The following is a 72,089-nucleotide window of genomic DNA, read 5'->3' on the forward strand; positions in this document are numbered from 1 at the left end:
GTGGTGGTGGGCGCCTGTAGTCCCAGCTACTCGGGAGGCTGAGGCAGGAGAATGGTATGAACCTGGGAGGCAGAGCTTGCAGTGAGCCGAGATTGTGCCACTGCACTCCAGCGTAAGCAACAGAGCTAGACTCTGTCTCAAAAAAAAAATAAACAATAAAAAATAAAATAAATTCACATTGAACCATCTCCAAACTGTCTCAGGCAGAAAGGGATCCACCTTAATCTTCAAATGAGATACTTTTGGCCGGGCGCGGTGGCTCAAGCCTGTAATCCCAGCACTTTGGGAGGCCGAGACGGGCGGATCACGAGGTCAGGAGATCGAGACCATCCTGGCTAACACGGTGAAACCCCGTCTCTACTAAATACAAAAAACTAGCCGGGCGAGGTGGCGGACGCCTGTAGTCCCAGCTACTCAGGAAGCTGAGGCAGGAGAATGGCATGAACCCGGGAGGCAGAGCTTGCAGTGAGCTGAGATCACACCACTGCACTCCAGCCTGGGCGACAGAGTAAGACTCTGTCTCAAAAAAAAAAAAAAAAAGTTGTAGTGATGAGTTTTGATTCTAAGTTTGCTATCCCACAATTAAAGATGGAATGATTTATAAAAACAAGGCAAAACTTCATTTTATAAATGGAATTTAAAAAATTTCTATTTGTAATGCCCACATATGGTAAAGATGAGCTATTTACATTTAAGAAACAACTCAATCAACAAGAAAGTCAATACAGGGTTTTTACACTTTAGAAAAATGTCAGTGAAAGACCACTTTTTCTCCTAAAACTCAAGTTTCTCCAAGTATCCTTGGGGACATGCAAAGGAATTCATGCCTTTTCTGACTCAATTATTTTAGTATTTTCCCATAAGCACCAGAAGTCAGTCTACATGAGTTGTGTTCCTAAACTGCAGTTACTATTTTGTATAGGAGAAAATGGTGCTTTTTGCCAAACCACAGCCTTATTCCAATCAGCATTAAAAAAAAAAAAATTATATATATTATAGATAATATATATAGTATCTAATATATAATATATATATGTATTGACCTAGAGGATAGCACTGGCATTCATTTCACTCTTCTATGAAGTAGGTATTATCATTCTCATTTTACAGATGAGGAAACCAAGACACCCAACCAAAGGCATATAGTAGGAAGTGGAAGAGCTGGGATTAAAAACCCAGGAAGTCTGGCTCCAAAGTTTATATTCTTATTCACTATAGTAAACCATCCACCTTGTAACCCTAACATTCATCTGTAACTAATGTGTTGTTTCCCACCAGAGCAGTAGTTCTTAACCAAGGTGATTTTGCCCTCCAAGTTCACCTCCCCTGTCCCCCAACAATCCTACTGGGGAACACGTGGCAATGTCTGGAAACATTTTTGGTTGTCACAACTTGAAGGCTGGGGTAGTGTTACTGGCATCTAGTGGGCAGATATTAAAATTCCTATAATGCACAGGAGAGTCGCCAGAATACATTATCAAACATAAAACATCGATAGTGCTGAGACTGAGAAACTCTTCAATAGAATATAAATTCTAGGAAGGCAGCATTTTATAGTTGATCTTGGTTGCTGCTACATCCTTAGGCCTAGAACAATTTTTACACTTAAGTACTTGATTTGTCCAGTGAATGAATATTTAGTTGTTCGAGCCTACAACTGTGCCTGGTACATAGCTGGTAGGCAGCAAACATTTATTAAAAGTAATTATTGAATTAATGGCAGTATCAACGGATGTAACAGAACATACTATATTGAAGTAATTTTAGTGTTTCACAGTCCCAGTTTTTTGGGCTTAATTTTTTTCCCAAATGAATATAAATAAAACCAGTTCTGCCAAAACAAGTCTCTTTTGTAAAGAATCAGACTTTTTTCTTAACATGAAAGCCTTTAAAAATGTATCATTCAAACAGTGTGTATTTAGGGGATTAGCAGATACCCCTCTATTAGATATTATCACTAATTAATTGCTCCAGTAACTGGAAAATACTTTGAAAAAGTTTGTGTGAAGAGCTTTACAATTTTTTTTTTTTTACATTTTAAAAATAATTCTGTAAGAATTCAGTTCTTACAGAAGAATTCAATTATAGCATATTTAAGAAAAATACCGATTCTCTAAAAAGTGCTTAATCCACATCACTCAAAGATTTTTATAACCACAATATTCTAACTTCATCCTATATTTTAAAAAATTCATAGTATAACATCCATCAAAGTATTATAAATCGTTTTTACCTACCTCCTCAAAGAGCTACTGAACATTACCCAAAGGCTCTGTTCATAAGTAATACTGCTTGATTTACAAAATTATTTCTCAAGGAAAAGTTCAAAAGGTGGTTATGTGGATATTCGAACAATACCAGAAAACCCCCTGCTTACTTATTCCTGTAATTAATGAGTCTGGTTTGCCCAAATGTTAAATTATGAAACCACACTGTGTAAAATGCACCTATTACAATTAAAACCAGGGTAAACCCATATTTATTTACTAGCACTGTTAAAACATTACACAAAACACATTCAAGTGGCAAGTAATTATAATGCAAGCCCTTGCATGGCAATCCAAATTTATTGAACTACTGATGCTAAGTTATACAAAATTGCACCACTTTAATTAAGGCTTTTAGTTTACATTTGGCCACCTCAAAGTAGTTGTAACATTAGGTTGGTCAATTTAAATACTGTGGCTCCCTGTTGGATAGACACACAATCTTTACATCCAAACATTAATGCATACAAAGCAACAAGGCATTGTTAAATAAAACAGCAATAGTTACTGCAAATTAGGCCTTGTGACCAATTACATATGATTAAAATTACTTCCCACATTCACATCCACAGTACTCGTCCACCATTTAACATCTCAACCAAAACGTTACACATGTGAAACGATCACTAACAGGCAAAAATACTAAACCTGTATATTTGGTATTGCAAATACACTTATGCATGAGCAAGCAAGGGATTCACAGTGAGAATCTACAGCTGCAGAAGCCTGAAAATGATTTACAAAAATTGTTAAATCATTAAAAAATTGTTTGAAAATATACACTTCTTGTTGTAGACCCCCACTGTACACACGACTATAAACATTGTTCCCTATGTAAACAAAAAAAGGAAACATATAATAAGAGATTTGAAAAGTCTGGACATTTCCTTCCCAACAGATATTAAAGGCAACGTCTTTAATCTAAGACATTATACTGAAAGGACTATCATATTTTAAAGACAAGATCACTGTCTCCACAGGTTTTTTAAAAATTAAAAAAACTATATAGCTGTGTTAATCAAAGCGCTTATTTTGTACAATAATAATGACCTTGAATTTCTTAAAAAAAATTACAATAAGCTACAAGTATCAAAGAAGCGAAGTTATCTGGAGTAGTCTATATAGGAGCTCTTTGGACTTTCTTTTATTATGCTAAAATAGTGGTGCTTTTAGGATTTACATTATTGTACTCTCCAATACAAAGTATGGGGCATGTTAAAGTATACAGTACACCATTTTCATACATGTACAACATTGGTGGATGAAGAATGTCTCTTAGCAGTAATACTGGATGTAGCCTCTGGTTTTACCAGCTGCGTACTCTAGGACTATTATATAAGTAAAAATCTCTCTTGTGATACTGGAAAGTGATTAGAATGTGCAAACTGATATAGTAGCTTTCATCCGCCTCTTAAAGGGTACCACCACAGGAAAGTCCATTTAAGATGTTGGTAGGTTTAACAAAGTTGGAATGCTGGCACTGTTGAATTGGGCAACAGTTCTTCAGACCTGTCAAAAGGAAAAAAATTAATTAAAAACATGGGCTGGAAAAAGAAAAGACCCAAAAGGAAACAGTTAAGAAAACAGTCTTAAAAGTGTTAGAAATGAATATAATCTAGGCTCTTGTTCTAGGCATTAGTGGCAACGTACCACAATTAATGGCAGACCTTTTTATCTTTTCATTCCAAAAAGATGAAGTCTATTCTGTTGCCCTCTTGAAAGTCAGTTAAATGCAAATCTTAGGAACAGAAAGGGAAAGTACCTTTGTGCACATTTTTGTGCATTACCTTCCAAGGATTAAAAGAAAAAAATCACATTAAAATTGTTAGTCAAGTCAACCTTACTAGAATTAGGATTAAAAAGTCAGATAGCAATATTAACAAAATGAGTGATCCTGTGTTTACACAATCGTAGTGTAATCCTAGAATTAGATCGTAAGTATAGAATGCACATCTAACCAGTTTCTTTCTAGTATCAGATAATCAAGTTCTTCCTTACTCTTTCAATAAGAGTGGCTAAAAAGCTCCTTCAGAGAAGCAGACAAATAGAATTTATTTCATGATGGTGTTTTACAGATTTACAATCACATTATATACTTTCTAATTCCACATTTAAACATTCTATTAAGACTGATGTCAGAAAAAGCTGGTATTATACTAAAATCACATGTAAAGTTTTTAAAAAAGTAAATTTAGAACTGTTACATATGTACTTTGAATAATTTTCTACATACATGCCTGCACTAAAAAAATGTTTCCTATTTTATTTTCCTGGTGATCACACTTGTTACAAGCTCTGAAGAGTTGTTAATATAGACGTGGCTGATGAAATAATTTTCACAAATGCCTAGAACTTTAGGTCCTCATTCTGAGTCTGAATGAGGTTTGCAATCAAGTTTTCTAAATCCTAGCAGACTTGCAAATTAAAAAAGACAGATGGAAGTGTGTGAGCTCAAGCACATGTGTGCTGCTAAGAATGGGCACGTGGTCAGGAATTACAGGATATCAGAATGAGATGATATATCACTAAACAGAAAGCCCTAGACGGAAGGTGGGAATAAAAACTCTAAAAAGATACAGAATCAGAGTGCTATGGCAGCACTGAGTCAATTAACATAGGAAGAAACAAGAGTCAGGAATATCAAAGGTTCTTAAGAATAAATAAACAGTTTAACAATAGACAGTTTAATGACAGCTGAAGAGGAAACCATTATCATTGGCAAACAGCAGCTAATAGTTGAGTGTTAAGTATGTGCCAGGCAATGAGAGAGATCTGTGCAGCAAACCCCCATGGTACACGTTTTCCTATGTAACAAACCTGCACATCCTGCACATGTACCCTGGAACTTAAAAGTTGAAGGGGAAAAAAAAAGTGACTGGCGCATGATGAACATCTCAGGGGTGGGGGTGGTGTGTGTGTGTGTGTGTGTGTGTGTGTGTTTTAGGGATGGGGTTGGCTGGGCATGCTGGCTCACACCTGTAATCCCACCACTTTGGGAGGCCAAGGTGGGCAGATCAAGAGATTGAGACCATCCTGGCCAACAATGGTTAAACACCATCTCTACTAAAAATACACAAAAATTAGCCGGGCATGGTGGCACATGCCTGTAATCCCAGCCACTCGGGAGGCTGAGGCAGGAGAACTGCTTGAACCCAGGAGGCAGAGGTTGCAGTGAGCCGAGATTGCACCACTGCACTCCAGCATGGTGACAGAGCAAGACTCTTTCTCAAAAATAAATAAATACATATAAATAAATAAATAAAATTAAGGATGGGGTCTAGCTATGTTACCTAAACTGATCTTTGACTCCTTGTCTCTAACAATCCTGCCTCAGCCTCCCAAAGTTCTAGAATATAGGCATGAACCACTGTACCTGGCCATGTTAGGGATTTTTATTAGCAACACCACCCTGTATTTATCTTAATACAGAATTTATGTTTTGCAATTAACTGTCTTTCTCGTTCAGTATACCTGAATTAGCTTAAAGTAATTAAGAGTCAAGGAGAGAAGGCTGGTCTTGTTCACCACTGTATTGCCAGCACCAACCAGTATACAGAATGAACTTATTTAGAATATTCACTTAGTCAGGTGTGGTGGCTCATGCCTGTAATCCCAGCACTTTGGGAGGCCAAGGTGGGTGGATCACTTGAGGTCAGGAGTTCGAGACTAGCCTGACCAACATGGAGAAACCCCGTCTCTACTAAAAATACAAAAATTAGCCAGGCATGGTGGCACATGCCTGTGATCCCAGCTACTTGGGAGGCTGAGGCAGAAGAATTGCTTGAACCTGTGAGGCAGAGGTTGCAGTGAGCTGAGATTGTGCCACTGCACTCCAGCCTGGGTAACAGAGTGAAACTCCATCTCAAAAACAACAAAAAAAAGAATACTTTACTCATGATGATAGGTAAATAATTATTTTAATTAATAAGATAGCATACTAACTCATGGATATCTTATAAAAATAAACCATTTATTTTTCAGAACCAACAAAAAGAATTCTATACTTGCTTTCATGACAGAGTGCCCTTAATAAGGTTGAGTGATTAAAAGTTAGAAGTAAGATAAGTGAACATACCTGGCTCAGAGCTACAATGCATTTAGTATATTAAAGCAGCTGACATGATGACTTTTTGCGAGCCTTCCCAGGCACTGGAGTTTTTCTGTTAATTTGCCGCACTAGGTCATAAAAGATCTGCAAATACATTAATTTGTTTTAATTTACAGGAGGAGGGAGGGAGTGCATTGGGGAGTTATACATGATATAAATGATGAATTGATGGGTGCTGACGAGTTGATGGGTGCAGCACACCAACATGGCATAAGTTTACATATGTAACAAACCTGCACGTTATGCACATGTACCCTAGAACTTAAAATATAATAAAAAAAAAAAAAGTAAGATAAATAATTTACAGGAGGAACACCTCCCCACCAAAATTAAAAAAGTAATTTGAAAAAAACAGAAATTTCTATGGATATAAATTAATCCCCAGAATTGTTCAGCTAAGGAATGAGAATAAAATCAGGTGTTATAACTGCCAAGCTCAAATTTTTTGGGGAGTATTAATATTGTGCTCCTTAAAATACTTAATTGAAGGAGCTGCAGAGACCTTAACTTAGTTCAATTAGAACATTTACCATCACACAATGAAAAAATCCTTTTAAAAACTGTAAGTTTTTGCTCTACAACATGACTTGGAGCCTTTCAAGAACCATGCATGCCTTCTGGCATTTTAGTCTCTATTTTTTTATAACATCCTTCATATACCTGAAGTCTTAATCTGTCTTCCCTATCCCTGTATTTTCTGTCCAGTCTTCCTTTTTCATGGTACATATCAATGTACAAATATTTAATAGAGACTGAAATAGTATTGTTGTTTACATACTACATGGATACATTTAACATAAGAGGTTCTTTTTTTTTTGTCCTGTAACATCATTATGTACCCTGAGTACATATTAAGTTGGGGTTAAGACATTTTCTGTTCATCTTCAATGTTGTACTTCAAATAAAGAGCCACTGTAAGTATATTTGACCATACCTCATTAACATTTATTTTTGATTTTGCAGAAGATTCTAAGAATGCACAGTTGTTCCATTGTCTTGCTAGATTTTGACCTTGTTCCTTTCCTACAACTCTTTCATCTTCCAAGTCACACTTATTACCAACAAGAATCATTGGAACCTAAAAATACATTTGTGAGAGTAAAAATAAATAAGTAAACATGCTATATGAATTGAAATAAAAAGAATTCTAAGAGTCAAATCTAAGAATTACTTTTCATATAATGCCACAGAAAAAAATTAATAATGTGTAATAAAATTTACAGCCTTAATTTAATCTGTAACATAAACATAAGTAGTAACTTTGATGTCAATTATCTCCACTGCCTTCTCTTTCCATGGAGATGTCAAACGGTAACTCCAAAGGGAAGAAGAGAGAGAAAGAAAGAAAACTCTCATATGTTAAGTAAAAAGAACACAACCTAGTCAATGTAGACATAAATAAGACACTTTTACATAAAATTTTGAGAAAACAAGCTATGATCCTGTTATGAGAGATGGGGGAAAAACCTTAAAATTTTATCATAATGGACTTATAACTAATTATAGTAAGCAAAACATAAACTTTTAAAAAGGAAGTACAAAAGGGTGTTACTGTGAAAATCCAATATATTTCAGCATTTTAAAATGTTTCTCTGAAGGGTGTGAATCAACTTCAAGTTTTCTGGTTTCCTGACGTGCATTTATTAAACTCAGCATTCTCAGTTGCACAACACGAAAAGGAGAAATTTGGAAGGCCCCCAAAGCAGAATTTTTGATTTCTCAAAGTCTTGTATTAAAAAACCCAATCAAGGCCGGGCACAGTGGCTCACGCTTGTAATCCCAGCACTCTGGGAGGCTGAGGCGGGTGGATCACCTGAGGTCAGGAGCTGGAGACCAGCTGGGCCAACAGGGCAAAACCCTGTCTCTACTAAAAATACAAAAATTAGCCGGGTGTGGTGGCACACGTCTGTAATCCCAGCTACTTGGGAGGCTGACACAGGAGAATTGCTTGAACTTGGGAGGCAGAGGTTGCAGTGAGCCGAGATCGTGCCACTGCACTCCAGCCTGGGCGACAGGGCAAGACTCCGTCTCAAAACAAAACAAAACAAAACAAAAAAACCCACTCAAACTTAATTTACTAAACATCAAGACCACTTATTAAACGGATTTACAAATTAAAAAATGTTCCCTGAGGTTGCTGTAATTATGTAGGGTCCCCCCAAATTCCCTTGTTTCAGAAGTCCAGAACAGTATTTACCATGGGTATCTCCCAGCTCTCACAATATTTGCTATAATTAAACTGCAGTACAACGAGTCTTATTTATTTATTTTGAGACAGGGTCTCACTCTGTCACCCTGGTTGGAGTGCAGTGATGTGATCTCGGCTCACTGCCAACCTCCACCTCCCAGGCTTAAGCAACTGTCCTATCTCAGCCTCCCAAGTAGCTGGGACCACAGGCACGCGCCACCACGCTGGCTAATTTTTTTTTTTTTTAATTTCTGGTAGAGGTGGGGTCTTGCTGTGTTGCCCAGGGAGGTCTTGAACTCCTGAGCTCAGGGGATCTACCCGCCTTTGCCTCCCAAAGTGCTGGGATTAGAGGTGTGAGCTACCATGCCCAACCTAGTTCTTACGTATCCAGATCAGCATCACCAACACCACCCTGAAACTTGTTAAAAATGCAATGACCTACTGAATCAGAAGTTCTGAGATCTCAGCCCAGCAATCTGTTTTAACTGGTCCTACAGGTGATTCTGATGCAAAATCGATTTTGAGAACCACTGCTGTATTTAGTGTGATGAGGAATTAAACTCCATTATGGTAGACTCTGAAGGGGCACCTAAATTAGTAATGTTAGAATCTAATGTATTTGTTGCCTTTCTTTAAAAACTATTATTATTGGCTGGGCACAGTGGCTCATGCCTGTAATCCCAGCACTTTGGGAGGCCGAGGTGGGTGGATCACCTGAGGTCAGGAGACCATCCTGACCAACATGGTGAAACCCCGTCTCTACTAAAAACACAAAAATTAGCCAGGTATGATGGCATGCGCCTTCATCCCAGCTACTCAGGAGGCTGAGGCAGGAGAACTGCTTGAACCCAGTAAGGTGGATGATGCAGTGAGCCCAGATTGCGCCACTGCACTCCAGCCTGGTGACAGAGTGAAACTCTATCTCAAAAAATAAAAATAAAAAAAAGGCTGGGGACAGTGGATCACGCCTGTAATCCCACCACTTTGGGAGGCTGAGGCGGGTGGATCACAACGTCAGGAGATCGAGACCATCCTGGCTACATGGTGAAACCCCGCCTCTACTAAAAATACAAAAAATTAGCCGGGCGTGGTGGCGGGTGCCTGTAGTCCCAACTACTCCCAGGAGGCTGTGGCAGCAGAATGGCGGGAACCCGGGAGGCGGAGCTATCACGCCACCGCACTCCAGCCTGGGCGAAAGAGCGAGACTATGTCTCAAAGAAAAATTAAAAAAAAAAAAAAAAAAAAAGGAAGGGTATAACATTTAATTTTCACAGGATAATGGCAAAGAAGGAAATTTCTCACTTTCCACATGATATATATTTGAAAACATGTATGGGTATTTTTGCCTTTCAAGAAAAAAGTATACAAAAACCAACATCCCCTCCCCACCAAAATACATGAGCTTTAAAATGAATTTAAATTTAGACTTATACAATTATAATCAGAGTTTTGAAATAAAATATATTTATTAGGAAGTCAGCTTACATCATCAGTGTCTTTAACTCGAAGAATCTGTTCTCTCAGGTCTTGTAAATCGTTAAATGTGGACTGTGCTGTGATTGAATAAACTAATGCAAATCCTTGTCCATTTTTCATGTACAAATCCCTCATTGCTGTAAATTGTTCCTACAATAGAAAGAAAGGAACGTTAAAAAACAAGAATGTTTTGACAGTTATTTTTACAATTTCGAAGTCTATAATTATAGCTCAATGAAGAATATTGTAGTATTATGTAACTTTGTTAAAATTACAATCTATGACAAGATACTATTGGAAAAACTGGCATTTTAGTTCCTGTTTTTTGAGATGGAGTCTTGCTCTGTCACCAGGCTGGAGTGCAGTGGCGTGATCTCAGCTCACTGCAACCTCTGCCTCCCGGGTTCAAGTGATTCCCCTGCCTCAGCCTCTCGAGTAGCTGGGACTATAGGTGGGTGCCACCACGCCCGGCTATTGTATTTTGGTAGAGACGGAGTTTCACCATATTGGCCAGGATGGTCTCCATCTCCTGACCTCATGATCTGCCCATCTCGGCCTCCCAAAGTGCTAGGATTACAGGTGTGAGCCATCACACCCGGCCAGAAATAGGTTTCTTATTTAAACATCATACACCAAAGTAGATTTATATATAAAAAATATACTCAAATGGAACAGAAATATCCCACCCCCAAAAGTTACTAAAGGCAGCTTTTAAAATACATCATAATGTGTAAGAGCACCCCAGCTGTATCAGCCAAGTTAATCTATACAGCTATGACTCAAATGCTGTAGTTCTGTAGAGCTCCATCAGCACGATCTAGACCATCCCATTTTCCCATACTACTTTTTCTTCGCTAGACTGAGAGCATTCGAAGGTAAGAACACAGTGCCTGACGTGTATCAGGTATTCAAACATTAGCTGAATGAATACCATACACCAAGAACAAATCTTCCCTTCCTCTTCACATACCTACAAATCTAGTTTGTCTATAAATACCTTGAAGGAGAACAGATACCAATCAAAATATTTCTTTTTCTTTTGAGATGGAGACTTGCTCTGTCACCCAAGCTGGAGTGCAGTGATGCGTTATCAGCTCACTGCAAGCAACCTCTACCTCCAGGGTTCAAGTGATTCTCCTGCCTCAGCCTCCCGAGTAGCTGGGACTACAGGCGCCTGCCACTGCATCTGGCTAATTTTTGTATTTTAATAGAGACGGGGTTTCACCATGTTGGCCAGGCTGGTCTTGGAACTCCTGACCTCAGGTGATCCGCCCACTTTGGCTTCCCAAAGTGCTGAGATTACAAGGCGTGAGCCATCGCACCCAGCCTCAATCAAAATATTTCACACAGCTGCTGAGGAATGAATGTATGCCTGTATTATTTGAAATATGGTAATATATTGTTTTAAAAGTACTAGTGAGACTGAAAATTTTCCTTCTAACACATTTTCTAAACTTTTAAATGACCCACTGCAATTACAAAAAGTGCAATATACTTTTTTTTGTTTTGTTTTTGAGACGGAGTCTTGCTTTGTTGCCCAGGCTGCCCACTGCAGTGGCGCGATCTTGGCTTACTGTGACCTTCGTCTCCTGGGTTCAAGCTATTCTCCTGCCTCAGCCTCCCGAGTAACTGGGATTACAGGTGTGTACCACCACACCCGGCTAATTTTTTTATATTTTTAGTAGATACAGGGTTTCACTGTGTTGGCCAGGCTGGTCTCGAACTCCTCACCTTAAGTGATCCACCCACCTTGGCCTCCCAAAGTGCTGGGATTACAGGCGTGAGCTACTGCACCCGGCCAATATAAAACTAAGGATTCAACAGAACAACAACAACAACAAAAAGATTTAAAGTTTAGCAACTAGTACTCTTATTTTTTTTTTGAGACACAGTCTTGCTCTGTCACCCAGGCTGGAGTGCAGTGGCACAGTCTCCACAGTCTTGGCTCACTGCAACCTCTTGTCTCCTGGGTTCAAGAGATTCTCCTGCCTCAGCCTCCTGAGTAGCTGGGATTACAGGAATGTTCCACCATGCCTGGCTGATTTTTATATTTTTAGTAAAGACGGGGTTTAGCCATGTTGGCCAGGCTGGTCTCGAACTCCTGACCTCAAGTGATCTGGCAACCTTGGTGTCCCAAAGTGCTGGGATCAGAGGTGTGAGCCACTACGACCAGCTGCAAGCAGTACTTTTAAATAAGCTTAACTAATATTTGTCTATAGAGTACTAGTGTTTATGAAGTCAATACTGTATAAACGGTGCATATACTTTGATATTTAGTTTTACCTACCGTTCCTGCAGTATCCAAGATTTCAAGCATACACTGTTGTGCATCTACTTCAACTTGCTGGTAGAAAAATTAAAATACATGTTCATTTTTTAAATGTAAGACCTTAATATACACAAAGCAGCTAATATATCAAAAATAAGATACACAGATTATAACAACTTTACAAACTAATATCAAGCAATACTTCAACAAAGCAGGAGGAAAAATAGCTAAGTAATCAAGATTCAAAGACTCCCAAATTGTAATCGGGTTCAAAAGCCACGTGTTCTCAAGTCAGCACAGGGAAGGAAACCTACAAGATCCAGTCTCAATATGATCTCTCAGCACTTAATTCTAGAGAAAAAATAGTTTCAAAATAGCTCAAATAAATAATCAAAACCAGCAACAATTCCAACAATATCATAAGTAATTCTGTCTATCTCAATTCTCCCATGATGCTTTCGATATACCTCATTTCTCTAGGTAACTATATGCCCTCACCATACTGGAACAAGATTTCTGGTATTAAGGAAGCAGAGCCACAGCTATTAAATAAATTGCACATATATCCCTGTTACCCCTTTCCATCTAATATTTCCTAGGGAAAAATAGGTATTTAGAATTAGATGTAGAAAGAAAAGAGTATTACTGTCTCACAGCTGGGGTGCAAAAAAGTTTCCAGTTTTTTTGGTAGACTGTGGACATAGAGGGAGGAACGGAAACACAGTATTTGTACAACAGCAGGGCCAGGTTAGTTGCTTCATAAAAGCTGGGAAATACCTCTTTCCCTACTATGTTAAAAATGTCTACACATTGTTTTATTGTCACATAATGTTAGTGGACACAGGAATTCACCTTACTATAGGCTGAGCATTCCTAATCTAAAAACCCAAAAATTGCAATGTTCCAAATCCAAAACTTTTTAAGCCATGTGTGGAACATCACGCTACAAGTGGAAAATTCCACAAATGAGCTCACGTGACCAGTCACAGTCAAAATGCAGCCAAAACTTTGCTTCATGCGTAAGAATATTAAAAATATTACATAAGATTATGTGTATAAGGTGTATATGAAACCATGAATTGTTTAGACATGGGTCCCATTCTATTTCATTATGTATATACAAATATTTTAAAATCAGAAAATAATCTGAAATCTGAAAACACTTCTGGTCCCAGGTATTTCGGATAAGGGATATTCAACCCGTATTGTGAGTGGTGGCACTTTCTCAAGAGGTTAGTAAGTAGAAAGCTTAGGAAGACTTGTGTCCACCTATTTCTAGGTTAAAAAGAAGGGAGCCTGAGAGTAATCAGTCTTGCTAGGTAGGGAATAGGAAGTAACATGGGGCTACTACTTGAAATGGATGGCCTGCTTTAAAGTTTGTGTGTCAAATTACAACTTTAGGGTCAGGATAAACTTAAAATTTTGTGAATACGTGAGAGTATGAGGGTTTATGATCCTCTTAAACTGGTAAATATGCAATGCCAGAAAGTAATTGTAAACTTTTCCCACTAATTTTATAAATTAACTCTGCCTCCATCCTACTTTGTATAAAACGTTCAATAATTATACAGCTAAAATATTTATATTAAAATCAAAAGCAAAAGGCCTTCCAAAGTAATATATACCTTTCTATAAGAATCTTCTATCGTAGGATCATATTTTTCTACAAAAATTCCTTGAACAAACTGTACAGTCTGAAAAAAAAATTAAGAAACCATTATACTTCTAAAGAAAAGAGTACATTCAATCTTTAAATGGTAAACTGATTTCACACAGGGAGTTACACCATCGGTGAAAAAAACCACAGCCAATACTACATTTGAATGTATACATTTGGTAAGAAAATTACCTCAGAAAGCTGTTTTTTTTATTTTTAAATAAATAATCACTATGCTCCTTATTGGGTAATTCTAAATTTAGAGATCATATATTTAAAAATTTTAAATGTCTCTTGTTTCAGTCTTTTATTTTTTTTCTTTGAGACACAGTCTTGCTCTGTCTCCCACACTGGAGTGCAGTGACACAATCTTGGCTCACTGCAACCTCTGCCTCCTGGGTTCAGGCCATTCTCCCACATCAGCCTCCCAAGTAGCTGGGATTACAGGCATGCACCACCACATCTGGCTAATTTTTGTATTTTTAGTAGAGATGGGGTTTCACTATATTGGCCAGGCTGCTTTAGAACTCCTGACCTCAGGTAATCTGCCTGCCTCGGCCTCTGAAAGTGTTGGGATTACAGGTGTGAGCCACCATGCCATTGTTGTTTCAGTCTTAAGAGCTTAAATTTGATTTTTAAATTAGAAATTGACTAATTGTTATGTATGCACACATACATGCACAATCAACTGACCTCCCCATCACTTTGGATACAAATTGAAAAAGCAGTTCATTTCACATCATATATACTTCTCAGTTTGTTCCAAGCATGTAAATTCTCAGCTAGGTGGCCTTTCTAAGTGGCCAAGACGGTTTATCTTATGAGTGAGGCAGAAGGTCAATCTATTTGCTTGTGAGGCTTTGCTAAGCTCTGAACTATTCATCAAATTATTTTCCCTACGTTTTTCCCCTTTCCTAACCCTCATTACCAAGTTATTCTTGCTACACCATTCCTTGATGCAGAAAACATGGCCATTAAAATAATGTAAAACTGGACAGTCAAATGTAATATTTGAAGAAGACTTTTTATAAGCTTTGATATGTTCTAACATAAAATGTATAGGGTAAGACTATTTATAAGAAGAAAGAGCAAGCCAGACATGGTGATTTATGCCTGTAATTCCAGCACTTTGGGAGGCAAAGGTGGATTACTTGAGGCCAGGAGTTTAAGACCAGCCTGAGCAATACAGCAAGACACCATCTCTACAAAAAACTTTGGCAAAAATTAGTCTGGCATGATGGCACATGCCTGTAGTCCCAAGCATTCAGGAGGCTGAGATCACTTGAGCCCTAGCCTGTGATCAACAGAGTGAGACCCTGTCTGAAAAAAAATAAAAATAAAAAGACCAAACTTATTCTTACCTGGCTCTGAAATGCAAATGCAAAAAGACACATATTTGTATGCTCTCAATCTCTGTGCTTAGCTCAAATTGTATTCCAGCATAATTCGTGTCATTCTGGAGTCAGTGTTCCAGAGAGAATATGATCCACCCAGATATAATTAAAAGTTGAGTAAAATTACAAGAAAAATATCACATTGCTTCTAAAGTCATTAAGGGATTTTATCTTAACAAAGACTTATCAAAACCTAAAACTCAACAGAAAAATAACATCTTGGAGTGAAAGGCTTAAGTAAAGTAAGAATGACTTACCAAAGCAGACTTTCCAACGCCTCCTGAGCCAAGAACGACTAGCTTATACTCACGCATGATGCAGGCTTGTCAAAATCTAGTACCTTATTAAAGAAAAAAAAAAAAAAAAGAATTCTAAGTAAAGTTTTGTATTCCTGTGCTTTTCACAGAAATAAAACATTCAGGAAAATAGATTTATTTAAAATGATTACTATACAACACAAATACGGAGCACCCTATAAGCAGACTTACTAAAAGATGCTCAGAGATAGAAGAAAACTACAGAATTACAGACATGACTTTCAGCCCAATCCAGGATAGAGCACAGGTCTGAAAAGAAATCTAACCTATTACCTGTTTTGTTACATCAAGTTTTACTGAAACACAGCTATATCCACTCATTTGTGTATTGTCTGTGGTTTCTTCTGTGCTGTAACAGCAAAGTAGTTACAGCAGAGCCTAAATATTTACATATCTGGCCAAGCCCTGGCATACATAAATGGTAAATATAAATATGTTGGTAGAAGCAGCAGCAGACCAAATATTTATTCCTAAAGTGGGGGACGTACAGACAACCTGAAAATGGTCTAGAATCAGAGGCAGAACTGAATGAGTCCCCAGACTGAAAACGTCTACTTAGAATGTTTAGTATGATAAAATAATAGAAATAAAGGAGCCACCAGAACAGGTTTTAAAACTTCCAATCAAGAAATGACAGTTTTTTGGGTCACGGTTAACAAAGCTACTATAACTGGTTTAAATGATTTTAATCAACCAATAAACATTTGCCTTGGAGGATATGCTTCCACAAACTAACCAATTAGTGAGGGTTCCTTACTTCTGAAACTCAGGCAATCAAAAATGGCCTGTTAAACAGATACATTCCAAAGCCAACCAATCAACAACCGTCTCATTTGAGTGACAGTGCTTCTATAGCTAACATTAACCTGCTCCTGTCTTTGAAAGTCTGTCAACCATTGAACTTCCTAATTCCCCAAAATCCTGTAAGATCAGCAGTCTAGCAAGGTTGGGGAAATTCAAAAAAGAGCAGAAAATCTGACCAGGACAGCTTAGGTAATCAAGAACTCGGCCAGACGTGGTGGCTCACGTCTGTAATCCCAGCACTTTGGGAAACTGAGGCAGGCGGATCACTTGATATCAGGAGTTCAAGACCAGCCTGGCCAACATAGCAAAACCCTCTTTTTTGGTGGTGGGGGGGGGAGGGGGCGGCACTTCACCATGTTGGCCAGGATGGTCTCGATCTCTTGACCTCATGATCCACCCGCCTCGGCCTCCCAAAGTGCTAGGATTACAGGTGTGAGCCATCACACCCAGCTGCAAAACCCTGTTTCTACAAAAAAAAAAAAAAAAAAGGACAAAAATTAGCTGAGTGTGGTGGCACACGCTTGTAATCCCAACTGCTCGCAAAGCTGAGGCATGAAAATTGCTTGAACCTGGGAGGTGGAGGTTGCAGTGAGCCGAGATCACGCCACTGGGCTCCAGCATGGGCAACGAACGCAGTGAGATTCTGTCTCAAAAAAAAAAAAAAAAAAAGATTTAACAGGATACAAAATAAAAACTGATTTAAGGACATTTTCAAAAGTATTCTGGCACACACCCAATAGCTAAGGTAAAGAGATGGCCTTTTTGTATATGGGTTCAGGTCTGAAATAGGAAACTTAAAATGGAAAATTGGTAATATGAAAAAATCTACAATGGTTGAGATTTTCAGTCTTACAAACAAGCTAGAAAAAACTAAATAAAAGGGTCTTTGTTTTCGAATAAATGAAAGCCTACAGATGAAGCTACTTGTACAAACAGAGCCATAGGAGGAAATGATGTTGCATGTTCACTAAGAAATGGAAGTACAATAACCCCAAATCTGTTCAATATTGCTGCTCCAAGGGTAATATGAGCATCCAATTCTCCACCCTTTCTCCACTGGGGGTGGGAGTGGGACTGACTACATATAGTCACAGGAAAACTTTTGGGGGTGATGGAAGTGTTCTAAAAAGTGGTTGTAGTGGGCTGGACTACGCTTGTAATCCCAGCACTTTGGGAGGCCAAGGTGGGCAGATCATGAGGTCAGGAGTTTGTGACCAGCCTGGACAATATGGTGAAACCCCACTTCTACTAAAAGTACAAAAAATTAGCAGGGCGTGGTAGTGGGCACCTGTCATCCCAGCTATTCCAGAGGCTGAGGCAGAAGAATCGCGTGAACCTGAGAGGCAGAGGTTGCAGTAAGCCGAGATCACGCCACCGCACTCCAGCCCTGGCAAGAGTGGGGGACTCCATCTCAAAAAAAAAAAAAAACCACAAAACAAAACACGCCAAAAACCGGTTGCAGTGATGGCCTGCGCAACTGCGCAACTATATATATTCACTAAAACCTCCAAACATAACACAACTGACCGAAACAACATAAAAACTACAATTTTAAAATACTGAATATAAAAACTATACATTTATCAGAGGTGATTTTCTAAGAGACGTATGCCTTTATTTTCTTATTTCACAAAAGTGGCTGAGTTGGCTGTGGGAGTTACACTTCTTTAGTGAGATGACTGGGACTCTTTTTCCCAGCTGCTTCATTTATCCATGAATGAGCATTATTATTTGTTGCTAGAATGAGTCAGGTTAATCCATATTATTGTATCTATCAGTAATTTGCTCCTATTATTATTGATTAAAATATACCATATGAATACATGACATTTTCTTTACCCATTCACACCAGCTGATGAAAATTTGGATTGTTTCCAGTTGGAGATGTTATCAGGGTATTTTTGTTACCTTAAAGAGCAAAACAAAACAAAAAAAGCCCCAAAAGTACAATAGTCAAGATTTGAATCAGTATTTTTTCAAATCTGTGCTTTCTACTACACCAGTCTTGAAAACATTGTTTAAAAGATTTTTTTTAAGACTGAAATAACAAACAGATTTTTATTGTGAATGCCAACTTCGACTGACTGGCAACAGCCATTGTCCTGTTTTTAGGATGGTGTGGTTTCATCTAGTTTTGCAGAAAAGACAACTCTGCTCAATAAGCAACGAAACTGGCTTGTAGTGCTGGTAGGGACTGGGAAAGAGTTGTAGCACCTGTATCTGCGTAGTGTATTTGTGATCTCTAGGCATAACCTTTCTGTTCAAGTGTTCTTTTCCTGAAGTCCTTAGTTCAGGTTAAGAATGAGCATTTTGAAATATGTCAATTCCATAAAATTTCATGCACAATTAAAAATGGGAATAGTTACATCAGATTTTCAAAGAGATTTGTGACAACTACTATTTGAAACATTGAGCTTAATTGTTCTCTTTGACAGAACCCCATGGGGGTACAATTTTGACAGCATAGCATAGTGGCTAACGGTACCTAAGTTTCAAATTATGGTTTTCTATAATCTTGGGCAAATCATGAAACCTTTCAGAGCCTCACTTTCCTTCCAGGCAAAATTAAGATAGTAACAGTTACATGATAAGGTTGTGAGACGGATTAAAAAGAATGTAAACTCCATAAGGATAGGGATTTTTGTCTGTTTTACTCACTGCCATATTCCCAGAACCTGAAACTGTGCCTGAAATATGTGTTCCATAAATTAAAGAAAGAATAAGGAAAGAAATGTAGTAATTCTTCAGTAACTGACACAACACTTTGCAATACAGGCTGGGCACAGTGGCTCACGCCTGTAATCCCAGCACTTTGGGAGGCCGAAGCAGTCGGATCACTGGATGTCAGAAGTTCAAGACCAGCTGGGTCAACATGGTGAAGCCTCTAAAAATACAAAATTAGCCAGGTGTGGTGGCATGTGCCTGTAATCCCACTTACTCGGGAGGCTGAGGCAGAGGAACTGCTTGAACCTAGGAGGGGGAGGTTACAGTGAACGGAGCGCGCCACTGCACTCCAACCCGGGCGACAGAGCAAGACTCCGTCTCAAAAAAAAAGTAACTTTTAAAATAATAGTAATGTCAATGGTTTGAGCTGCCACTCAATACACTAAAGAGAACTGCTATTACTTCAGTTAAGAATCACTTCTTGCTCTGTCACCCTGGCTGGAGTGCAGTGGCGCAATCTCAGCTCAATGCAACCTCCACCTCCCAGGTTCACACCATTCTCCTGCTTCAGCCTCCCGAGTAGCTGGAACTACAGGCGCCCGCCACCATGCCCGGCTTATTTTTTGTATGTATTATTTTTAGTAGAGACGGGGTTTCACCGTGTTAGCCAGGTTGGTCTCCATCTCCTGACCTCGTGATTTGCCCGCCTCGGCCTCCCAAAGTGCTGGGATTACAGGCATGAGCCACCACACCCCGCCCACTGCTTGACTCTTTATAGCTCAATAAAACATACAAGAACCCTCCATATCAATATAAAAAAGCAAAAAGCTGTGCATACATCAGTATTTTGAATCACTTAATAATGTTCAGAGATAATGACTGGGAAATAGCCCTCTTTTAAGTATTTAAAAAACACATTACTAAACAAAAATCCTGTAATATTGGCGTTATCTCTGACCGCTAATATTAACTACAGAAGTCTTAATGAAATCTATTGTACCTCAAGTTATGCAGACTGCAATTTTGACAGTCTAGGAGGAATCTCATTATTGAAAAAATCTTGAGAGTATAATAGAAAATAAATTTCAATTCCCTGGAATAAAAAAAAAAGAAAAAAAAATACACAACAAGGTAGTAGGATAGGGAATTGTTTTTCTTTTCCTGTTGCTTATTTTTTTGACAGTTCTATTATTAATAAATAAAAAAACATAAAACAAATGAAACAAAAACTGAAGTTAACAGAGAAATTGTGAAGTTGTTCTATAATTACCCCAATATTATAATAAGAATGCTGATAATTACTGGTATTTTTAAGAAGCAGACTTTAGAAAATTCAAAAACACCAAGTTTAGCCACTCAACTCACAGAGTAACTATAATTGATGCTGGAAGAGAAAAGTATTTCTTGGATTAATAAACTAATGGTGAGGGTACCTTTTTAAAGAAATAAGCAGGTAAGCAAAAAAGAATCAATTAAAGTTTAATTCTGTTCTTTAAGCCTTAATTACTTCTCAGAAAACACTTCTCAAAAAGGGCTAAGAGATGCTTAAGTACTGAAAACTACAACATTAAACATATTTTAAGTGCTTTATAGAAAAATACTCTTAATGTAAATGCTGACATTTTAAACACCTATTTACATCAATGCAATATTTACCATTAATTAGCAAGCAAAGTTTATCTAGAATGAAAAGATAAATAAGGTAGCAAAGGACTTAAGTTAGTACTTTAACTGGTGTGCCACAAGCAAATGATTATATTCTGAGAAGCTTGCTCATTTTTAACTACTTGTACATCAGTAGAAGATAAGGATTAAGTCAAAAAGAGGATACAAAGTAATATCAGAATACCTGATATTACAAATTATTAAGAGTTCTGACTATCAAAAGGTATTACTGCCATGTACTACCATTTAAAGTGAAGAGATTTTGGAAGAAAAATAAAAACTATAATCAACAGAAAAATAAACTCAAAGAAATTTTAGAATCAACAACCTTCAAGAAGTTAAAGGCAACATAAGTTAAATGAAACTGTTAGCAATGAGAGATATTGGCTAAATACTGTGCCTAAAATTATGGTGCTATTGGTCTACTGTATAACATTCTAGTTTGAATTTCCAGCATAAGTGATGGGATTTTGTTCATTTACATGTGCTCTCTTTATGGTATTCCTTGTAAACAACAGCATTTGTAAAAACTGGATGCAGTTTGAAACTATCTGTACAGTTAAGAATTACTAGTTAACAATAATATGCCTATGTATGAATTAATCTGCAAATGTAGTACATTTGTATTCATCTTTAGTCTATGAAGTAACCAATTATACCAACTAATGAGGGACTCCTGGATCTTCATTTTACTCAACCCGTTAAACAGAAAAGACTGTAGCATATATGCAAAATGAACTTAATGTTATCAACAGTGCAACTATACAATACTTCATCAGGAAAAAGGTGCAATTTCTATATCAAGTAGGCACATACACAATTATAAACTTTATGCATGATTCACATTGCCTCTCCAACACAATCTAAGATTACAGATGAAGAAAATCAATTAAATCTCTAAAGAAAGCTATCAAAATACTAAAAATTCCACTATTGTTCAAACTTAAAGTACTTTCTACACTGATTTGTTTTTACCTTTGATTCAGAGGAACTGTGGAATGCACTGATTTTTTCAAATGCATAAATATTTCTGCTATTTATCTGAATATATTTTTGGGGTAGTTTTTAGTATTAGGTCATTTACATTTAAAGATTGCTAATTTGAGTTCCTTATATAATCACCTAAAATTTCCGTGACTACAACTAACCTGATTGATGAAAGTAACTGACAGCTTTTACACTTGGCTATTTACTTCTTGCAAAATACCTACTACTTTACTCATTTGTTTAAAAGTAGTTTACTTATTATTACTTCTACAACTTTTTCCATTTCCTCTACAGGCTGGAGTTTTACTTGCATTGGTTCTTTTTTATTAATTCAAGAAGTTGTTTAATTCTAGTTTCAGAGCAAACCACAGCAAAGACATGGAAAGACAAGAAAACAAAACCTCCTTTGGCATCGTCCAGAGTCAGGTTTCAGTGGCTGCTTCGTAACTATATGAAATGAAAGTAGAAGAAGGGGGTGCTGGCTCATGCCTATAATGCCAGCACTCTGGGAGACAAGAGACAAGCAGACTGCTTTAACGCAGGAGGAATTCAAGACCAGCCTGAGCAACATGGCAAAACTCCGTCTCCACAAAAAACACAAAAATTAGCCAAGTGTAGTGGCACACACCTGTAAGTCCCAGCTACTTGGGAGGCTGAGGTGGGAGCATCACTTGAGCCCAGGAGGTCAAGGCTTCAGTGAGCCATGTTTGTGCCACTGCACTCCAGCCTGGGTGACAAGTAAGACACCGTCTCAAAAAAAAAAAAAAAAAAAAAAAAAAAAAAATCATATTCTACATTAAGTTCAGTAAATTTATCTAAGATAATATTTCATTAATCAGAAATTATTAACTATTATTTTCACAAAACAATAATGAATGCAATAGTAATTCTGAGTTCACAGAAAATCCTGAAGACATGACTCAAAGAAAATAAAAACTGGCATTACCAGGTAGTTTTTTTTTGTCTAAATGTGTTCACTAAACATCAAAATGCAAATAACTGATTTAATTATCCAACATTCTGGATTGCCTGCAACATTCTTCCTAAGATTCAACTGTAGATATTACTGATCCAAATTATGAACAACGGTTATTCTAAAAAATCACTGAGGAAACTAAAAAGCATAACAAAATGATAAATTTATGTATTAAAAAGAAAATTCTTGTTTACTTGGTGCTGAGATTTATTGAGAACATACTCCATCATCCCAAGAACTGTGTTGGTCAGAAAAGAAAATCTAAGAAATGACACCTTCCATTAACACTACTGTAATACAGTATTCAATATTCGACATCCATAAATAATATACTGAGTGTCTAATATGTGTTAAGCACTATTCTAGGCAGTGGGAATATAAAGCAGTGAACAAAATACCCTGTCCTCAGAATTTATAATCCAGAGTGAAGGGCATAGAGGGGGAAACAAAGTCAATATAAAGTGTCAGGTGTGATAATTAGTACGGAGGGGAAAAAACCAAACGAGATAAAAACTTAAGATGGTTTTGTACGGGGTGGTTATGAAGGGCTTCTATTAAGGTGAATCTATATAGCTCAGTACACAGAGTCCTGTCAATGGATTGGTATTAAATTTTGTTTTTAACAAAAGACTACCATTAGGCTTTGTCCCGTTGAGCATTTAAAAAAATCATCTTTGGGCCGGGCGCGGTGGCTCATGCCTGTAATCCCAGCACTCTGGGAGGCTGAGGCAGGCAGATCACGAGGTCAAGGAGATGGAGACCATCCTGACTAACATGGTGAAACCCCGTCTCTACTAAAAATACAAAAATTAGCCGGGTGTGGTGGCGGGCACCTGTAATACCAGCTACTCAGGAGCCTGAGGCAGGAGAATTGCTTGAACCCAGGAGGCAGAGGTTGCAGTGAGCCGAGACTGCGCCACTGCACTCCAGCCTGGCAACAGAGCAAGACTCAGTATCAAAAAAAAAAAAAAAAAAAAAAAAAAAAAAAAAAAATTCTTTGGTGGGGTGACATGCTAATTAGTTAAATTTGGATTTGGGAGTCAGAGATTTATCCAGCCCCTTCCTCTGCAAAAAGGGGCATAAATGGGATTTCTGGAGAAGTCTAAATGTAGTTGGTTTAATGAGGTGCTGTTTTTCAATATGTACAAAATGCCCTTTGGTGATTTCCCGTGCCAGCTCTTTAGAGGAGGACATTTCTCTCTTTTCCTCAACTGTGCAACAAGAACAACACAGAATCAGGACAGCATATTTCAAGATGCAGTTCTTAGGAGGTGTCAAGGAAATGTCTCTGAAGCATTCTTGCACTAACTCAGCCCACAGTGATTATTCTCCTTCATGACAAGTTATACCAAATACTTTAGGACTTGATTATGCATTACCTTGTACTATTTTCTAAGGAGACAACAAGCTGTAGTAAGTAACATTAACTTTGAATTTAAGAAGCTCTATTTAAAAAGTTGTTTATCTTGAGATAAATCACTTAATTCTCGGTTTCCAGATTCCTTGTCTATAAAAAGACGGAATGAGGGAAGGGGGAAATATTGAACACTCAGATGCCTTACATCAGCCAGCTAACCATGTCAATGCCTGAAGCAGTAAGGTCTTATTAGGTAATAACGTGGACTGTGGTCAAGTAGAGAGTGAATGCTTTATAAGTAAAGTCATTTGAATTCTAAAAATTATGAATATTGCATAAACCAACAAAATCAATTTGAGAGATAAGAGATCTGAACCCTGGTCTAGCAGTTTTTGACTTCTAGACTAGATCCCTAAAGTCCCTTTCAATTATAAAATGTTTTGTTACAATAATGTTACATGCACCAGACTTTGAAGAATTAAACATAAATGGAATTTTAAAAGCATCTTAGGTTGGGCATGGTGACTCATGTCTGTAATTCCAGCACTTTGCGGGGCCGAGGTGGGCAGATCACTTTAAGTCAGGAGTTCGACACTAGCTGGCCAACATGGTGAAACCTCGCCTATACTAAAAAATACAAAAATTTGCTGGGCATGATGGTGCACGCCTGTAATCCCAGGTGCTCAGGAGGCTGAGGCAGGAGAATCATTTGAACCTGGAAGGCCGAGGCTGCAGTGAGCCAAGATCGCGCCACTTACACTCCAGCTTAGGCGGACAGAGGAGACTCTGTCTCAAAAAATAAAAATAAAAAGTTGAGCAGTGATACTTAACTGAAGGAATAGCAGTTCTCTTTAGTGTATTAAGTGGCAGCTCAAACCACTGACATTACTATTATTATGTCTCAAAAAAAAGTTATATTCCTTAATTACTATAAAAAATATAAATTGCATTGGTAATAAAATGTAATGATAATCTAAATATTCCTTCTCTAACTTCATAATGGTGGTTTGGTATTATAGATATATTAGGGTCATTATCTTTCAAAAACAATACACATTTTAAAAAGGAGTGAAAATAAACATAAGACAACATCCTTACTCCTAAGGTATGCACAACTGGGAAAACCCATTAAGATTAGTGGGCATTCAACCAGGACAAGATGCAACCACATTTTCTTTTACCTTCTCACAAGCTAGTCCAAGATGCTTTATGCAATAAAAGCAATATAACTAAAAATTAGGGCACAGACATGACATCCTCTCTCAGGAAACACACTTCTCTTCAAATAATACCACAAATAAAGAGACTGCATAAGGGATTATACAAATTGGTTACAGAGATTAAGACTGGGAAGTAAAATATAAAAAGTAAAAACAAGTGACTACCAAGGAAAAAATCTATATACCAAATATACAAAAAATGTGGACTAGTGAGACAAGTGTCACCAGAATGTACTATAAAACATAAAAGCCAACAACAGATTACCTTTTTTTTTTTTTTTTTTGAGACGGAGTCTCGCTCTGTCCCCCAGGCTGAAGTGCAGTGGCCGGATCTCAGCTCACTGCAAGCTCCGCCTCCCGGGTTCACGCCATTCTCCTGCCTCAGCCTCCCGAGTAGCTGGGACTACAGGCGCCCGCCACTTCGCCCGGCTAGTTTTTGTATTTTTAGTAGAGATGGGGTTTCACTGTGTTAGCCAGGATGGTCTCGATCTCCTGACCTCGTGATCCGCCCATCTCGGCCTCCCAAAGTGCTGGGATTACAGGCTTGAGCCACCGCGCCCGGCCCAGATTACCTTTAAAGACTGCTTTAATCCTATCCAGGATAAAACACAGACCAATGGAATTTTAAAAACTTTAAATTTATATTAATCCAATTAACAAAATTTGCATCCAAGGTTACCTTAAAAACTTTGAATCCAAAATCTTGAAAAGCAAACAAATTAACTCATAAAAAAAATGGACCCATATTTAAGTAACATAAAGCAATTCTACATTTTAAGAAGATGAAACTAACTGACATTTTAAGAGACTTCCTTAACCGAGTGAGGCTAGTTCACAATTGGTAAATAAATTGTGGGGCTGGTTTGAGGCCCAAACTCAGTTTTTCCTTATACACTTAAAAGTAGATACTACATCATCTTTGGAGCTCAAGGTGGTAAAACATGAAATCTGGAAATAAGGAGACCAAAACTAGCTACGTAATTTACCAGGGGGTGGTCATTTATTTCTAGGCTGGCGTCTTTTATTTATTTTTTTTGAGACGGAGTTTTACTCTTGTTGCCCAGGCTGGAGTGCAGTCACTGATGTGATCTCAGCTCACTGCAACCTCAGCCTCCCTGGTTCAACTGATTCTCCTCTCTCAGCCTCCCAAGCAGGTGGGATTACAGGCACATGCCACACCTGGCTAATTTTATATTTTTAGTAGAGGTGGGGTTTCACCATGTTGGCCAGGCTGATCTTGAACTCTTGACCTCAGGTGATCCACCCGCCTCAGCCTCCCAAAGTGCTGGGATTACCGGCGTAAGCCACTGCACGTGGCCTCTAGGCTGGTGTCTTAATCTGTGAAATACGGACAATAATAATACTGACTGTACAGAGTTGAGGGACAGATTAAGAATGTACACTGTTGATAAAAGCATTAAATGTTAGTTATTACCATCATCAAGCAACTGCAGGGTAGTCCTTATGTTGGTGTCCACTATCCGGTCTATAAATGTTTGCTGAATAAACATTAATAATTCATTTCCAGCAAATGACAGAAGTATAGACTTTTAAAAGATGAGTAATGTTATCTTTTTATAGGTAAATTGCAATTTAAGTTCATATCAATTATTGATAGATGCCATGAATCCCAACTGAAGATGAAATACACAAATCTTGGCATTAAAAAAAGTAGGGACAGGCCGGGTGTGGTGGCTCACGCCTGGAATCTCAACACTTTGGGAGGCTAAGGTGGGTGGATCACCTGAGGTTAGGAGTTCCAGACGAGCCTGGCCAACATGGTGAAACTCTATCTCTACTAAAAATACAAAAATTAGCTGGGCGTGATGGCATACACCTGTAATCCCAGCTACTCAGGAGGCTGAGGCAGGAGAATTGCTTGAACAGAGACTCTGTCTCAAAAAAAAAAAAAAAAAAAAAAAAAGGTAGGGATAGGCATGGTGGCTCACACCTGTACAACTCCAGCATTTTGGGAGGCTGAGGTGGGAAGACTGCTCAAGACTAGTCTGGGCAACACAGCAAAACCACACTTCTATAAAAAATTTATAAAGTAGCTGGGTGTGGTGGTACGTGCGCCTAGAGTCCCAGCTGCTCAAAAGAATGAGGTGGGAGGATCACTTAAGCCCACGAATTGGAGGTTACAGTGAGCTATGATTGCATTACTGCACTCTAGCATGGGTGACGCAAGACCTTGTTTCTAAAACAAACAACAAAAAAATAGTTCTTATACTTGCCTTCTAGGAATTACAGTCCAGTAGAAATGCCCTGCAGCAGAAACGCTAGTGTTAAAACCAACTTCCGGGTTCCAGAGACAACTGCTCTTAACTTTATAACCTAATTTATTTAAATCTCATTAATAAATGAAAAAGTAGCTTATAAGAATCAAATCCTTGAAAAGCAATAAGCAACATTTAAAAAGCATGATTTCTTTCCCTTAAAATATGACAAAAAATAGCTGAGTGCAGTGGCTTATGCCTGTAATCCCAGGACTGTGGAAGGCCGAGGCGGGCAGATCACCTGAGGTCAGGAGTTTGAGACTTGCCTGGCCAACATGGTGAAGCCCCAACTCTACTAAAAATATAAAACAGACAAACAAACAATTACCCGGGCGTGGTGGCGGGCGCTTGTAGTCCCAGCTACTCAGGAGGCTGAAGCAGGAGAATCACTTGAACCTGGGAGGCAGAATTTGCAGTAAGTAGAGATTGCGCCACTGCACTCAAGCCTGAGCAACAGAGCAAGACTTGGTATTAAAAAAAAAAAAAAAAAAATCTCTGCATGGGTATAACCAAAACGGAAATTTTGCAAAACACTGGTGACAAGCGGTTCTCCAATCTCAAGCTGTTTAGCTACTGCACTCACCCTCCCAACGCCAGTTTGAAATTCTGTGATCCTAAATTATAAAAAGAGGCCTAAGTAGGCCAGGCACACTGGCTCATGCTTGTAATCCCAGCACTTTGGGAGGCCGAGGTGGGTGGACTGCTTGAGGTCAGGAATTCGAGATCAGCCTGGCCAATGTGGTGAAACCCCATCTCTACTAAAATACAAAAATTAGCCAGGTGAGGTGGTGAGCCCCTGTAATCCCAGCTATTAGGAAGGCTGAGGCAGGTGAATTGCTTGTACTCAGGAGGCGGAGGCTGCAGTGAGCCAAGATTGCACCATTGCACTCCAGCCTGGGTGACAGAGTGAGACTCTCAGGAAAAAAAAAAAAAAAAAAGGCCTTAAGTACTGGTTCCTGAAGTTAGGTAACATTACTTCTCTCGCTGCACTTTCTGGAAGAGAAGATACTTGATTTCTCCTTTCCACCTCCAACTCCAAAAGCAACATTTTAATAGCTAAAGAGGATAACTGTGTTCTCTTCTCATTCCCAAATAAAATCAACTAATTCAACTGTCAGATGGACCTGTTATGAATCTGTTGAACACAATGACAGACTTTAAAATTTCTTTTTGAAGGAAAAAATAACGGGCCCAAACACTACCTCTCCTACCCTCTTTTAAAAATAAAACTTCTAACAAGGAACTATAAAATAAATAGAAAGCTGCTAAAATGAAGACTGCTTATCATATTTACTTTGAGTTGTCTGCCTCTCTCATAATGAGGACACATGGAAAATGTTTCCAATCTTACTCATTCTGCCAAGAAAGATCTCCTGTGAACAAGAGTTCTAAATCTAGAAAGTGCAAAATTTGTAGATTATCAGACTGTATATAGCATTTTCTCTATTCTGACCATATTTATAATACCTCAAGTAGGAAAAAATTCCCTTGCCCTTTCCATGGATTAACACTGCTAGTAAATCAAGTTTTTTCCATTAATTACACCAACTTTCTCACTGAAATATTCAACAACATATAATTTGACATGCAACGTAAGGTTAACTTTTACAGTTTTATTTCTTTTTTTTTTTTTTTTTTTTGAGACAGAGTCTTGCTCAGTCGCCCAGGCTGGAGTGCGGTGGCTCGATCTCAGCTCACTGCAAGCTCCGCTCCCAGGTTCACGCCATTCTCCTGCCTCAGCCTCCCAAGTAGCTGGGACTACAGGTGCCCACCACTATGCCCAGCTAATTTTTTTTGTATTTTTAGTAGAGACGGGGTTTCACCGTGTTAGCCAGAATGGTCTCGATCTCCTGATCTCGTGATCCGCCCGTCTCGGCCTCCCAAAGTGCTGGGATTACAGGCGTGAGCCACCGCGCCAGGCCTTACAGTTTTATTTCTATAGTTACCTTTTCAGTTCAGTATTTGGTCATGTATGGTAGAATATAAACAATTTATCAATAATCTGACAAATGCAGAAGAACCAGTTTAATAGATTTCTCACCTGACACAATAGATAAGCAAAATAGTTAAGTGATTTTTAAAAAAAGGAGAGACCAATTTCAAAAACAGGTAAAAAAATAATAATGTAGGCTCAAGATCACCTTATTAGTTTCTATCAGATCTTTCCAAATAGGCGTATTTATACAGAACTCCTCCCTGCTCCCAATTCTCTAGAGGTGACTAAAAAAAAGTCATTCTTTTCCTGTCATCTGAACTAGCAGTAAAATCTATAGGGACACATACTGACTCAGTATAGGCTTTAGATCCCGTTGTCTGGGTTGGAATCAGTTCTACTAAGTATTAGTTGAGTGGCTTTGGTTATGTTATTTTAAACTCTGTCTCATTTCCTCATTTGAAAATGGAAATACGAGTATCTACTTCTTACGGTTTTTAAAGACTCAAATGAAATAACTTACCCTATGCAAAATGTGTAGCACAATGAGTAACACATAGGAAGTAGTTGGTAAATGTTAATTTGCTATTTTTAAAAATTACATCTATCTAGGTGTTTACAGTGCTTAAGACACCTAAAGGACTTCAATAGCATACTATTTTAATAGGTAACTGTATACCTGGGAGTTGTCATGGATTCTTCTCTCCATTATCAAGTCTGATTCATTCCACCTTGGAATTTATGGAATCAATTCCATTCTCTCTACTCCACTACCTTACAGTGGGCCTTATTACTTCTTACACAGGAAAAGGAGGATACAAGAGGCAACGAGAAAACATTAATTTGCTGTACACTTCAATTTCAAAGACCAGATTAGAGATGTTTAGGTTTTTTGAGACAGAGTCTTACTCTGTTGCCCAGGCTGGAGTGCAGTGGCATGATCTCAGCTCACTACAACCTCCACCTCCCAAGTTCAAGTGATTCTCCTGCCTCAGCCTCCTCAGTAGATGGGACTACGGGCACACACCACCATGCCTGGCTAATTTTCCTATTTTTTTAGTAGAGACGAGGTTTCACCATATTGGGCAGGCTGGTCTCGAACTCCTGACCTCGTGATCCGCCTGCCTCAGCCTCCCAAAGTGCTGGGATCACAGCTGTGAGCCATCGCACCAGGATGAGATATTAGTTTTAACTGTAACAAAGAGGTTGTGTGGCCCAGAAATCAGAGGAAAAACAAATGTGACAACTACATATTAAGGCCCAGAAGACACTCTGTTTTATAAATTAAAATGTTCAGTATTTGCACTGTGTTAGCTCACAATCAAGCAGGGTCTACAGAATAAAGTGCTTGCTGTGGATGCACAGAAGAGAACAATTATCTACCTATAAAGAACTATCAGGCAAGGCTTCCTAAGTGGATATTTAAACCAGACCAGTGGATATATAAATCATTAGGGAATAGGGGAGTTCACTTCGAAAGTGAGGGCACTCTGGGGAATGGGATGAGTATGACTGAAGTCATCAAGTCATGAGTGGTGGGGGGGTTTGGTGGAGGTATGGGGGAATTTATTCTGTGATAATAAATCTCAACTTGGTTTTAAGGTTTTAGATGTAAGGTGTCACCCCAATGAACTTTGATGATGTTTTTCCCAGCTTATGAGAAATAGAAATATGAATAGAAAAAAATACTGCACAAAACTGAAAAACTTTCTAACTTAGTGAGCTTCTCACAATAAAACACACAGTGAGTAGTTTGTATTGTACAATACCATAACATATAAAAACCACTTGCCAGCTGGGCATGACAGATCACATCTACAGGCCCAGTTACTTGAGTCTTGCTTGAGTGGGATGACTGCTTGAGGCCAGGAGTTCCAAACCAGCCTAGACAACATAGTGAGACATCATCTCTAAAAAAATCATTAGCCCACACAGTGCCTATCATCTCTGGACTTGCTCCCATTTCCTCTTTATCTGAAGCCTTTGGTAAAAAGGAGAGTTACGTATCTTACATCCTATTTTTAATTTCTCTAGCAATAAATACCACTGTTGTGGTCAAACCACTGCCACCATTTACTCCATATTCTTTTAGGTTCTACTCTAAAAAAAACAATGTCTACTAAACATAAACCGAAACTACCGAAGAGTCCCTCTATGAAAAGGACATCATTCTTTCTCAACTTTAGTCAAAATTTTCCCACATTTTGGTCTTTTTTATCATCTGAATCTGATCTTTACATTTCTACATATGAATATAATCTTCCAAACATTTGCTTAAAAGGCACAAGTAATTTTTCTGTTAATCAAAAAAAAAAAAAAAAAAATTTTGTTTGGCTGGGCATAGCGGCTCAGACCTGTAATCCTAACACATTGGGAGACTGAGGCAGGAGGATCATTTGAGGCCAGGAATTCAAGACCAGCCTGGCCAACATGGCAAAACCCTGTCTCTAATAAAAATGCAAAAATTAGTCAGGCATGGTCTCACACACCCTGCAGTCCCAGCTCCTCATGAGACTAAGGCCCAAGAATTGAACTTGGGAGGCAGAGGTTGCAGTGAGTCAAGACTGCAGCTGCACTCCAGCCTGGGTGACAACCAAACTGTCTGAAAAAACAAAACAAAATCCAAAACCCAAAAAACTCACAAGTTTTCTTCATGTTCATTTTATGTGTTTATTTTTTAAAAAGAAAAAAAAAAAAAAAAAAAAACCCCGCAGTAAAGCACTGATATGCAAAAAAGATGGCTACATCATAAAGTGCAATCAGGGTGACCAATGGTCCAGGTTTAAGCACTGAAAGTCTCATGTCTGAGGAAACTCTCCATCCTGGGCAAACCAGAATGGTTGGCCATTTTAGGTGGAATACGTTCTGACAGGAATTTGCTTCTTATTTCATATTCTTAAAGATGGACGAAACATACCTGCTCTCAAAAAGCTTACAATTTTGTAGGAAAAAATGGAGACACAAAAATATGAAAAATATCATGAGATGTACAAAATACTATGGGAGTTCAGAAGGAGAGATTAGGAGATTTATGAAGAAGGTGGCAAAAAAAAAAAAAAAAAGTTACAATATTTCAATAGGAAAGAACATACCAGGGATAAGAAAAGTGAGAGCAAAGGCACAAAAGACAGCATCACATGGGAACATTAGACTATAGTGGAAAAAGCAGTCTGACTTGCTCACAGGGCACAAAGGAATAGGAAAATAAAAATAGGAGTCTTCAGTTAAGATTAAGGAGATCTCTGAGTATCAGTGAAGAGCTCTGACTCATTTAATAAGCAACAACAGACATTTTGAAGATAAACATGAATACTAAGAAAACTAAAGATACTTTTAAATTAACGAAAGAAGTTCTAACAGTAGAAAGCTGAACAATGTATCTAGGCATGGTAAGCATTTCATTAAAATATGAGTAATATGTGATATATTTTTAAAATGTATAAGGTTGATTTGCAACAAAAACATATATTAAAATGGTGAAAAACAAAAAATGAGGTCAGAAATAGCATACCAAATGAAGAAAATGCAAGAAATTGACATAAGGGATAGTTAAGAAACTGGTAATTCCAGCTTTATTCAGTATTATATGGACATTAAGTATCTGCTATGTGCAGCCAGTGTAGGTATCATATGCAAACATTTTTGGTTCCCTGTTTTTATAACAGGATATTAATTTTGATACCACGGCATCTAATATCTAAGACACGCTGAAGTTACACTTAGTTATACCACTATCACAGAATATAGCACTTGCGGTATTTGCCTATGAACTCACATGTATTAACAAATAAACAGATGCATGGGGCAGGCCCCACTTTTCCCTCAAAAAAGTACTTCGAATCTGCAAAGTGCATGAAAAAAACCATATTCAGGCTGGATGCAGTGGTTGACACGTGCAATCCTTGGGCAACAAGGCGAAACCCCACTCCTACAAAAAATACACAAAATTAGGTAGGCGTGGTGGCATATGTCTATAGTTTCAGCTACCCGGGAGGATGGGAGGTCAAAGGATCACCTGAGCCTGGGGAGGCTGAGGTTGCAGTGAGCTGTGATAGCGCCACTTCACTCCAGCCTGGGTAACAGAGACCCTGTCTCAAATAAACAAACAAACAAACAAAAAAAAACACCCCAAAACCAAAAAAAGCAAAAGGCCCCAAAACCATACTCAGTTAAGGGTTAAATACCTCACTGACCCGGGGCCTACATGTAATGATTATTGCTATATAATCAAAACTTAACACAGTGCCCAGAATATGGAAGACATCTAATTATTTGTTGAATTAATTAAAACCAGTTTCTTGCCCTAGGAGAGGTCGGCAAACTAGAACTCCCAGGCCAAATCCCATTTGCTCCCTGTTTTTTTTTTTTTTTTCAGTAAATAAAATTTTGTTGGAACACAGTTACACTCATAAAGTTGTAATGGAACATAGTTCATTTGTTGTGTCTTGTCCATGGTTGGCTTCAGGCTACAATAGCAGAGGTGAATGGCTATGATAAGAGATTGTATGGTTAACAAGACTTAAAATAGTTATCTGGTCCTTTACAGAAAAAGTTTGCCAACACTTTCACTATAGGCAAGAGCCTGGAAGAGACGAGGATAGACCCTGCCCATTAACTCAGAGGTGGCAAATGGGTTTTAGCTTAGTCATCAACTCAAAATGTTAATAGCTACCTGTAGCTAAGTGCAGTGTTGAGAATGATTTTTGAGATCAACTAACACTCAAAGGGAAAAAGAACCTAGTTCTCAATTACCAATGGCTACTGTGGTTTAAGTGAAGGAGAGAAACGGTTGTCTTAATGATTCCAAAAATATGTGAAAATTTCTGCTGTATTTTAAATATCTAGCACTGTTGTCTGATGGTTTTACAAAAATGAATTAATTAGCTGCAAAAGATATGCCAAACAATCCCCTCAAAACAAATCAAAACACCTATAAAGAATTACTGAGGGCCGGGCGCGGTGGCTCAAGCCTGTAATCCCAGCACTTTGGGAGGCCGAGACGGGCGGATCACGAGGTCAGGAGATCGAGACCATCCTGGCTAACACGGTGAAACCCCGTCTCTACTAAAAAAAATACAAAAAACTAGCCGGGCGAGGTGGCGGGCGCCTGTAGTCCCAGCTACTCGGGAGGCTGAGCCAGGAGAATGGCGTGAACCCGGGAGGCGGAGCTTGCAGTGAGCTGAGATCCGGCCACTGCACTCCAGTCCCGGGGACAGAGCGAGACTCCTTCTCAAAAAAAAAAAAAAAAAAAAAAAAAAAAAAAAAAAAGAATTACTGAGAATGATCATGCTGAATGCTGAAGTCTATCTACCAAAACCAGTGATTTCTGGCACAGATAGCTATCATTTTTATAACATTCATTCAACATCTCTATGTGACAGGTACATTATTCACTTATTTAACAGATTAAGATCACTCATGAGGATAAAATAGTATGTATAAAGGGAAACTACAACAAGAAGGTTTAAGTCCCCAGTATACGTAAAAACTTTAAGATTTAAAGATAAATTGAAAAGGACAGCTTGGTAAAACATATTTTACATTTAAAATGAAAATCTAATCTGTCAATTTCGTGCATTTAGATTCTCCAAGTGGTTAAAATACACATGGTCTAACATCAAAGTATTCACGCCACTGGGGTTCTGAAGTTTCTCTTCAGATTATTTCAGAAAAATCTATTGTTAACCAATAAATATATTACTAATCTGGAACAATTACATGTCTGTATGGTGCTTTTAAAGCACTTACCATGTCCTTTCACACATTAAATTTCATTCAATCTTCAGAGCAACAATGAAGATAAGGTATTGTCTTTAGATAAAGGATTTGGATGGGGACAGGGGCTCACGCCTGTAATCCTAGCACTTTGGGGACTGGAGTAGGTAGATGGCTTGAGCTCAGGAGTTTGATACCAGACTGGGAAACATTGTGAACCTCTGCCTCTACAAAAAATACAAAAAATTACCTGGGCATGGTGGTGCACGCCTGTGGCCCCAGCTACTCGGGGGGGCTGAGGTGAGAGGATCACCTGAGCCCACGGAGACTGAGGCTGCAGTGAGTCGTGACTGCACCACTACACTCCAGCCTGGGCAACAGAGTGAGACTTGTCGCAAAATAGATAGATAACCAAATAACTAAATAATGAACTAAATAAAAATAGATAAAGGATTTGAGATTCAGATTACTTACCTGAGGTTGCAGAACCACAAGACTGTAGATTTAGGATTAGAATACAGACTAGTGCTGTCCAACAGAGATTCCTGTGATAATGTTCTAGCTGGACTGCCCAGTATAGTAGCCACTAGCCACAGATGACTATTAAGCACTTGAAACGTGGTTAGTGTAACTGTAAAACTAAAATTTTGATTTTATTTAATTTCAATTAAAACTCTTTCTACACTTTTGGATTTCTGCTTATGAAACTACTGAACAAGGCATCCAGAGCTTCAATATTCATGAAAAGCTTGGATCTACCAAAAGTGTCATCATCAGGGCCTATTTATGGAAAAGCAGCTTGCCCCAGTCTCGTTGTACTTTTCTCTCACAACGATACCACTCATTTTCTTCACGTAAATACCCCTTTGAAAAGTTTTCGCTAAATTTTCTAAAGTCATGCATTGGACAAGGTTTCCTCTGTTGGAAGTTATACAAATCACATTTACATATAAAAATAAGTCATTAAAAAAATCAAGCAACTTACAAAATTACTGTGGAAACTAGAGAATGAAGGTGGAAGCTACCAGAGCCACAAACACCCAAAACCATATTACAAAATTGGCCAGGTGAGGAAACTGCTGTCACATCACTAACAGTAGATGCTTCAATTTATATCAGTTGTTTCTGCAGCAGAAAACTGATTTGTGGTGTACATCAACCAAGAGGAAAAGAGAAATCCATCAGAAATGTATCATCTCTTCCACCTCAAGTTAAAGTACGTGTAATTTTGTGGGGCCTATGTCAAGTACTTGTGCCCTAGCTGCAAGGGAGGCCTGTAAAAGCTAGCATCTGGCATCTTCATTTTCTTCTTTTTAAGAGACAGGGTCTCATTCTGTTACCCAGGCTGGAGTTCAGAGGCGCAATCATAGCTCACTACAGCCTCAACTTCTGGGCTCAAGCGATCTATCCACCTCAATATCCTAAGTAGCTGAACTATAGGTGTGTGCCACATGCCCGATTAATTTTTTAAAACATTTTTTGCAGAGACAGGGTCTTGCTATGTTGCCCAGGCTGGTCTCAAACTCCTGGCCTCAAGTGATCCTCCTGCCTTGGTCTCCCAAAGTGTTGGGATTTCAGGAATGAGTCACCACTGTCTGGCCCATTTTCATATTCTATAAAGCAAGACTATCTACCAAAACTTAGGTCTGTTTTTTCAGTATACTGGGGAGTCTCTCTAAAGATAAATTAACGTACCCTGTACATCCATCTATATGATAAAAGATGCTTTTAGTCAGGTATTATGTTTCTGTTAGATGTAGTCTGGCTGGTATGGGTCATATTCCAGCATGATGTGAAGTAAGGAGCTATGCACGGGGTATCTCGAAAAGTGCATAAAACAAAGTCACTGCTGGGAATAACGAGAGGGGAAGTTTCAAGGTCAGGTCAAATTTAAATGTGAAGGCCCAGAAGCTCGGGAGAGCTAATCAATTTTAAAGTAGTGGTTGGCTACCAAATCATTTACACTTCTAACACTATTATTAGTAAAATCTCTCATTCTAGTAGGGATTGGGTGTATGTGTGTGTTTTAAAAAACACCCTGCTGCAGCCTATTAAGCCAACTGAGTTCCTTTCCTCATGGGGGCCCAGTGTGCAATGCTGCAAAGAGCAACTTCCTTGGTAGTGTATGCAGCCTGTCTGTTGTATGGATTGCTTTAAGGGACCTTGGAGACCCTCCTTTCAGATGGATGTTCATGTGTCTAACCTTGCAGTACCCCAATGTAGGCTCCAAATAGGCATGTGAGGTACCTTTGGAAAGCCCCAGGGCACCGTGGCCAGGGTTCACATTGGCCAAGTTATCATGTACATCCGTACCAAGCTGCAGAACAAGGAGCATGTGATCCTTGAACCTGGGCAGGGCCAAGTTCAAGTTTCCTGGCTGCCAGAAGATCCACATCTCAAAGAAGTGGGGCTTCACCAAGTTCAATGCCAATGATTCTGAAGACATGGTGGCTGAAAAGCGGCTCATGGCAGATGGCTGTGGGGTCAAGTACACTCCCAATTGTGGCCCTCTGGACAAGTGGCAGGCCCTGCACTCATGAGGGCTTCCACTGTGCTGCCACCTCTTAATACTTACCAATACATTCTACTTCCTGTCCACCTAAAAAACAAAGAACAACAACAACAAAAAACACCCTGGAAAATTCTGATACTACCCTCCCTCTTCCTGAAGACCTTTACCCCTAGCCCAAAAATATTAGGGGCTGTCTACTAGGGCCATTTTATTCATCTTTTTGCCTGTAAACTTGCCCAATTCAGTACAGAAAAGGGTGTCTGCTATTCCTCAGATCTCCAGATATCAGATTATTTAGTAATTTAAATAAGCTACTCAAAATGCCTTAACTTCCACAAGTCACAGATTAAAAATGAGACACTACCTCCAAAGGGATGACTTGAGACTGGGGGGAAAAAGGTTATCCAAGATGGTTCTCTATGTGCAAAATTTAAAGATACCGCCAAAAACGCCCCATAATATTTGCTAAACAGGTTGCAAAGTAACTACAACCACCACAGAAATATCCCCATTAGGGAAAATATCTACTTTCATGTATTTCAAGCAAATACTATACTACATGCAGTTTATAAGCTGTTGGGGTAGAGGTACAAGAAATCAGAAGTGATAAACTTTAGAGTTAGTAGATAACGGTAAGAACTCCAGAACAAAGCATACCTGCTTTCATGAATGGAAGAATGCCATAAATATTTTCTCAATGTAAATGCTTAAGTGGGGTGGTGCTTTTGCAAACCACCACCCTCTACAAGAATGGGTGAAACTTTTTTAAAACATGATTTTACAGTCTGTTTCAACACAAGGTCGAATTCAGAAATAAACAGAATTAATTAGTCTTTCATGAGAGGAGAAACAAATGGCTCAGAAAAACATTTTATTTCATTTTACTGTTGACCTCATAACCAGGATCAGATGACAAGCTTAATATGACCACTCCTGAATACACCTGAAACTTTTCTTTTTTTTGAGACGGAGTCTTGCTCTATTGCCAGGCTGGAGTGCAGTGGTGCTATCTTGGCTCACTGCAACGTCCGCCTCCCGGATTCAAGCAATTCTCCTGCCTCAGCCTCCCAAGTAGCTGGGACTACAGGTGCACGCCACCACGCCCGGCTAGTTTTTGTATTTTTAGTAGAGACGGGGGTTTCACCATGTTGGCCAGGATGGTCTCGATCTCTTGACCTCATAATCCACCCACCTCGGCCTCCCAAAGTGTTGGGATTACAGGCATGAGCCACCAAGCCCGGCCTCATCTGAAACTTTTTAGAAGAATGCCTTGATTTTAGATTGTGGGTTCATAATCTGCGTGACATTATTACACATTCAAAATGAAACTTCAGGACCAGAATATTCCTAATGGAAAATTCCCCAGTAAACCTGCCAGAAGTTCAGAGGAGAAAAATTAACCAAATAACAAAACATAGTGGAAGCATAGGTACTTCCTATAATTTTCTCTAATAATTATTTTAGTATCTCAACCTAAGCATTTATACTACCTGCTTATGCACACACTGGTTTATGCAGCTAATTGTGTTATAAAGTTGTTTTTGACTAATTTAACAGTTCTTCCTTTTACAATCTACCCTCTTCAGTTTATTCAAAGATCCATTAAGTATTCCGTAAAATAAAGACCACTTAGAAAAATGAAAGGCACACCACACTGCGCTGGAAGAAATAAATAATGCTTACATTGGGCTTTCACATACGAATAAACACTTAATTACTTACTTGCATAATTATTAGGCCAGTAAGCACTTAAAAAAAAAGTAGCTCCAAAAAATGCCTATCTTGGCAATTCTGCAAGTGTAAGATGGTACAAAAAAATCAAACGCATTAATGTGTGCATCGTTGAACATTAGTATATACACCAAACAAATGGATAAAGGCAATGAGAACCAAAGTCTGGGTGGTTAATTACACTGTTAAAATAACCAGAGCATCTGAAGAAAACATGGAAAGGGGGCAGTCACTTCCTTTAATCAATTCCGAGTTTCTAAGCAGCCTCTTCCGAGATTTACTTCAATCCTTGTCACTACCAAATGGTTCCATTGAGGAGCTTTTGTTGTTGTTATTTGAGACGGAGTCTCGCTCTGTCGCCCAGGTTGGAGTGCAGTGGCATGATCTCAGCTTACTGCAACTTCTGCCTCCCAGGTTCCAGTGATTCTCCTGCCACAGCCTCCCGAGTAGCTGGCACTATAGGCGCACCCCACCATGCTCTGCTAATTTTTTTATTTTTAGTAAAGACCAGGCTTCACCATGTTGGCCAGGCTGGTCTCGAACTCCTGGCCTCAAGTGATCCGCCCACCTTGACCTCCCAAAGTGCTGGGATTACAGGCGTCAGCCACTGCGTTTGGTCCAAGGATTTTAAAATGAGAATTACATTAGTCCTGTTTGTAATATTCCTATTCTAATCTTCTATCGTATTCTTACAATTAAATGTATCAAATAATTCTTAAAAACATCTATTTGGAGACAAACTGCCTAATATCTTATAAGACTAAAAAAATCACCAAGATGAAACTGTGGTTAAGATATGAGCTCTCAATATTTAAACATTTTAAAAAACTGTTAGTGTTTGTCAGGCACCAACCTGAACTATTTCCAAAGATTTAACTGGATTCTGCAATTATGGAATTAGGTGATTCTCCTATACCCTAAAGACTCATCACCCTCAGCAGTGCATTCCATCCTGAGTCACGGTCAAACAGAATTCCTTGGCAGAGAGGGTTTGGAAAGCTAATTGCTTCAAAGAAACATTTTCAGATCCTGGTATCTTCTCCAAACAGTAATAAATAAAGCCTTTTTTAACTCATTTGAAACCAATTTCTTTTCTTTTTTTTTCTTCCTGAGATGGAGTCTCACTCTGTTGCCCAGGCGGGAATGCAATGGCGTGATCTCGGCTCACTGCAACCTCCACCTCCTGGGTTCAAGCGATTCTCCCACCTCAGCCTCCCGAGTAGCTGGGACTACCAGCAAGCACCACCACGCCCAGCTAAGTTTTTGTATTTTTAGTAGAGACGGGGTTTCACCGTGTTAGCCAGGATGGTCTCGATCTCCTGACCTCGTGATCTACCCACCTAGGCCTTGCAAAGTGCTGGGATTACAGGCATGAGCCACTGCACCCAACCTGAAACCAATTTCATATAGAACTTCTGAAATCCTAAAGTCTCTGAAAACTCAAAAGTTCTACAACTATTTTGGTGGCAAATCCTGACCTGATATATAATGGCAAAACTTCATCTGAGCACTGATGGGAGACTATTTTTACCTTTTATTTCTCTCACTTAATGTGACTATCCATGTTTCACATTAATATTGTGTTTGATTACTCTTACTAAAATCTAAAACAAAGCTTTCCTCAAAATTCTGAAATCCAAACCTGGCACCAAAGGTTATATAAAGGATTATGGCCCTATAATCAATTTTACAAACATCTACCGGAGCAAAACACTCTTGAATTTACTTCAATTTCTGTAGTGTTGCTCACTATAATTCACAGTTAATCTAAAACTCTTTTAATATGCAGATTCTACCTTATTTTTACTGTCTTTTCTAACTACTAGATCCTAACGGTTTCACTTCTTCCTTTGACTCTAATAAGCACTCATTTATATCACTCATTTGGATATTTTGAACTGCTAACAGCTTTATATTGGTTAACTTTTCACGTCTTTGCTAAAAACCTTTTGTGCAAAATTACTCAATTTAATCTTAACACATAGTAACTAAGAACAATTAGCTCTCAACAACATGCAATGAGATCAAATAGTCCTCAAGAGACAGATGACCTAAATAAAAAATGAGGAATTATAGTTGGACATAGATATAAAACTTTAAAAATTAGTTTAAGGCTGGGTGTGGCAGCTCACTCCTGTAAATCCCAGCATTTTGGGAGGCTGAGGCAGGAGGATCACTTGAGCCCAGTAGTTCCAGACTAGCCTGGGCAAGATTATGAGACCATGCCACTACCAAAAGAGTAAAGAAAAAAACAGTTTAAGGAGTAGCTTATGGGAACTGATATGGACAAACCATTACACACTTTACATATTTTTTTTAACTAAAATAATTATCTTGAGCACTAGGCAGTTATTGGGCTAACCATTTGAGATAGTGGTAGAAAAGTAACATGATCTTCCTGTCCTCCTGAAACTGTTTAGAGGGGACGAGAGGTAAACAAATGGATAAATATAATTATTGATTATGATAAGAACTACAGAGGTAATGAAGAGAAATGCTCCTTTATATAAGGTGATCAGGAAAAACTCTGTGACATCTGAACTGAGATCCACTGTTGAGACTGAGGCAGAATTGCAGAGAGCTGGCAAAAGATTGTCACAGAAAGAAGTACAGCTGGCTAGAGCTTAGTGAGTAAGAGGGATAAAGTTGTGAAGTAAGCAAGAACTGGATTATGCAGTACCTTGTAGGCCTTGATAAGGAACTGGTTCTTAAGGGTAAAATGGAACCAGAGGGTATTATTACACGATCTGATTTACATTTTTACATCTTTCTAAAGGTCACTTTGTATTCTGGGTAGAAAATAATGTGGGGAAGGACAAGAATGAAAACAAATTAGGAAGTTCCTGTGAGTCCAGACAAGAGATGACTGTGGCTTAAACAAGGTTGGTATCACAGAAACACAGGATTTGAAAGCCCAAAAGACCTTAACAGCCATTTAGTCAAACTTTCTCTACATAAAGATAAGGTCTTAAGAGAGGAGTTAACTTGTTCAAGGTTTCATGACCAGTGCCAAAGGCTAAACTGAAGCCTGTCACCCAGGTCAATGTTATTACTACTAAACCATGCTATTTAAGACAACAGGCTGGGCGCAGTGGCTCAAGCCTGTAATCCCAGCACTTTGGAAGGCCGAGATGGGCAGATCACGAGGTCAGGAGATCGAGACCATCCTGGCTAACACGGTGAAACCCCATCTCTACTAAAAAAAATTCAAAAAACTAGCCAGGTGAGGTGGCGGGCGCCTGTAGTCGCAGCTACTGGTGAGACTGAGGCAGGAGAATGGCATAAACCCAGGAGGCGGAGCTTGCAGTGAGCTGAGATCCAGCCACTGCACTCCAGCCCCGGCGACAGAGTGAGACTCCATCTCACACACACACAAAAAAATAAATAAGACATCAGAGTACAATAAAAGGTCTAACTACTTAAAACAAATACCTGAGTTCTCAGATTTAATTTCACACCCAATGGAATGAGCTAAAACATATGAGGATAATGAAATAAAGGTGTAATTTGAGCACCTGAAGGTCCAGAGAAAAGTACACAAGGGACTACTCGGGAGCAGAACTAGTGAAAGGCTCTCCAGTCAAACTGCTTAGTGATGAAATTTCAAGACTATAATCTCTAACTCAACTATAATGCCAGTTTATCCTCTACATAGGACCTTCTGATGGGTAAGATGTATCAACCACTAAAGCATCACAAGCGTTTTTCAATGTTGAGTTCATCATTCCTGTTGACCAGAACTGCGAAGTGAATTGCTTTTAACAGCAGTCTTGCACTTAACAAGAACCTCTTAATAACCATCCTCACTCTCTTTTCTGGTCTACTTCCTGCCCTTTCACCTCTTCATTGCCTATTATCACCATCATTAACCATCATCACTTGCATCTAAACAGAGAAATGTTATAAATGCTTTTTCTGTCCTTCAAAGCTTGCAAACCTAGTCTTACTTCTTTTTTGTTGAAGAATGATTAAGTTGAGAGCTCCTGGAAGAAAAAAACACAAGTATAAACAAGCTAAAATAGAAGGATTTAATGCAATATTTTCAACTAGCAACCACAACTCTATAAACAATAGTCAGTGACAGCCCTGTGACTAATTTGGATGTACTGGACATAAAATCTCAGTATGTTCCCTAATTCAGAACTGCTAGAACAGCTGATCAGTTAATTATTTAATATAGAGAGCACTAAAGCTTCCTGTTAAATTCCCTTGGTCTCTTTGGGATTAGCTCATGTAGGCAGGAATTCTATAATGCTTAATCCCCGAAGCTACCCTGAAGTTAGCATTTTCACATGTATTCCTTCCCTAAACCTTTTTCTTCCTCTGGTGTCAACTTTGTTCTTTGCAACACTGGTGGTGTTCAGACTGAATTAACTCTTTTCTTTCCATTTTAATCTCTCTAGGGAAATAACTGGCACTAAATTTCCAAGAAACTGTGCACAATACAAGCTGTAACTTAACCATCTTTCTTACCACTTTCCTAATCTGAACTAATTACTAAATCCAAACAGTCTAAAGATCCTTTAAAATTTGGAACCAGACCTGTGTGGTGGCTCACTCCTGTAATCCCAGCACTTTGGAGGACTGAGGTGGGAGAACTGATTGAGCCAAGGAGTTTGACACCAGCCTGGGCAACATGGCAAAACCCTGTCTCTACAAAAAATACAAAAGTTAGCCTGGTGTGGTGGCACGCGCCCGTAGTCCCAGCTACCTGGGAGGCTGAGGTGGATCAACTGAGCCCGGGAGGTCGAGGCTTCAGTTGAGTCGTGGTTGTGACACTGCACTCAAGCCTAGGTGACAGAGTGAGACCTTGTCTCAAAAAATAAAATAAAATAAAATAAAATTTGGACTTATCCCATGAGTTTATAAAAAGTTTAACAAAGATTGCTACAAATGTTTTTAAATTAACATAAAAAGAAGGCCTCCCAGTGGCTTTACTCAGCACTTTGGGAGGCCGAGGTGGGTGGATCACCTGAGGTCAGGAGTTCAGGAACAGCCTGGCCAGAGAGAAACCCTGTCTCTAAAACTAGAGAAATTAGCCAGGCATGGTGGTGGCGCCTGCAATCCCAGCCACTTGGGAGGCTGAGGCAAGAGAACTGCTTGAACCTGGGAGGAGGAGGTTACAGTGGGCTGAGATTGCACCACTGCATTCCACAATCCAGCCTGGGCGACAAGAGACTCAAGTCTCAAAAAGAAAAAAGAAAGAAAGAAAAAAACTTACGAAAAAATGAAAATATAGGGGAAATGTACCAGTTTTTTAAATTTAAATTCCCTAAAGTAAAAATATTTACAGTATGAATTGCAGAATTTCCATCTGGTTTTTATTGTACAGGAAGACTATATTCTGTAATATCAGTATGCAACTCAAAATACAAAAAATTAGCTGGGGGTAGTGGGAGGTGTCTAATCCCAGCTACTTGGGAGGCTGAGGCAGGAGAATCCCTTGAACCTGGGAGGTGGAGGTTGCAGTGAGCCGAGATGGCTCCCCTGCACTCCAGCCCGGGCAACAGAGTAAGACTGTCAGTTTTAAAAATTCTGACCCTCTACTGATTCAAAGGAAAAAAAATCTTTCTAAATTACTACTTAAATAATCAGTTGCTACTGTACCCTTGATTTGACCAACATTAGGAATAAATAGTCCAGTGTTAAGAAATACAGAATGTAAGTGATACTATTTTTTGTTGCTAGTGAATTTTAAAAAGTGATGTTTAAGGCAGCACAAAAGTTCCTGAAAACTTCTCTTGTTTAAAATAGAAACTCTCTATGACCAAAGAGATTTGTTTTAGAATCCGGTGCTCAACTGGGTTCCAAGTACAACAGATTACATACAAGTCAGTTTTTACTGCAAATGGATAAATTCATCTATTCTTCGTAGCTACTGCTTCCACTGTGCTCACGAGATTTACAAAGAACTTAAGACCTCAAATGGTAATTAGTACCTTTCAATACCACTGCAAAATATCTATGAACACAGAAAAACATTAGCTTCCAGAGCCATGATACAGTACTGCTGTTTATAGATGACTGAACTAAAAATTTTGTCCAATGTTACAATGAATCATTGCATCAGCCAAAATGTCTTAACTTGTTCTAAAAGAAATTTAATTTGAAAAGGTTAACAAAAACTTCAGCCTAATCTCTTAGACCATGGAGTCCTCAATGACAGGAGGGGGAATATTTTTAGTCACAACCTATGTCTTAGAAAGTTTAAGAAATATTAACTTTACCTAACTTTTTTATAGAGTGAACATGTGACATCACTGTTACAAAACAGCAGTAAATAGCTAAATCATAAATGCTAAATTACTCCTAGTGCCAGTCAAATCTAGACACTGCAGATCAATACCCAACCTCCTCTTTAGCAACACAAACATACAGAGAAACACAGTTACTTTACAACTTTAAGGAAATGATGCAAATCAGTAAGATCTGCTTGATAATCGATAATAAAACAGCCTATTTAAACAATACTTATGGGGAAAAAGTAAATGGACACCTTGTAAAAATCGGTCAAATTCTCTGTTATCAGATCCACTTTCAGATTTATTTCACTACCTCAATAAATATTTATCGAGTACCTACAACAAAAGGCAAAGAAACCTGAACGTGACTTTTTCATCCAAATCTTAGAGTGCATTTAAAATAACATGTCTAATCAGTTACCATGTTATCAATCTCTGCATAGACCTTTCACCAATCTTGAATTAGATAGCAAGATACAGGCCGGGCGCGGTGGCTCAAGCCTGTAATCCCAGCACTTTGGGAGGCCGAGACGGGTGGATCACGAGGTCAGGAGATCGAGACCATCCTGGCTAACATGGTGAAACCCCGTCTCTACTAAAAATACAAAAATAAAACTAGCCGGGCGACCTGGCGGGCGCCTGTAGTCCCAGCTACTCGGGAGGCTGAGGCAGGAGAATGGCGTGAATCCGGGAGGCGGAGCTTGCAGTGAGCTGAGATCTGGCCACTGCACTCCAGCCTGGGCGACAGAGCAAGACTCCGTCTCAAAAAAAAAAAAGATAGGAAGATCCTTACAAAAATGGATCTAGTTATTTTAACGATTAATTCTTTGCTATACCCTCCTTACATGGTGGCTCTTTATTATGGGAGAGGTCACATTACCTTTATACAGCTAAGAGAAAATATTGGAATTCTGAAAAGGATTGAGGATAAAACGAAAATTAGTTTCTCAAGTAAAAGAGATTCCAAAGCCAACATGGAAATGTTTCTTTTTAAAGGATTACACTGTTCTCTTCAAGTATCCTCTCTTTCAATGTTCATTACCATTAATCCCTAAATTCAAACGCTAACCATTACACTGTGCCCAGGCAAACCGATAGGAAGAATACCGTGAAGAATGAAATGGATCAAGTCCCTACCCTCATGGTACTTACATTTAACTGGTGTTGAATGTCTATTGCAAGGCACCATGCCAGTGCTTTAAGGCATACAAAAGAATATGTATCTTGTGGTTGGGGTTTACAATACAATCGAATAAATAATACACAACGGTAACAAGAGGCAGGAAGTAATGTGTGTCATAAAAGGTAAGACGTCTTTTACGCGGTCAGGGGTGAGTGGGAGAACGTAAAAGAGAGCAGAGCAATCATTTTCTTTTTTAGTTTTCTTTTTTTTAATACAGGGTCTAACTCTGTCACCCAGGCTGGAGTACATTAGTGCAATCTCAGCTAACTGCAGCCTCCAGGTTCAAGCGATTCTCGTGCCTCAGCCTCCCGAGTAGCTGGGATTGCAGGTGCGTGCCACTACACCCGGCTAAATTTTGTATTTTTAGTAGAGACGGGGTTTCACCATGTTGCCCAGGCTGTTCTCGAACTCCTGACCTCAAGTGATCCACCTGCCTCGGCTCGGCCTCCCAAAATGCTGGGATTACAGGCGTAAGCCACCACGCCCAGCTAGAGCAATCATTTTCATGCCCCATATCACATTTTGAAATTAAGTTAGTTTAGTATTGGTTCTTCAGTTGTATTTTGATACCTGGCATATTAAAAACAACAAACTGGTTACATGTGTTCCAATGATTTATTTTAGGACTTCCTCAGATAAGGCAGCTTCACAATTTATTGTCAATATCAAACAAGGAAATGCAAGTGAAAACACCTAATGTAGTACAGATTAAAAGCAAAGATGGGCTCAAATAAGACTATCATTCAGGCTCTGTGTGCTTACAGTTATTTAATCTGAGTATCAGTTTCCTTACCTAAAACCTGAGGATGAAACTACCCAAGTGGTTTTTCCTCCTATTTGACTAAGGTACCCACTTTTAAAAAGGGCGATATGGGAAGAATATTCTTTTGTAAGATGATAATTCACTATAAAAATGTTGTATTACTTTCTCCAGGTTGTCTCTTACGGATAGACTACTGTCCTAAAGGTCAGTGGACCCACTAATTGGTTATCTTATCTAGGCCTCAGTTTCCTCCTCCATAAAATGACAGGGTGGGACTGGATGATCTCAATAGTCCCTTCCGGCCCTTAAAAAGTCCCATGACTCCACTATGACTCAATAAATACTATTTCAAGAGTCAGCTTTTAAGAGTAATATGGGATTGAAGTTAAATGAATGTCTCCCTTTTCTATTTATATAAGTTACTTCTTGTTAAGATATGGTCTTGTTGAGCAAGTCCAAATAGTATTCTAATTACAAATACAGAGAGTTGAAAAGTAAATTTACGAGTCAGAGCTTTAAATTGTTAAGTACTCAACATATATTAGATGCCGCTAGCAAAACCAAAATCCAATTAGACGAAATTAATTTTAAAATACTAAAATCACAATCTTCATTTAGTGTCAACTTTCTACCCCGTAAAAATGTGATTTCCCATTACTGCAACACAGAACTGCTTCTATTCATACCAATCAGAAGTTACACGGCCAAAACGTTTTTTCTAAACTATTAAAGAGAGTGGGAAGAGGGGGTAAAGCGAAGGGGAAGGAAACCAACTGCTTTAACTTGCAAGAATGATCTTTTCTCCAAAAGACATCAATGTTTTTCAGAAAAAAACTCCAGAGGGCCCGGTTCATTGGGCGTAGTTTTAAATAAAATTCATGGCGCTGATAGTTTTAGGATTAGACACCCCGAGATGGCGAAAAAGAGAAGAGGACAAACTTCCTGGATTTTATCTCCCTCTGTAAGATAAAGAGATTTCCTCTTGCTGACGAAGGGAAAGGCCCCTTTAACAGTTTTTCTCTGCACGGTGGCTGCTGCCAGACTAGGTGGGGCTCCCTCCGCTGCCTTCCTCCTGCCACTTCCCGCAACAAATGGAGCAAGCCAGCCCCGTTTCAGGCAAACTTTTTCCCTGTCAGGCTCAAGCCCGCCGGGCGCCGGGGAGTGGTTTCCCCCGAAGGCTCCTCGCCCTAGCTCGGGGCGAGGGGAAGCTGGATCTTCGTAAAGGACAACTTTATGGTTTCCGTTCTAACTTCCACCCATACCACGGAGGGAACCCAGGCGACAAGCGAGGGGACTCGGGGCCGGGAGCAAGTCTTCGGGGGAGCCGGCGGGGAAAGGAGGGCGGCGGGAGAAGCTGCGGCGGCCGAGGGCTGAAGAGAGCGGGCGGGTGGGGGGGGTCCTCGGGCTCTCACTTCCTCCGCCATATTTCAGACATTTGACCCCTTCCGCAAAGCGCGCTGTTCCCCCGCGGCGGCGGCGGCTCCTCCTCGCCGGCCCGCAAGGCAGCGCGCTAGCTGGCCGGGCGCCTGGCCCTCGCGCCACCTGCCGCGCTCCGAGGGGCTGCCGCCGCCGGGGACCCTGACCGCCGCGCCCGGCCCGCGCCTCGCCGCACCCCACCCGCTCCCCTCAGCCGGCGCCCGGCCCCCGCCCCGCGCGGCCGCCGCCGCCGCTTCCCTCAGCGGCCACGCACTCACTCTGCGAACCTCTCACGCTGTCACCGGGTCCCCGCAGCCAGCGTCGCCCCGCGCTCCCCCCGGGTCGCTACTCTCGGCGCCACGGCGGTCCTGCCGCTGCCGCCGCCGCTCCGGCTGGTTTACACGCCTCACTCTGGGCGAGGTTTGGCGATGTCGCCTTGACGTCAGGCGTTCAGCCTCGCTCCAGCTTCCGCCCGCGGGCGGGGCGCGCGGGTGCGCGGCCCGGGAAGGGGCGGGCCCTAGGGGGCGGGGCGAGGGGGAAATCGAGGGGGCCGGGCTGCCGCCCGCCGGGTCCTCGGCGCCGGTCTCTCGCTGGCCTGCGGCGCAGCCGGATCGCAGGCCCTGCCGATGGGTCCCTTAGCTGCTTCTGGGCGACCTGAATGCCAAGGTTCTCTCTAGCTGCGCCGCGCCTTCGGGCTCGCATCCCCAGGCTGTCTGGTGGGCGGAATCCGCGCGTCGGTGTTCTTGACCCTCGTAGGTTCCAGTGGAACCCTCCGATACCCAAAAAGCGCCGCCTCTTAATGCAAACTGTAGTCACCGACTCGTCCAGTCTGTTGGTATTCGTTCGCGTCGTCCTTTGTGCTGGGCAGTAACGGAGAAGTAACGGAGAGCGCGCAGTTCCTACACCTAGAACTCCCCGAGGGAGCCCGAGCCAGCAAATCTTTCCATTCTTGAGATGCCTTTTCTCCGGGATTGACAAGTATTTCATCCATTGGTGTCTTAACCGGGGCGAACTCTTTCCAAATTACCCTACCAAACGCAGTTATCAAAACTATGATTTCCAAATAAGTTTGTACCCTGCACCTAAACCAACGCCATTTATATAACTTAAAATAGCGTATTTAAATGCGTGGCCTGGACGCTTCATTCACTTCACAGGATTACCCATAGGCAGGTAGGTTTATTGTGTGACTTCAGGGCACCAGAAAACACTTTCTGTTCCAAAATGCCTCGTTCCAAAAAGGGCGGGAACTTAACACGGGAACTTACCATTCTTACTCTTAGTACAAGAAACTTATCAGAACTTTTTCTTGAAGCTGTTTTGATGGGCGAAGAGATTAAGAGAGCAAAGTGCAGGAAAAAGTGGGGCTTGAGGATCATTTAAGACTAATTTTCTTGGTTCATAATTTAATTAGGCCCTGTACAAATTATTCTTGAAATAAGTCTAAATAAACGTTGATAAATTTGGAAGATAAATGGAATGTGACTAATTTCACTCCTTTTAAGAATATGTAGTGATTCAAAACTAAGCTAACCTGAGTTAAACGAATAGATGAGAATGAATTATAACAGTTCTCTGTGTTTTATAATGTTTTACAATTTAGGTTAATTGAATATATTACCTACTTCGATAATTTCTATTTCCTCAGAAAAATATTTTTTAAAAACTTATTTACTGTCTGCATTTATTGTGTATACAACATGATCGTTTCAAGTAATGTATACATTATGGAATGGTTAATCTAGCTAATTAACATATTACCTCACAGAGTTATTTTTTATTTATTTATTTTTTTGAGAGTCTTGCTCTGTCACCCAGGCTGGAGTGTAGTGGCATTATCTTGGCTCACTGCAACTTCCGCCTCCCAGGTTCAAGCGATTCTCCTGTCTCAGCCTCCCGAGTAGCTGGGATGATGGGCGCACGCCACCACACCCAGCTACTTTTTAGTAGAGATGGGATTTCGCCATGTTGGCCAGGCTGGTCTCGAACTCCTGACCTCAGGTGATGTGCTCGCCTCAGCCCCCCAAAGTGCTGGGATTACAGGTGTGACTAACCGCGCCGGCTGAGTTAGCTTTTTTTAATTTTTTTTTGAAACAGAGTTTCGCTCTTGTTGCCCAGGCTGGAGGACAATGGTGTGATCTCGGCTCACCGCAACCTCAGCCTCACCGGGTTCAAGCGATTCTCCTGCCTTAGCCTCCCCAGTAGCTGGGATTACAGGCATACACCACCACGCCTGGCTAATTTTGTATTTTTAGTAGAGATGGGGTTTCTCCATGTTGGTCAGGCTGGAATGGAGCTCCTGACCTTAGGTGATCCGCCTCCCTCGGCCTCCCAAAGTGCTAGGATTACAGGCATGAGCCACTGCGCCCGGCCTTGAGTTAGCATTTTTTAATGAGAACACTTAACATCCATTCTTTCAGAAAACTCTTTTTTTTTTTTTTTTTGAGACGGAGTCTCGCTTTGTCGCCCAGGCTGAACTGCAGTGGCCGGATCTCAGCTCGCTGCAAGCTCTGCCTCCCGGGTTTACGCCATTCTCCTGCCTCAGCCTCCCGAGTAGCTGGGACTACAGGCGCCCGCCACCTCGTCCGGCTAGTTTTTTGTATTTTTTAGTAGAGACGGGGTTTCACCGTGTTAGCCAGGATGGTCTCGATCTCCTGACCTCGTGATCCGCCCGTCTCGGCCTCCCGGAGTGCTGGGATTACAGGCTTGAGCCACAGAAAACCCTTTTTAAATGTAAAGTTGCAAAGGCAAATTTCAGAGCAGTCCGTTGGAATTATTGTAACTTCTCAAGGAATGAGTGAATTACAAATAAATTTGACTTTACTAACTTCAATTATTGCATAAAAATTTGATAACTGAAAGTCTGAAACTTTGAGCTCACAGAAGTGTTACCTGGGAGCACTGTGCTTTTTCTTTCTTTTTTTAGAAAAACTCTTTGTCCTTTGGGCAATTCATTTTTTTTTTTTTTTTTTTTTCAGAAAGAAATTTTTAGAATTTTTAGAGTTTGAGAGAACGTGTAAAATAATCTATTTAATTAAAAACACATTTTCTCTTATTAGACTGGAAATCATTGTATTCATATTAAACTGTTATCACTATGCAGAGGATACCATAATCTGCATCTCTTAGAACTGAACTCACTTTTTAGTTTGAGCCTCTTTTCCTATTTATTTCCTTGACTTCTCCAGGATATTCCACTGGCAATTTGCACAGGTCATGTGTGCAAACTGAACTCATCGTCTTTGTAACCAAACCAGTTTCTTTTCCTTTTCCTTTGTAAATTGGTATCACCATCTTTTAAATTACCCACTCTTCAAGCCTGACACTTAGCTCTCTGCTTTTCTTAAATAATCCATCAATTGGCATATCTATTAGACAGTAATTCTACAAGGTCTTTCATTGTGTTTCCTCTTTTCCATTTCAACTAAGACCATACTTTTAGTATGGTCTTTAGTTGCCAAATTTAGTGTGGTTTTCAGTATGGTTTTTAGTTGCCAAATTTAGGTTGGCACAACTCATCTCCAGGACCTTTGCAGCCTGGTGGCCTCCAGTCTGTTCCTGCTGTGATCCATTCTACACATTGTTGCCAGATGATTATCTTAAAGCATACCAAGCAAGTCACACCCTTCTTCAAAGAGCCTTCAATTACTCCCCTATTCTACCAAAATAAAATTAAAATCCCTGTGTCTCACTTTTTTCTTTCACTTAAAACTGATTTACAGTCAGAATGGACAGTGGACTTTCCATCTTGCCCAAATAATTTGCTTCCCCATCTCTCTGTTGTGCATAGGTGAATGATTTCCTCTGCCTGGAATGCCCCTTCCCATTCCATCTCATTCTGGAAATACCTTGCCCATTATTCTAGGTTTATCTACTTTCTCTTAAGAATGAACTTCTTGACCGGGCGCAGTGGCCTATAATCCCAGTACTTTGGGAGGCAGAGGCAGGCGTATCACTTGAGGCCAGGAGTTCAAGACCAGCCTGGCCAACATGGTGAAACCCCGTCTCTACTAAAATTACAAAAATTAGCTGGGTGTAGTGGCATATGCCTGTAATCCCAGCTACTTGGGAGGCTGAGGGAGAAGAACTGCTTGAACCGGACCCGGGAGGCGGAGGTTACAGTGAGTGGAGAGCATACCACTGCACTCCAGCCTGGGCTACAGAGTGAGACTCCTTCTCAAAAAAAGAAAAAGAAAAAGAGCTTCTTTTCTGACACTTCTAACCTTATGTGTTCTCTTCTCTTTTGAATCCCCGAAACATTTTATTGCTGCTTTCCTTTGTCACTTGTGTTTGACCTTCCTATGAATAGGGATTTGCAAACTTTTTCTATCAAGGGCCAGATAGCAAATATTTTAGGCTTTGTGGGCCAGACAGGTGGTCTCTGTTGCAACCACTCAACTCTGCAATTGTGGGACAAAAGCAGCCATAGATAATACATACAGAATAGACCTGGCTATATTCTAATTAAACTTTATTTATGGACACTAAAATTTGAATTTCAAGTAATTTTAACGTGTCACAAAATATTCTTTTTTTTTTCTTTTAACCATTTAAAAATGTGAAAATCGGCTAAGTGTGGTGGCTCATGTCTGTAATCCCAGTGCTTTGGGAGGCTGAGGTGGGAGGATCACTTGTACCTCAAGAGCTGGAGACCAGCCTGGGCAACATAGTAACAAGTAAGACCTTGTTTCTACAAAAAGAATGTAAAATTAGCTAGCTGTGGTGGCACATGCCTGTAGTCCCAGCTACTTGGGAGGCTGAGGTGGGAGGACGGCTTAAGCACAAGTCGAGTTCAAAGTTACGGTGAGCTATGATCATGCCACTACACTCCAGCCCTGGTGACAGAGTAACACCCTGTCTCAAAAAGAAAAGAAATGTCAAAATTGTTCTTAGCTTATAAGTGCACAAAAACGGGGGCAGCCTGGATTTGGCCAGTAGGCTATAGTTTGCTGAGCCCTGTACTCAGGGCCAGTTTCACAGGCATATGACCCATGCATGCAGTTGTACAGAGCCCTGTACTTAGAAGGGTTCCATGATTGGTTTAATGCTCTAATGTCACTATCTTGATTTTTTGTTTGTTTGTTTTTGAGATGGAGTCTTGCTCTGTTGCCCAGGCTGGAGTGCAGAGGTGTGATCTCAGCTCACTGCAACCTCTGCCTCCCGGGTTCAAGCGATTTTCCTGCCTCAGCCTCCCTTGTAGCTGGGATTACAGGTGCCCACCACTATGCCTGGCTAATGTTTTGTATTTTTAGTAGAGACAGGATTTCACCATGTTCGCCAGTCTGGTCTCGAACTCCTGGCCTCAAGTGATCCGCCCGCCTCAGCCTCCCAAAGTGCTGGGATTACAGGCGTGAGCCACCGTGCCTGGCCATCTTGATGTTTTCAATAATTTTTTGAATAAGAAGCTTGAATTTTCATTTTGTACTGGGTCCCACAAATTATGTAACTGGTCCTGCCTATACTAGAAGATAAAATCTAGATCAGAATGTGTATGTGTGTATGTATATTTCTTATAAGATCAGGATTTTCTTTCTTTCCTTTACTGCTCTCTCACTCTCTCTCTCTCTCTCTCTCTCTCTCTATATATATATATATATATATTCTCTCTCTCTCTCTCTATATATATATATATATACACTTCTTTTTTTGAGACAGGGTCTCACTGTTGCCCAGGCTGGAGTGCAGTGGCATGATCATGGCTCACTGCAGCCTCCACCTCCCAGGCTCAATCAATCCTCTGCCTCAGCCTCCCAAGTAGCCGGGACTACAGGCATGTGCCACCATGCTCAGCTAATTTTTCTATTTTTTGTAGACACAGGGGTCTCACCATATTGCTTAGGCTGGTCTTAAACTCCTGGTTCAAGCGATCCTCCCACCTTAGACTCCCAAAGTGCTGGGATTACAGGTGTGAGCCACTGTGCCGATTATATTTCCTATCTTTGTAAGAAATACAGCTTAGTGCTTTCCACATAATAGGCATTTGAGATGTGTTTGTTGCTTTCAACGTAATAGGCATTTAAGATACATTTGCTGAGTTTTCTTTTCCTAAGCTGGTGTGCAATAGTGGAGAGGGTGAGAATCAGAGTCCAGCTCTACTGCTTATTAGCCTAGTGGTCTTGGAAAAATCCCATAACCATGTTGAATGTTAGTTTCCTCATCTATAATATGGGATGATAACATCTGCCTTACAGAACTGTTGTAAAATAGTGTATAGGAAATAGCAATGTCTCAGTCTCTGGGACAAGAAGAAGCTCAAAGCAAGTTTTTCCCCTTTTAGAGAAAGTGAATTAATGGTGTCCTTAACTATTTAACCTGATAACAGTATTTCTAATTTTTCATATTATTTAGCTCCTTAAAAGTTTCACTTTTTTTTTTTTTTTTTTGAGACAGAGTTTCACTCTTGCCCAGGCTGGAGTGCAGTGGCACAATCTCGGCTCACTGCAGCCTCCACCTCCCTGGGTTTAAGCCATTCTCCTGCCTCAGCCTCCCAAGTAGCTGGGATTACAAGCGTGCACCACCACGCCTGGCTAATTTTTGTATTTTTGGTAGAGACAGGGTTTCACCATGTTGGCCAGGCTGGTCTCAAACTCCTGACCTCAGGTGATCCACCCAGCTCAGCCTCCCAAAGTGTTGGGATTACAGACGTGAGCCACTGCGCCTGGCCGAAAGTTTTACATTTAAGGAATAACATCTATGCTTCATTGGTTTCATTTTAAAAAGTCCATATGAGTGGCAGTCTTATTGCAGATCCAAAATTGGATTTTTAAAAGACCCAAATTTGTAATTTTCCTAACTGACAGTTAATGATTATCAATGTAAACATTTAATTTCCAGTTTATCATGGTTATCAGTAACATTAATGTTCCTTAACATTAAACATTAGTATATTATTTCATTTACAAATTAACAATATTGAATTTGATCCTTTCAAGGCACTTACTAGCTTTCCCTCTGTTGTGTGTGTGTGTATGCATGCATTATATAAATCTATGTATGTGTATATAGTATGGTATATAAATACAGTTCTGTACCTTTGCAACACCCTGCGTGGCTGGGTTGGGAAGTTGAAAAGAATAAGAAGACTGCTTATTAGATGAAAAAGAGAAAAAATACATGGCTTACATCTCTAGTTATTAGTTTGTAGACAGCTGCTTTAAAAAAAAAAAGCAAGAAAAAGAAAAAATACATCTTCAGTAGTTTCATTCTATTTTCTTGGTCAAAGACTGCATTCCAAACTCAATGCAGTTATTTTATAAATTCTACCACTTAATCACACAGGAGACCAGGTAAGAGCATATTAGACCATGGCTATTATGAGAAAACAACTCAGAACTCATACTCTCCTAGGATAGTTTGTGTTCCTCTAAGATTTCTGTTTGGGGAAACCATGCACTTATATATAAGAAAAATGAAGCAGCTTGGCATGTTTCTACTCTGTGTAATAACTGTAATAACTGCTTATTTGTCTCAAGATATATTTCAAATTCTGTCTATACTCAGTTTCAGCAGTTGTGGGCTTGACCACCAAACCTGCCTACACCACATTAAATAAATCTAACAGCCCTCTAATTTTGTCATTGCTAAGGTCTGTGATGTAAGGAACAGATTACACTTAAAATTTCCCCATCTCAAGCCTTAGCTGAGAAAAACCATAAAAATGAAAATGGCATTACCAGAGCCATCATGTAAATGAGTGTTAAAAGCACAAAACTATTGGAAAAATCAACTTCATACAATATACCCTATTATGAAATTTTCAAAAGAAATTTTAAATTAAGAAAATCTTCAAAAACCACGTATACTTGCAGAATCTGGGCTATCCCCAAAGCAAACAGCTAATATGCCCAACATGCTCAAGTTAAGCATTTCTTGGGACCTTATTATTAGGATAGTATTTAGCTTCTGGTTTCAGTTATGGCCAGGTCCTGTGTATGAGTCACATATCTCAATAATAGTTATCAAATTCCAAGAGGTAGGTTTTAATGACCCATTATAAAGATGAGAAAATTTCTTCTATTTTGTGTTTATCTAAATCTTAGTCATTCTTCAAGACCCAGTGGTCCCTTCCTTCTCTGAATTTCCCTAATAATTGTTGTTTGTACCACTCATTTGGCACTAATCATACATTGCCTTACTTAAGTTGCTGTTGTCTTCTTTCCATTCTGAGATCCTCAAAAACTGAAACTGTATCTTAAACTTCTTTGTACCTACTATACTGCCAGGCATTACAGATTAGAATCAAATGTAGAGGGAGGTCTTTCTAATCTTGGTTAGAGTCTCCAAATTAATCATAGTGGATTTGTGACTTCTGGCAGTTATTTAGCCTTTGCAGGTTTCTCTTTATTAATCTTTATTCTTTTTTAAATTTCAAGACAGGGTCTTGCTCTGTCGGCCAGGCTGGAGTGCAGTGGCATGATCACAGCTAACTGCAGCCTCAACCTCCTTGGCTCCAGGAATCCTCCCACCTTAGCCTCCTGAGTAGCTGGACTACAGGCAGACATTACTGTGCCCCACTAAATGTTTAAATTTTTTTTTTTTGGAGACAGGGGTCTCACTATACTGCCCAGGCTGGTTTCAAACTCCTAGGCTTGAGTAATACTCCTGCTTTGGCCTCCCAATATGTTGGGATTCGAGGCGTGAGCCACTATGCCTGGCCTTTTTATTAGTCTTTAAAATGCACATAACAATGTTTATAATATAGACCTTTTAAAAGGATTTAAAATAGGTCATACATCAAAATGGAAGTAATATAGAGTAGTGGTTGAGCAGACCAGCTCTGATGCCATACTGCACATGTCGAAATACAGTCTCTACTCATCCTGAGGAATTTACTTCTGGTACTTCAGTTTTCTCATTTGTAAAATGAGTACAATAATAGAACCTATGTCATGGGTTATTGTGAGAATTAAATGAGCTCACAATACAAATAGAATAGTGCTTACTGCAGAGTAAGCACTCTATTAACTACTGGCTGTCACCATCTAACGGATTATCACTATGTGTTGCTTTCTGCTACATCCTCTGGCACAATAATACTTTGTGCAAACATAGTAAGAATTCAACAAATGTTTATTAAACTTTCACATTGCTTTGCTTATGACGGTTCTCAAAAATTGGTTGTGTTTATGCCAGTAGTTTGCAACTTGAAAATATTTCTGCAATGGAAACAATGCCATAAAGTTTATACCATGAGTACGTTGACATGCTACTCAATTATTAGGGAAACTCAAAAAAAGTCTATTTTAGGCCAAGTGCAGTGGCTCACGCCTGTAATCCCAGCACTTTGGGAGGCCAAGCCAGGCAGATCACCTGAGGTCAGGAGTTCGAGACCAGCCTGGTAAACATGATGAAACCCTATTTCTACTAAAAATACAAAAAAATAGTCAGATGTGGTGGCAGGCTCCTGTAATCCCAGCTACTCGGGAGGCTGAGGCAGGAGAATTGCTTGAACCCAGGAGGCAGAGGTTACAGTGAACTGAGATCGTGCCACTGTATTCCAGCCTGGGTGACAATAGTGAAATTCCATCTTAAAAAAACAAAAATGAAAAAAAGAATGACACTGTTCCCTTAGTTTTTACAGCACCACATTCTCATGGTTTCCTCCTTTCTCTGGCTGCTCCTTCTCAATTTCTCTTTGGCCTATCCCTTCCTCTTCCTGTCCTTTAAGGGTTGCAGTCCTTCAGAATTTGATCCTGGACTTTTTTCTTATATATTTCTGCTGGGCAATTTTATAGTCTTTCCCATGATTTTACATGCTATCTACTAGCCAATAACTCATAGATCGCTATCTGCAGTTCAGACTTCTCTCCTGAGCTCCAGTTGCATAGAGCCAGTTGCCTCCTGGAAAGCTTTCCTTGATGACCTCCTTCAAAACTGCTCTTCCTCCAGGAATCCTCCTATCAATAAATGGCACCAGCTCCCTGAAACAGAAATCTGACACTTCCTTCTACCTTATTCCACATAGCAAATTCTTCACCAAAGCCTATTGATTCTACCTCCAAAGTCAGTCAGTCAAATCTAACCACTTTTCTTTATTTTTATTGTCTGGTTGATTTATTTATGTGCTTTCCTTTGCCCTTCCTCTCATCTAGTCTCTAAATAGCAGTGTTAATTAAAAAAACAAACATTTTCTTATGGCAAATTTTGAACATACATAAATAGAAGAGTTTAATGAATCACTATGTCCTCATCACTCCATTTCAACATTTAACCTCAGTTTGCTAATCTTGTTTCATCCATCCTCTCTATTTTTCTGCTTGGAGTAGTTTAAAGAAAATCCAAGACATCACTTTGTTTTACTTATAAATACTTCAGTATGCATTCCCCACAGATTAGAACTTTTAAAAAATATAACCACGATGTCATTGTCACATGTAGCAAAATTAAAAATGATTCCTTCCTTAGGAGGCCAAGGTGGGCGAATCACGAGATCAGGAGATCGAGACCATCCTGGCTAACACGGTGGAACCGTGTTATATTTGTATTTTATACTAAACTGTACAATATTTGTATTTTGTACTAAAAATACAAAAAATTAGCTGGGCATGGTGGCGGGCGCCTGTAGTCCCAGCTACTTGGGAGGCTGAGGCAGGAGAATGGCGTGAACCCGGGAGGCGGTGCTTGCAGTGAGCAGAGATCACGCCACTGCACTCAGCCTGGGTGATAGTACGAGACTCCGTCTCAAAACAAAATAAAATAACTAACTAACTAAATAAAAATGATTCCTTAACACAATCTAATATTCAGGTCATATTTAAAATTTCCTGATTATACCAAAGATGACTTTTTACTGTTGGTTTGTTTAATTCATAATCCAAACAAATCCAAACATTACATTTAATTGTTGTGTCTCTTAAATATCTCTTATTTATTTTATTTTATTTTTTTAGAGTCGAGGTCTTGCTCTGTAGCCCAAGGCTGGAGTACAGTGGACAATTGCAGCTCACTGCAGCCTCAAACTCCTAGCCTTAAGCAAGTCTCCTGCCTCAGCCTCCCAAAGTTCTGGGATTACAGGTGTGAGCCACTGAGCTCAGCCCTTAAATCTCTTTTAATCTCTAACAGTCTCTCCTCCTTTTGTTGAGTGAATGGCCATTTGTATTTTTTTTGTTGTGATGTGTCTTTCCTTATTTTTCAACTTTTGTATAAATGACATCACTTCAGGTCAATACCTTCATAAGCATTCCGTAGCAAAAATCCCATGGTTTTTACTTTACACATCTTCATCTATAATATAAATACAAGACTAAGAAAGTAAGGACCCCTCTTCTATACACACATATTTTTATTATGCGAGGAAAACATGGACGGTGGATTGAAAATTCAGACAAGAAGTGAGTTAGTAATTAAGCCACTGCTACATACTAGGAACTTATCTCATTTGATCCTTTCAGAAATCCTTTCAGTTGGGTATTTTTATTCCCATTTTCAGAGTAGAAAACAGGTTGCTGGAGGCTAATTTAGAAATATGGGGCTACAATGTCAGCCTGAGGCAGAAGCCCAGGTCTCCCTTTCTGGGGATCTCATGTTCATTCCTTTCCATCTGGTTACAGTGTTGACTACAGCAGGGTAATGAAGAATGTAATGAGGTAATGAAGGATGGTTTAAGTAGGGAGAAAGCTACCAAAGGATAGTTCTGGTAGATGCTTTACCAAATCAAAAAGAAAAAAAGAGTCATACCTGGATGTGTGCTGTGGGCAGACTATTTTGTCTGAAGGTGAATATATTTGAGAAAACAATTACTCAGTGGGGTTCTGATAAAAGTGTAACAAAGTTTAATAGTGGCAGAGCAGCATTCTAAGGGCATATATCTTTCAATGCCCTGTGCTAGCTGATTCTGTCCATTTCTTTTTTCTTTTTAAAATTACATCCTGGCTGGGTACAACACTTTGGGAGGTTGAGGTGGTAGGATCTCTCAAGCCCAGGAGTTTGAATGGTAACATAGTAAGTCCCACTTTCTATAAAAAATTAAATTAAAAAAATTAGGCTGGGCACGGTGGCTCACGCCAGTAATCCCAGCACTTTGGGAGGCCGAGGTGGGCGGATCAACTGAGGTCGGGAATTCAAGACCAGCCTGACCAATGTGGAGAAACCCCGTCTCTACTAAAAATACAAAAATTAGCTGGGCATGGTAGCACGTGCCTATAATCCCAGCTACTCGGGAGGCCGAGCCAGGAGAATCACTTGAACCTGGGAGGCAGAGGTTGCGGTGAGCCGAGATCGCACCATTGCACTCCAGCCTGGGCAGCAAGAGCAAAACTCTGTCTCAAAAAAAAAAAAAAAAAAAATTAGCAGGGTGCAGTGGCACACACCTATAGTCCCAGTTACCTGGGAGACTGAGATGGAAGGATTGCCTGAGGGCCTGAGACAGGGAGGTCAAGGCTGCAGTGAACCGTGATCATGCCTCTGGGTTCCAGCCTGGGCAACAGAGCAAGATTCCGTCTTAAAAAAAAAATTACATTCTTTTGCCTCTTTTAAGACTGACTTTAACATCACTGATGTGTTTGCACATTTCCTTCCTGCTTCATAGTAGACCTCAGAACCACAACTTTTTTTCTCTAGGATCCCTTTCCCCTTCTGTCTCTTATCTAAATTCTTCAGAGCTTGTCATGTCCTTAATGCTTGAAAAAGCATGTCAAAAACTCGTTAGCCAAAGGAGGGAAATTATGTTTAAAATATATTTGGTCTGAAAATTCTATCTGGTTCACCAGTCTGCCTCATGTACCTACATTTACCCAAGCCATGAACCACCCCAGCCTCTTCCGACTGTTATTCATGATACTGGCTTAAGATGACACATGAGAATCTCCCTAGATGTTCACACATTTATAGTTGCTTCATAAATGGAGATGTCCACAAAAAACAAAAGGCAAAGAATAATTGGCCAATAACAAAGAGAAGAAAGGTGTTTAAAAATCTTAGTTTTTTGTTTTTTGTTTTTTTTTTTTTTTGAGACAGAGTCTCACTCTGTTGCCCAGGCTGGAGTGCAGTGACACCATGTCAGCTCACTGCAACCTCCCTCTCCTGAGTTCAAGCAATTATCCTGCCTCAGCCTCCAGAGTATCTGGGATTACAGGCTGCCTACCACCATGCCTGGCTAATTTTTAGTAGAGACGGGTTTCACCATGTTGGCCAGGCTGGTCTCGAACTCCTGACTCAGGTGATCCACCTGCCTCGGCCTCCCAAAGTGCTGGGATTACAGGCGTCAGCCACCATGCCTGGCCTAAAATATCTTAGTTAGTGGGTATATACCCAAAACAACTGAATCGTACCAGAACAGATATTTGCCCTCCCACACTTATAGCAGTACTATTCACTATAGTCAAAAGATGGAAACAACGCAAGTGCTGATGAAGAAATGAATGGGTAAACAAAATGTGGTATGTATTCAATAGAATACTACAGATGCCAAAATCCACGGATGCTCAAGTCCCTTATATAAAATGGCATAGCAGGCCGGGCGCGGTGGCTCAAGCCTATAATCCCAGCACTTTGGGAGGCCGAGACGGGCGGATCACGAGGTCAGGAGATCAAGACCATCCTAGCTAACATGGTGAAACCCTGTCTCTACTAAAAAATACAAAAAACTAGCCAGGCGAGGTGGCGGTCGCCTGTAGTCCCAGCTATGCGGGAGGCTGAGGCAGGAGAATGGCGTCGGGAGGCGGGGCTTGCAGTGAGCGAGATCCGGCCACTGCACTCCAGCCTGGGCGACAGAGTGAGACTCCGTCTCAAAAAAATAAATAAATAAAATGGCATAGTATTTGCATCTAACCTATGCACATCCTCTTGTAGTCTTAAATCATCACATCTAATAATACCATGTAAATACTATGCAAATAGTTGTTATACTGTATTGTTTTAAAATTATTTATTTATTTATTTAAAAACACTTTCAATGTGATGTTAGTTGAATATAAGGATGTGGAACCGGTGGATGTGGAGGGCCAGCTGTAGTAATTAGCCTTAAAAAGGAAGGACATTCTGACATATGCTACAACATGGATGAACCTTGAGGACATTATGCTAAGTGAAATAAGCCAGTCACAAACAGACAAATATTGTATGATTCCACTTATATGAGGTACCTAGAGTAGTAAAATTCATAGAGACAGAAAACAGAGTGGTGGTCAGAGACTAGGGTGAGAGGAATTTGTGTTTAATAAGTGCAGAATAAGTTTGGGAAGTTTTAAAAAGTTCTGGAGATGGATAGTGGTGATGGTTGAAGAGCAACATGAATGTACTTAATGCTGCAGAACTGTACATTTATTTTATTTTTTTGAGACAGAGTCTCATTTTGTTACCCAGGCTGGAGTGCAGTGGTGCAATCTCAGCTTACTGCAACCTCCGCCTCCTGGGTTCAAGAGATTCTCATGCCTCAGCCTCCTGAGTAGCTGGGATTACAGGTGTGCACTATCGGCCCTCCTCAACCTCCCAAAGTTCTGGGATTACAGGCATGAGCCACTGTGCCCAACTGAGAACTATACATTTAAAAATGGTTCCATTGGTACATTTTATGTATATTTTACCACGATTTTTAAGGAATGCCTTGATTAAGAAAGAGCTTGGGCTTTTAGTCAGAAAGCCTGGGTTCAAATTCTGACTTCATAACTTATTAGCTGTGAGAACTCAAACTATTTCCATATCTTAAGTTTGAGTTTCTTCACAGAAAAAAAAAAAAAAAGAGTCTAAAACTAGTCTGTGCTTTATAGGCTTGTGAGGATTAAATGAAAGAATCCATTTAAAATCCTTTGCACACTGCCTTGTCCTTAGTCAGCATTTGATGAAATGTTAGTTACTTTGATTTTATTATCATTTATTAACATCTAAACTCACTTTTAAAGGTTATATTGATAGATTTTCCCATGGATTTTTAGGAATTCAGTCCATACTAGAAATTCTTCATTTCATGGTTCCTGGTAGTGATTTCAGTATCTGCCAAAGGTAGCTCATCCAGAGACACTGATGAATAGTATGAAGTTCTGATGTGTTTGTGAGGTTTGATGGAAAGAACAAAGGTATTAGAATAATTATAAAAGTATTCTTTTATATTTGGGAAAGAAAATTTTCAGCTGTTTTCTCTCAACCATTGGAACATAAATAGCAAGGAAAACAACAGTGATTTTTTAAATATTCTGAAACTTTAGATAGTTTTTCAATTGTTTGGTAGTATTTGCTGTGCAATCCAATAGTTGCAACTACAGGAAAATTTCCTGTAGCCTAGATCATACTTTTTGGAAAGCAGGTACTGAGTATCTGCTGACTTGAATAATTACAGGACAATAATCATGAAATGTCTCAATTTTACACTCACAAATATGATCCTTTTGTGAATAATTTTGGTGTGTGTTAGAGAGACAACAGAAAGAACTATGGAGCTGTTGCCTTTTGAAAAGGGGAAACTCAAATAATATAAGGGAGACAGTGTGTCAAGCTTTTTACAAATGAAACCTCCAACCCTTCAAGGTTGCCATTATTATCAACACTATTTTAAAGGCAAAGAAAGAGGCTCAGAACTTGCCTGTGTGTGCGGAAAGCCAGAATTTTGAATATAGGTTGATTTGGCTTCAAAGCCCATGCTCCTTCTCTCAAACCACATGCTCCAGACCACAACTTCTTGCCACTTGTTACTATCAGTGGAGCTAGCTTCACTTTTGGAGCTGCTGCACGTTCTGAAATCACTTTGGAACTACTGCTATCACTGATGGAATGTAGAGGTGGCTCTTTGCTTTCTAGTCTGCCCTCTGCTAAGGGAAAGAAGCTGCTGCCTAGAGGAAATAAATCATAAGGGGCATAACGAGGCCTCTATTGCCCAGAGATATTTCTTCTCTCTTATCTGACTTGAAATTGCCACTATTAAAGCCATTCTTGGTTTACAAAACAAAAGTGGCCCTGTCTTCAGAAATCCCCTGTTACAGTATACATATATTACCTGAGAGTAAGAAGGAGAGCTGAGAGTTTCTTCTAGTTCTCTCATTAGCAGTTTAGTTTGTCAGTTAAATCAGTTGTCTCCTGAAAGGCCTAGATAGACTATCCCAGGGAAGACACACTTGACAAGTGAGTGTCACTAGTGCTCAGTGCCCTAGGGCTCAGAGAGGTCAGCAGGTCTGGCCAGAGGTCCTGAAACCTGAGCAGTGATGGGGCAGATTGTGGACCCTGAAATAACAGAGAATGAGCCTCAGCTGTGGCTGCTTATAGTAGTGACTGTTGGTTGCAAGCAGCAACCAACCTGACCTACCTTAAACAGAATGGGAATATATTAGAAAAATACAGAGGTATTTCAGGAAACGATGGAATTATTGAATGGCCAGGCCTCAGGAAGGATGGAACCAAGGAAAGTCCTGGGACTGCAGTGGCAGTTGATGGAGGCCCCAGCCTATGACCATCCAATGATCCGACTTGATTTCCAATCCCAGTGTTTCTCAAACCTCAAGTAAGAATGAGAATATGATATGTTCAGCTTAGATTATTGTTCACTGTTGGCTTACTCAGCAATGGCTGTGTTATGGAGAGGGGCAGGGAGAGGTCCCATGGGAAGTTCACACAACAGAAACAGGAACCTTGCTTGTGGGCAAACTAGGCAGTTTCAGAGAAGAGGGGCTGGGGTGACACTACGGGACACCCGCCACATACCCTCACAGAAACAGATCTTCTCTGGGGAGTTATTCTGTGGGGGAAATTGCTTTGGCATAGTCTAGCATAGTGGTTAAGAGTATGCATACTTTAGAGCTAGATTGCCTAAGTTCAAATGCTCTGCTACTTCCTGGGCAATCTACTGAAGTATTTTGTGTGTCTGTTTGCATACCTGCAGAGCAGTGATAATAATAGTACCTACTACCTGAGAGCATTAGAACTAAATGAATTGTGCTGGGTGCGGTGGCCCATGCCTGTAATCCCAGCACTTTGGGAGGCAAAGGTGGGTGGATCATGAGGTAGGAGTTTGAGACCAGCCTGGCCAGCATGGTGAAACTCTGTCTCTACTAAAAATACAAAAATTAGCTGGGCATGGTGGTGTGTGCCTGTAATCCCAGCTACTCGGGAAGTTGAGGCAGGAAAATCACTTGAACTCAGGAGGCGGATGTTGCAGTGAGCCGAGATCGCACCACTGCACTCCAGCCTGGGCAACAGAGCCAGACTCCATCTCAAAAAGAAAAAAAAAAAAAAGAACGAAATGAATTAATACCAGCAAAGAGTTTAAAACAGTGCCTGATATACAGTATGCCCTTGATAAATAACTATTATTATCTTGGCCTATGGGGCAACATAATATTTACTGAAATAATCAAATTGGTCCACCTCACTTAAAAAATACCAGTGAGGCTCTTTTTACAAGTAGTTTTATGAAAGAAGGGAGCAATCAGATAAACATTTTGTTTTGAAATGTGGATTTAGTTTAACTTAGGCATAAATATAGATACAACAAATAAAAAAAGAGGATATAAAACTATTAAGAAAAAACATAAAGCAAAAAAGGAAAAAGAAAAAGAACAAAAAGGGTTACAACACCAAAAGTAAAATTCATAAAAGAAAAGCTGATAAATGTGAATTCATCAAAATTAAAAACCTTTGCTCTTCAAAAGGTACAATTAAGAGAATAAAAAAACAAGGCCGGGGCTGTGGTTCATGCCTATAATTCATGCACTTTGGGAGGCTGAAGTGGGCAGATCACTTGTGGTGAAACCCTGTCTCTATTTAAAAAAATAAAATACAAAAATTAGCCAGACTTTGAAGACAGAGAAAATGAATTCCTGGGTATTAGCCGGCAGCTCTAGAAATCAGCACTGGTGAATTTTCCTTGGAGAATGGTTTCTCACATTTCAGTTAAACTTGGATCTGCCCAGTGTCAAATAGAACAGGAATAGCTAGACCTATACAAACACAGTTCATAAAGAATCTCAACCTAAAGTCTCAGGGTAGAGACTGAGGGGTTGAATCACAGACGTGGCGGTGTGCACTTGTAATCCCAGCTACTTGGGAGGCTGGGGCAGGAGAATCGCTTGAACCTGGGAGGCGGAGGTTGCAGTGAGCTGAGATAGCGCCACTGCACTCCAGCCTGGGCACCAGAGTGAGACTCCATCTCAACAACAGAAGGACAAGACGGCCAGCCATGGTGGCTCACGCCTGTAATTCCAGCACTTTGGAAGGCTGAAGTGGGTGGGTCACTCAAGGCCAGGAATTCGAGACCAGCCTGACCAACATGGCAAAAACTCGTCTCTACTAAAAATATGAAAAATTACCCAGGCGTGGTGGTAATCCTAGCTACCTAGGAGGCTGAGGCACAAGAATTGCTTGAAACCGGGAGGTGGAGGTTTCAGTGAGCCAAGATTGAGCCACTGCACTCCAGCCTCGGGGACAGAGCAAGATTCTATCTAAAAAACCAAAAACAAACAAACAAAAAACAAACAACAACAAAAAACAAAACAAGCTACAGATTAAAAGAAGATATTTGCAAATCATATATCTGATGAAACACTTGTATCAAGGTAAAAAAAATCACTTATAACTAATAAGAAGACAAATTACCCTATTAAGAAATGGGCAGAAGATTTGACAGATATTTCATACAAAAAAGCTATATGAATGGCTAATGAACATATGAAAAGATCCTCAACATCTTTGGTTTGGGAAATGCAAATTAAAAGTCGTAATGAAATACCACTGTTTGGCTGACTATAGCAAGTATAGGAGATGTGGAGAGACTGGAATGCATGTGTATGGAGAAACTGGAATGCACATTACCATAATAATGTGAAAAGGTGCAGCCACTTTGGCAATATCTTAAAAAGTTAAACATAAATTTAGCATGTGACCCAGCAATTTATTTCCTACATGTCTACCTGAGAAAATAAAAAATATATATATATATACTCATGCAAAGACTTGTATAAAAATGTTCGTAAAAGCATTATTTAAAGTAGCTCAAAGGCCAGGCATGGTGGCTCATGGCTGTAATCCGAGCACTTTGAGAGGCCGAGGCGGGCTGATCACCTGAGTTCAGGAGTTTGAGACCATATGGCCAACATGGTGAAACCCCGTCTCTACTAAAAATACAAAAATTAGCCAGACATGGTGGCAGGCACCTGTAATCCCAGCTATTTGGGAGGCTGAGGCAGGAGAATTGCTTGAACCCAGGAGGCAGAGGTTGCTTTGAGCCAAGATCATGCCATTGCACTCCAGCCTGGGCAACAAGAGAAAACTCTGTCTTAAAAACAACAACAACAACGAAAAAGCTAAAAAATGGACATAATCCAAATGCCCATTGACTGGTTAAACAAAGTGTGTGGTTTATACAGTGGAATACTACTTGGCAAGTAAAAGAAACAAACTACAGGTGTGTGTGTGTGTGTATATGTGTGTGTGTGTGTGTGTGTATATATATAGACACAAAAGACTATATCTTTCATGATTCTATTTAAGTGAAATTTCTAGAAAATGTAAACCCACAGAGACAAAAAAGCAGAATAGTAATTGCCTGGGGCTCAGGATGAGAGTGGGAATTGACTGCAAATGGGTGCAAGAGAAATTTTGGGGGTGACAGAAATGTTTGAAAATTGGATTGTAGTGATGGTTGCACAACTGCATAAACTTAGTAAAATAATTGAGGTGTGCACTTAATAGGTGAATATTATGGTATATAAATTATACTTCAATAAAGCTGCTTCTGTCCTATATTTCAGTCTGACTTACCAGTAAAAACCATAACTAAAAACACTTGTGAAAGAACTCTTTTAGTTCAACACTATTTGCTGAAACTTTGTTTTTGCTTCAAAATGTTTTATACCCAGTTCCACCCCATCTCCCACGTCACTTATCCATCCTAGAGTAGTAACTTTATCAGGGTTGTTAAATCATGTATAGACAATGGAGTCTAACATGATTTCATAATGAGACTTTAGGTTTCACTGTTTCTTCATTGATATTAAAAAAAAATGCATCTGGAAAAGCCATAGGCACCCAATGCCAACCTATGAGTGCAGCTGCAGGGGCTGAGCCCTGTGGTTCAACCCCTCAGTCTCTACCCTGAGACTTTAGGTTGAGATTCTTTATGAACTGTGTTTGTATAGGTCTAGCTATTCCCGTTCTGTTTGACACTGGGCAGATCCAAGTTTTACTGAAATGTGAGAAACCATTCTCCAAGGAAAATTCACCAGTCCTGATTTCTAGAGCTGCCGGCTGATACCCAGGAATTCATTTTCTCTGTCTTCAAAGTGCCATACTACCCTAACCCTGACAGGAAGAAAACAACTTTCAGGTTGAGTGCCACATCAAAAAGGCTTCTCCTGTTACTAAAAAAAAAAAATTCATTCACTTGATAGTCACTTCCTGTGTCAAACTATCATATGTTCTCCCTGACTGCAGCCATCTGGACGTTTGTTGTTTGTTTTATGCCAACATGTTAACATAAAGCACCTGGAGGGAATAACACCCATTTGTTTACATATCTAGCCAGCCAGCTATGCATCTATCATCTACACATTCAACAATGGTTTCTTGAGTACCTGCTATGTACTATGAGACTTTCAAGCCTCAACTCTTGCATTCGTGCAATATACATGCATGCCCAAATCTCATGTCAAATTGTAATCCCAACTCTTGCATTCTTGCATATACTATATGTACCCAAATTAAGGATGCAACAATGAGTAAGAATGACATGGTTTCCACTCTCACAGAAGCTAGTCTTTTTTTTAAATAATAAAGGTCAGTAGTGAAAACACATTTTTCTGCTTTCCAAGTTTTCTTGTGCTGGCCTTGGCTCCTTTAGTGGCTGTACTGGTGACATCTCAGGTGACATGTGTATTAGTTTGTTCTCACATTGCTGTAAAGGAAATACCTGAGACTGGGTAATCTATAAAGAAAAGAGGTTTACTTGGCTCAGGATTCCACAGGCTGTACAGGAAGCACGGCAGCATCTGCTTCTGGCGAGGCCTCAAGAAACTTACAATCATGGCAGAAGGCAAAGTGGGAGCAGGCATCTTACATGGCAAGACCAGGAACAAGAGAGAGAGAGAGAGAGAACGTGCCACAAACTTATAAACAGCCAGATCTCATGAGAACTCTATCATGAGAACAGCACCAAAGGGATGGTGCTAAATCATTCAGGAAGGACCATCTCCATGGTCTAATCACCTCCCACCAGGCTCCACCTCCAACACTGGGGATTACAATTTGACATGAGACTTGCCTATGGATATGGATGCAGAGTCAAACAATACCATTCCTCCCCTGGCCATTCCCAAATCTCATGTCCTTCTCACATTGCAAAATACAATCATGCCTTCCCAACAGTCCCCGAATTTTAACTTATTCCAGCATTAACTCAAAAGTCCAAAGTTTCATCTGAGACAAGCCAAGTTCCTTCTGCCCATGAAACTGCAAAATAAAAAACAAGTTAGTTACCTTCAAGACACAATGCAGGTATAGGTATTGGGTAAATACTCCCATTCCAAAAGGGATAAATCAGTCAAAAGAAAGGGGCTACAGGCACCATGCAAACCCAAAACCCAGCAGGGCAGTCATTAAATCTTAAAGCTCCAAAATAATCTCTTTTGACTCCATGTCTCACATGAAGAGCACAATGGTACAAGGGGTGGGCTGCTACAGCCTTGACAGCTATGCCCAAGGCTTTGTGCCCTACTCCTCAGTACCACTTTTCTATATTAGTCCATTTTCATGTTGTTATAAAGTAATACCTGAGCCAGGCACAGTGGCTCATGCCTGTAATCCCAGTACTTTGAGAGGCCGAGGTGGGTGGATCACCTGAGGTCAGGACTTTGAGACCAGCCTGGCCAACATGGCGAAACCCTGTCTCTACTAAAAATACAAAGTTCAGCCCCCATGGCTGCTCTCATGAGTTGGCATTGGGTCACTTGTTTTTCCAGGGTGCACAGTGCAAGCTGCTGGTGGATCCACCATTCTGAGGTCTGGAGGATGGCGGTCCACTTCTCACAGCTCCATGAGGCAGTGCCCCAGTGGGAACTCTGTGTGTGGGGTCCAACACCACATTTCCCCTGCATGCTGCCCTAGCAGAGGTTTTCTATGAGGGCTCCACCCCTGCAGAAAGCTTCTGCCTGTACATGCAGGCTTTTCCATACATCCTCTGGAATCTAGGCAGAGGCTCCAAGCCTCAACTCTTACATTCTGTAAACCTGCAGGCTTAACACCATGTGGAATCCACCAAAACTTATGGCTTGCACCCTCTGAAGCAGCAGTGTGAGCGTAACCTGGTCCCCTGTTAGCCACTGTGGGAGCCAGAGCATCCAGGATGCAGGGAGCAGTGGTCCAAGGCTGTGAGGCTGCTCAGGGCAGCAGGGCACTGGGCCTAGCCCCTGGAAACCATTCTTCCTTCCTAGGCCTCTGGGACTGTGATGGGAGGGGCTACAGTGAAGGTCTCTGAAATGCCTTTGAGACCTTTTCCCCATTGTCTTGGATATTAGCATTTGGCTCCTTTGGTTTTGTTTGTTTGTTTGTCTGTTTTTTGAGACAGAGTCTCACTCTGTTACCCAGGCTGGAGTGCAGTGGCACAATGCCAGCTCACTGCAACCTCCGTCTCCCAGGTTCAAGCAATTCTCCTGCCTCAGCCTCCCAAATAGCTGGGACTACAGGCATGCGCCACCATGCCTGGCTAATTTTTTGTATTTTTAGTAGAGATGGGGTTTCACCATGCTGGCCAGGCTGGTCTCAAACTCCTGACAACGTGATCTGCTCACCTCAGCCTCCCAAAGTGCTGGGATTACAGGTGTGAGCCACTAAACCTGGACTTGGCTCCTTTTTACTTATGTAAATTTCTGCAGCTGGCTTGAATTCTTCCCCCCTGAAAATGGGCTTTTCTTTTCTACCACATGGCTCAGAGGCAAATTTTTCAAACTTTTATGTTCTGCTTGCCTTTGAAATATAAGTTCGAGTTTTAGGTTATTTCTTTGCTTATGCATATGAGTATAGGTTGTTAGAAGCAGCCAGGCCATATCTTGAACAC

The 72,089-nt window shown here is 40.0% G+C and overlaps 1 protein-coding gene and 1 non-coding gene across 3 annotated transcripts; one reads left to right on the top strand and one right to left on the bottom strand.

The window, feature by feature from the left end:
• Window positions 1-2,461: 2,461 nt before the first annotated feature.
• Window positions 2,462-49,608, bottom strand: RAP1B (RAP1B, member of RAS oncogene family). Of its 2 annotated transcripts, none has more exons than XM_030939553.1 (8): window positions 49,408-49,608; window positions 15,617-15,699; window positions 13,934-14,002; window positions 12,327-12,383; window positions 10,049-10,189; window positions 7,310-7,453; window positions 6,343-6,459; window positions 2,462-3,776 (listed from the first exon to the last, which is right to left on the bottom strand). In XM_030939553.1, the coding sequence occupies exons 2-7, from the start codon at window positions 15,671-15,673 to the stop codon at window positions 6,373-6,375; spliced, it is 555 nt and encodes a 184-aa protein (XP_030795413.1). In that variant the 5' UTR covers window positions 15,674-15,699; window positions 49,408-49,608; the 3' UTR covers window positions 2,462-3,776; window positions 6,343-6,372. The 2 variants fall into 2 exon arrangements, with proteins under 2 accessions (XP_030795413.1, XP_030795414.1); XM_030939554.1 differs by having other exon boundaries at window positions 49,399-49,589.
• LOC115900178 lies at window positions 37,315-37,448 on the top strand. Its single transcript, XR_004059848.1, has one exon. It is a non-coding gene; the product is annotated as a small nucleolar RNA SNORA70 (small nucleolar RNA).
• Window positions 49,609-72,089: the final 22,481 nt, after the last annotated feature.

The sequence above is a fragment of the Rhinopithecus roxellana genome, chromosome 10 (genome assembly GCF_007565055.1).
Source record: "Rhinopithecus roxellana isolate Shanxi Qingling chromosome 10, ASM756505v1, whole genome shotgun sequence".
Lineage (NCBI taxonomy): Eukaryota > Metazoa > Chordata > Mammalia > Primates > Cercopithecidae > Rhinopithecus > Rhinopithecus roxellana.

Coding starts and splice junctions, on each gene's coding strand:
- RAP1B (XM_030939553.1), bottom strand. CDS start 15,673: ATGCGTGAGTATAAGCTAGTCGTTCTTGGCTCAGGAGGCGTTGGAAAG. Junction 10,190..12,326: donor TCTTGGATACTGCAGGAACG/GTAGGTAAAACT, acceptor TTTCTATTGTAG/GAACAATTTACAGCAATGAG. Junction 7,454..10,048: donor GAGTTAAAGACACTGATGAT/GTAAGCTGACTT, acceptor ATGTATTTTTAG/GTTCCAATGATTCTTGTTGG.